Source organism: Carettochelys insculpta, chromosome 29 (assembly GCF_033958435.1).
Source record: "Carettochelys insculpta isolate YL-2023 chromosome 29, ASM3395843v1, whole genome shotgun sequence".
Lineage (NCBI taxonomy): Eukaryota > Metazoa > Chordata > Testudines > Carettochelyidae > Carettochelys > Carettochelys insculpta.
In genome coordinates this window covers 11,096,379-11,157,605 of record NC_134165.1, presented here as the reverse complement: position 1 = coordinate 11,157,605, position 61,227 = coordinate 11,096,379, and the positions used below count along the sequence as shown (strand labels likewise).

Genomic DNA, 61,227 nt, shown 5'->3' with positions numbered 1-61,227 from the left:
GTCTGACCTGCCCCTGGCACTTCCCTACAAAGGACACAACGTAGGAGTTCAGCAGACCCAGTCACTTGCTCCAAATAGCTGATCATGCCCCCCTCGCCCCCACCTAGAACTAGGGAAAGAATCCAGCAGCCCTGATCCCCAGTCCCCATCTTTAACCACTAGACGACACTTCCCTGCTGCTGCGGAGCCTGAGGAGTCCTAACTCCCACTTTGCAAACCGCCCCCCCGCTCTAACCCCTAGACCCCACTGCCCTCCGGGAGCTGGGGAGAGAACCCAGGAGTCCGGAGACACGGCCCCCGCCTCCCAGGACTAGGGCGTCCCCGCAGCGTGTCTATGCCCGGCTCCCAAGGGAGTCAGGCGCGACTCTCCTCTCCACCCCCGCACCACCAGCCGGGCGTGGCCCTTTAAGCGGGGTCAGCGGGACGGACAGCGGAGTCAGCCAGTGCGAGGTCGACCCCGGGCGGCGCCAGCCAATGGGGGCAGAGCGGGCCGGGGACATCTGCGTTCCCGGAAGCCGGCGGGGCACAGCGGGGGAGACGGGAGTGGAGCCCAGGGGGTGCGCAGGTGAGCGGGCGGGTCTGTCTGTCTGTCTGTCTGTCTGTCTGTCTGTCTGTCTGTCTGTCTGTCCCACTGAGTCCCCCACCTCCTCCGTCCGTCCGCCCCACCCAGTGCCCCTCCGTCCCTCCGTGTGCCCCCCTCGGCACCTACCCCTTTCTGTCCCCCGCGGGTGACCTTTTGTCCGTCCGTCCCGAGCACCCGTCTGTCTGTCCCACTGCACGCACCTGGGTCTGGCCGTACGTCCCCAAGTGTCCCTCTGTCTGTCTGTCCCTCTGTCTGTCCGTCCGTCTGTCTGTCCCACTGACTTTCCCCCGCACCCCCATCTGTCCCTTTGTGTGCCCCCCCCCCCCCAGCACCCTTGTGTGTCCCGTGCGAGCGTCCCTCTGTCTGTCTGTCTCTCCCGAGCGTCCCTCTGTCTGTCCCGTTGCCCCTCTGCACGCACCTGGGTCCGTCTGTCTGTCTGGCCCACTGAGTCTCCCCCACACCCCGCATCTGTCCCTCTCTCCCGAGCACCCCTCTGTTCTATTGTGCACCCCCCACCCCGCATGCCCCTCTGTCTGCCCATCTGCGTGGCCCTCCCTGCATGCACTAGCGTTTATCTGTCCGTCCCCGAGTGCCCCCCTCGGTCTCTTCCTTTGTGTGACCCCCCCGCCCCCGTGCCCTATCCATCTGTCTGCGCATCCCCCACCGCACACCCCTCTCTGTCTGTTCCTATGTGAACACCCCCCCCCCAAAGGTGATGGGTTCCTGCAAGTGGAGGGGTGCAGGGAGGGGGCACCCCAACAAGCAAGTACAATTTTGGCAGTGACATGGGGGGTGGTGTCCCCCACCCCTGTGCTCCTACGAGTCACCTGTGCCCCTGCCCCCGCCCCCGCATGCACCATTCTCGTTTCCATCCCTCCCTCCCTGTGTTCCCCCTTGAACAGCTCTTAGCGTGTCCATCCCCCCCAGCATCCCCTCTGCATATGCACCTGTCCACCCCCTGTGCCTCTCCCCTGCTCACCCCTGTCTATTTCTCTGAGTGTGTGTACCCCGCCCACACCTGTCAGTCACTCCGTGACCCATCTACCCTTTCCTGCACCCCGAACCCTCTTCTATCTGTGTCTCTCTGTCTGCCTGCCCTGCACACCCTCTTCTCTCCCCATATTTTGTGCATCCAGGTTTGAGTCTTATCTGTAGAGAGCTAGAATAGTTCTGATTGGCTACAGACCTCTTGGGGGCTGCTTTCCCCCTTCCCCCCTAAACTTTTGGAGGTGGCTGGTGGTTCAGAAAGGTCCCTCTGACCTTTCTATGTCAGTTAGGAGCATTTAAAAAAAAAAAAAAAACTTGCTTCAACTTCTTTCAGTACAAATCACTCCTGGCTGGCTGTCTCCCCGCCTACAGGGACCTGGGGTGGGGTGTCTCCAGGCTGCTCCCTGCTTCTGACCTTTCAAAACTGCTGAGATCTCAAGGGTGGGGCAACCTTGCTCAGGTACTTTGTGCTGGCTGCCCTTGGACTCTGCTCTGCCTGGGAGGGTGGCCTGGTACCGGCTGGGTCAGTTTCTCTGGGCTCTGAATGGATTTGACTGGCTATGTTGTTTGTGTGCAGATCTTTGTGCATGTGGTGGGGGTGGCTGGGACGGTGCTGGAATAGGCTCATTCCTTGTAGCAAACTGTTCTCTCCTGAGTGTTTCTATCCCTGATCCTCCAACCCTCTTCCCATCATGCACCAACTGCTGATGCTGAGCTAGGGGTTTTCACAGGCACCCCTCTTATGCCTCCCTTCCCATGCTCCTCCAAGGGAGTTGGGGGGGGGGGGTCTGCGTAGGGGACCCCCTTCTCCCATCTCAGTCCAGTTCTTTACTGGTGACTGTTACCGAGCGGGTGTCCAGAGAGGATGAGCTCTCTAGAGGTTTGGCTTTCAGCTTACTGCAGGGGAAGGGGTGCCCTTGCCCATAGCTTGGCTGTAAGGTCTTTGGGGATGGGTAGAGAGGGGAGCGGATGGCTTCAAGCAGAGGCTAAGTGGTGATTGAAGTACGGCTGTTAATGGTTAACTGGTTAATGGGCAAGTCCAACCATAAACGGTTGAGGCTTATGGGTTCTGTTAACCATTGGAGGTTGGAGCAGCCCCGCATCCACCATGGGTGGAGGTGCTCCAGCCTGGCCAGAGCAGCCCCTGGCTGTGGTCCCTGTTTAATTAACTGTTTAATGGATTCATTAAACAGGATTGCACATCCCTAGTTTGAAGAGGGCTGGGGGGAAGGGGGAGTGTGGCACAGCATTGGAGGATGGTGATGGCGGAAGTGGCGAAGATATGGGAGTGCCTGGCTAGGAACTCGGGGCAGGGGAGCTCTGAACCAGCCCGGTGGCCTCTCCCAGTAGGTGTCCCAGTGCCTCTGTTTGGCAGGCGTGTGCAATGGAGGGGAGCGTCAGGCTGAACTCTGGCTGCATGGGTTGCTCCAAGCCTCTCCTGTGTGGCTGGAGAGGTGCGGCAGCCACTTCCTGCTGCGATCCTGTTTGTTCCGCTGCGTGCTCGTTTGCATGGGTACGCAGGCTGCGCTCTGGGGCTAGTGGAAGAGAGAGCGGGAGGGTGGGGGGCTGTGGACTTCTCCTTGCCAGGAGGAAGGGGAAATTAACACCCTGAGCTGCCTTTTGAGGGGGCCCTGGGGCCTAGTGGCTAGAGCATGGAGTTGGGTTTTGCCACGGTGACCCAGAGCAAATTGCTGCTCCTCTCCGGCCTCCTTTCCATCCCTCGCCTAGTGCAGCAGTTCGCAAGCTGTGGGTAGCAACCAGGGTTCCCATTCGTTCTTTCCATTCCTATGTGGAATAAATTTTGTGTGCACCAAGGTCTGTGCATGTGTGCACCACCAACAGAAGCATGCTGAGCGCTGTGGGTGTTCTGCTAATCAGCTGGGCAGCATCTGACTCTCTCCGGGGTGGTTTCCCAGGTGCTCAGCTTGCAAGGAATGCTGGGCCCCAGGGCTGAAGCCTGAGCTTTGCTTTGCTCCTCTCTCCGACCCCCATGCACTGGGTTATTGTTTTGCTTATCAGTGGGGGGATCATGGTGCAATGATGCTTGAGAGCCCTGGCGCTAGTCAGACTCTCTAGGGTAGGCCCAGATCTCTGTTAGGGATGCAGGCAGCAAGCTGGCCCCAGGCAGCATCCCCCAAGCTCTAGGGCTGGCTGGGCCAATCCACTGCTGGGCCAGAGACTTGGCTGACCTATGCTGCTCATTCCCTTTGCTTAACAGTCTCTCTCCCTGCAGGTGACGAGACATCTCCTCTGCAACCATGTGGAATCCCAATGCAGGTGAGGGGGGAACAGGAGCCGTGGGAAGTCTGGTGGGTTGCTTAACTGCTCCTCTGGCTTCCCTTCTGATACCTTCTTGTTTGCCCTGCAGGGGAAAGAAGGGGGACAGTCTACCCTTAAAGTGACAAGTTCAAATCTAGCCCAGGTGGGCCTGGGGTCTCCTCCTGAGGTCTCTTCCAGCCCTTGAAGTCTATGATTCTGTGTGAAATGAGCTGGAGGCTTTGTTGGCAGATTCTGTGGGATGCAGGCACAACGTGCGCCCCTTGCTAACTCTGTGTCAGTTTTCGCTGCAGAGCATGAGAGGGAGATTCCCGTGCCTGAGCTGTTTGTTTTGGGTGACATGTCTGAGGAACTATCCCAGACTGAAATGTCAACAGAGGGAGTTGTGGAATTATATAGTAATAAATCACCAGGACCAGCAGAAATGCACCCAGGTGTTCTCAAGGGACTCGGATGAAATTGCAGAACTGCTAGGTGCACTAGGTAACTGATCGCTAAAATCAGCCTCTGTCCCAGATGATTGGAGGTTAGCTGATGTAATGATCTTTAAAAAAGGCTCCAACGGTGATCCTGGTAATTACAGGCTGGTAACCATAACTTCATGGTAGGCAGATTGGTTGAAACGGTAGAAGAGAACAGGAATGGGATCCAGTGGGGAAAAGTCAATGTGAGTTTTGTAAAGAGAATTCACATCTCGCCAATATTAGAATTCTTTGAAGGGGGGATCAACAAACATGTGACCAAGGGAGATCCAGGGTCTATAGTGTACTCAGACTTTCAGAAAGGCTTTGACAAGGTCCCTCACCGCAGGCTCTTAAGCCGAGTGAGCACTTGGGGGCTAAAGGGGAGGGCCGGTCACTTATCAGTAACTGGTTAAAAGATAGGAAACAAAGAGCAGGAAGAAATAGCAGAGTACATCAAGGATCTGTATTGTGACCTGTGCTGTTCAGGGTATTAATCAGTGATCTGGATACCAGGGGTAAATAATGAGGCAGCAGAGTTTGCAGATAATACAAAATTACTGAAGATAGGTAAGTTCAAAACGGCAAAGAGTTACAAAGAAATCTCACAGAATGGGGCGAGGGGGGCAGATGAAATTCAATGGCAGTGAATGCAGTGATGAGCACTGGAAAACAAATGAAAACAAATGCCATTTATACATGCAAAATGATGAGGGTTAATGTAGCTGTTGCCACTCAGAAAAGAGATCTGGAAGTCACTGTAGCTAGTTCTTTCAAAACAGAATATGGGGTGCATTACAAGGAGTGTTTTTAGCAGATCTAGAGAACTTATTATTATTCCCCTCTGCAGCACGGGTGAGGCTTCATCTGGAGGATTGCATCTGGTTCTGGGCCCCCCAGTATAGAAAGCATGTGGATGCATTGGAGCAGGTCCAGTGGAGAGTAACAAAAATGATTAGGGGGCTGGAGCACATGACCGGTGAGGAGAGGCTGAGGGATTTGGGCTTTAGTTTGCAGAAGAGAAGAATGAGGGGCAATTTGATAGCAGCCCTCAGCTTCCTGAAAGGGGGCTCTAAAGAAGATGGAAAGAGGCAGTTCTGAGTGGTGACAGATGACAAAACAAGGAGTAATGGTCTAAAGTTGAAGAGGGAGAGGTGTAGGTTGGATATTAGGAAAAAAACACTTCACTAGGAGGGTGGTGAAGCACTGGGATGCGTTGCCTAGAGAGGTGGTGGAATCTCCATCCCCAGAGGTTTTTAAGTCCCGGCTTGGGATGATTTAGTGGGGGTTTATCCTGCTTCAGTTAGGGGGCTGGACTAGATGACCTCCTGAGGTCTCTTCCAGCCTTAGGATTCCGTGATCCGCTCAACATGCAGCAGTAACCAAAAATACCGGTAGGGTATTAGGATCCCTTAGGGAAGGGATAGATAATGAGACAGAAAAATATGTACAGGTTGAACCTCTCTAAACCAGGGCTCCTGGGACCTGACCGGTGCTGGACGGGAAAATGTGGCGGACAACGGGAGGTCAATATCGTCTAGCACATTACCAGCACTTCCACTGTTTACTGCACTCTTAGAAGACATTGGGCTAAATTACAGCTAAATAACAGCACAGAACTCTGAGAGCCAGGCCTGGTGGCTGGGAACCAACTTTATGGGACCCTGGGAGACTTGGCCAGACCCATGATAGGTAGTCATTTGGCTAACTCTAATCCAGAATGTTTGCATAACAAACTCCATAATCCAGCATGATGTGAAAGGTTCAACCCGTATTGGTATTATAATAAACCTGTAGTGCTCCCATCCCTTGAATACTGTGTCATTCGGGTTGCTGCCTCTCCAAACCGATATATTAGCATTGGAATAAGTACAGAAAAGAGCAACAAAAATTTATTAGGGGTCTGAAACAGCTTCCATGTGGAGAAAGCGAAAAGAGATGACGAAGAAGGGATCTGACAGAGGGCTCTGAGATCATGTCGGGGTGGAGAAGGTGAATAAGAAAGTGTTGTTTACCTCTTCCCATAAGACAAGAACCTGAGGTCACCCAATGAAATGAAAAGGCAGCGGGCTTAAAACAAAAGGAAGTACAGGTTGAACCTCTCTAATGCATAACTCTCATCCCGCAACATCCCTGGTCCGGCATATGGCGTTTGTTAGCCAGATGACCCCTCATCATGGGTGTGGCCAACTTGTCTGCAGTCTCATAAAGTTTGTTTCCACCCACTAGGCCTGGCTCTCAGTGTGTGCCGTTATTTAGCTGTGATTTACCCCTAAATGTCTTCTAAGAGCCCAATAAACAGGGGAAGTGTTGCTAACGTGCTGGACAATATTGACCTCCCATGGTCTGGCAAATTCTCTCGTCTGGCACCGGGTCAGGCCCTGAGGGTGCTGGAGAAGAGGTTCAACCTGTACTCGCTCACACAATGTCAGCCTGTGGAATTCATTTCTGGGGGGTGTTGTAAAGGCCAGAAGTATAAGACAGATCAAAAAAGAGTAAGAGGTTCCTGAAGGTTAGTCCCATCAATGGCTTATCTCCCAAGACAGACAGCAACACACCCCATGTACTGATGGCCAGGAGCTGGGTCTCTTGGTACGTTTCCCTGTTCTGTTGGTTCCCTAAGCAGCATTTGGCCCTGGCTGCGGGCGGAAGACAGGATACTGGGCTTGAGGGACCATTAGTCTAAGCCAGTCTGGCCATTCCTATGCCCATGCCCCGCTGGCATCAGAAACATATGGAGGTTGGAGTCTGCTAAGCCAATGGAGCTGCTCCTCTAGCTTGTGCCGTTGTAATAGTGATCTTAGATCCCCAGGACCTGGTCAATTGCCCCCAGAGGCAAACCAGGCCCTGTACTGCTCAGTGTTGCCCCCCAGTGCTGTCATGGGGATGAACAGAAGAATCCCAGGCATTGTTATAGGCTGGGGACTGACTGGCTCAGCAGCAGTACAGCGGAAAGGGACCTAGAGGTTATGGTGGATGAAAGGCTGGATATGAGTAAGCAGTGCGCCCTTGTAGCCAAGAAGGCTAATGGCATATTAGGGTGCATTAGGAGGAGCACTGTGAGCAGGTCTAGAGAAGTGGTGGTTCCCCTCTATTTGGCACTGGTGAGGCCACATCTGGAATATTGTGTCCAGTTTTGGGCCCCCCAGTATAAAAAGGATGTGGCTGGGCTGGAGCAGGTTCCGTGGAGGGCAACAAAAATGGTCTTGTGCTCCAGCCCCTTAATCTATGACGAGAGGCTGAGGGATTTGGGCCAATTTAGTTTACAGAAGACTGAGGGGTGATTTAATAGCAGCCTTCAGCTTCCTAAAGGGGAGCTCTAAAGAGGATGGAGAGAGGCTGTTCTCAGTGGTGACAGACGGCAGAACAAGGAGCAATGGTCTGAAGTTACAGAGGGAGATGCGTAGGTTAGATATTAGGAAAAACTATTTCACCAGGAGGGTGGTGAAGCACTGGAATGCGTTGCCTAGAGAGGTGGTGGAATCTCCATCCTTAGAGGTTTTTATGTCCCTCTTTGACACAGTCCTGGCTGGGATGATTTCGTTGGGGCTGATCCTGCTTGAAGCAGGGGCTGGATAGATGACCTCCCGAGGTCCCTTCCAGCCCTAGGATTTTAATGCAGGCGGTGAGGCTGGGAAGCCTCCATGGTGCTGCAGGCTGGGGCTGAGAGCAGGGCCATGCTGGAGGGGTGTTATCACTCCACAGTGTATCTCACTTCTCTTGCTGGCTATGACCCTGATTTATTCTCCTTCCAGGACAGCCCGGTGCCTACCCCGGACCGACCTACCCGCCTAACCCTTCGTACCCGCCTGGCACCAACCCTGCGTTCCCACCCCCGGGGAACCCTGCTTTCCCACCGGGCCCAGCACCCCCTGGTTCCTATCCCATCCCTCCACCAGGTGTTCCCGGGCAGCCTCCATATCCCCCGGGTCACCCAGTGCAACCCCCTTGCCCTGGCCTGCAGCCTGGCTACCCTGTGGGCCCTTACCCACCGCCTGCTCCTGGCATGCCTGGGGGGATGGGTGTTAACCCCCTGTTGCCTGGGGCCGTTGCTGTTGGGACCCACGTGCTGGACAAGAAGGCAGCAAAGAAGATGAGGAAGAAGATGAAGAAGGCCCACAAGCAGCACAAGCCGCACAAGCTGCACAAGCATGGCAAGGTCTGGAGGGGGCATTCTGGCAAGTGGGGGTGGGGTACAGGTGCATTCCGGGTTAGGGGAGGCATGTGGGTGCTTCCCACCAGCCTGTTCAGCAAGTAGTGCTGTCCCTGAGCCTGGCCCGGGCTGGGGGCTGGCTAGTTCAGGGGTGGGGCTGTGGCCCCTTCCGCCTCGTGGAAGCTGGTGTGAATTCAGCCAGCGCTGCTGGATCCATGGGAGTTTGGAGGGGTTTGGCTTAGTTCCTAGTTTCTGTGGGTAAGGTAGACCCCGCTTTAGTGGAGGGAGGGGTAAAGCAATGAGGGGAACTCCTCTGGGCATGGGAGGGGCATCCTGCTGACACGGCTACATGGCAGAGGTGGGTGCTGGCAGTAACTCAAGACTCCCCCCTTGACCCCCAACTCTGTAAGCTCCGTGATGTGTGATGGGCTTGGCAGGGGGTTCCCTGTGGGGATGGAGCCCTGCTTCCACAGGCAGCAGGTCAAGGCTCTGTCAGAGGGGTGCCCCCTTCTGTTCTGTTCTCTTCCATCCACCTGCCAACCCCCAAATCTCATGGTTTCTCTCCCCCTTCCTGCAGCATTCGTCCTCATCCTCCTCCTCCTCCAGCAGCAGCAGCGACTGACCGAGGCTTCCCTTCACCTTCCAGCCACGCATGCTTCCTGCAGACCAGACAGAGATCTTCCCCTGCTACAGCCAAGCCACTGGGTGACTGGGCCCGTGCCAGTCCCACCCCTCCCCGAAGGCTCAGCCTGTGTAACAGGGCTGGGATAGAGACTAAAATCCCCAGGACTGAGAATGGCACAGAACAGGAAGCCTTGGTGAGCCATGTCTCATCTGGATGTCTCTGAAGTGGTGAGGGCGATCATGGGTGCAATCCGCAGAGGAGCACCCTTATCATTAAAGGCAGGTGCATCGGGGGCCTGGTGTTAAAAAGCAGGAGCCCTATAGCGCTGTTGCAGTTGGGACTCGGAGCTCTTCTTCTTTTTTTTAAGTCCCTTCCAGACTTAAATCTGGACTGTCCTGTTTCCCAGCCTGTGCCCTGTTCGTGATGCAATTCCAGAATAAGCTCCTGCAAACCAAGGCACCCGCACCAGGCGTTTCCTTCATCTGTTGGTGTCCCAGCCCCTTCTGCCTGGTCTGCAGAAATCTGGGGATGTTGCTGACTGCCTGAGAGGCAGGTTTGTTTTCCAAAGGCGTCAGGAATTTGGACATCCAAGTGACTTTGGAACAGTCTGCCCCCAGCTGTCCATTTTCCGGTAGGATGTTCCTTCTGGGTTGGACGGGGGAGGTAGTCTAAGTAGATGCTAATCACAAAAGTGCTGGGAATAGCAGCTCTGGGAATTAACAGTCAGCATGTCTCCTGTTGCCAATGAATGTACGTGATCAGGGAGAGTTTTAAACTTGATTTTAGTGGGAGCTTTCTCTCCTGGCCCCTATCGAGGGTCTTGTAAGGAAAGGGCTGGAGTCCGGAGGCCAGTATGCCAAGAGGGCCCCTTAGTAAGGGGTTGTAGACGCCACCCAAATACAGCCTGGCTGACCCTGTGTAAAAACAGAACAGAATGCAGCCACGTCATGTCACGAGCTCATATGCATGAGCTTGGAAGACTGTGTCCCAGCATGCTATGCTCCCAAATGAGCTCAGCGGCTGGACTGGAACAAGGCATGCTGGGATCTGTAGTATCTGAGGGCTCCCTCTTCAGGCTGAAGAAGGTGACTCAGGGCTGCAGGATGAAACTGTGACGTGGCTCAGGGCTGTCTTTGGGATGGTTTTGATGCCCGAGGGCTGCACGCTGGCACAGGGGGCACCACGATGGAGCTGGACTAGCCATGGCGGCTTGTGTTGCGTGGTGCTCCTGTGCATGCATGCTTTAATCCCGCCGGCTGCGGGAATCGTCTCCTTTACCTGCTCTGTACTTGGGACTGTTCCTTGCTTTTTCCAATAAAGGTCTTTTGGTTTTAGCACTGAACTGCTGCACTCGGTGTATCCAAGGAGCTGGTGGCGTCCCACCATCTGCTGCCGTCTGTTCCACCCGGGCGTGGGAGGTGTCGGCTTTCAATTGCAGGCTTAACCCACTGGGCAGTGGGCTTTCCTGGGTCTCCCAGCCGCACAGGGCAGTTGCAGCCCTGCAGAAGGAGCCTTCGTTCTTCAGTTCAGCCTGTAGCCGCTTGTGTTCTCAGGCGTGGAGAGCTTCAGCCCTGGGGACAGCCACTGTGACAGCTGTGTCTGGTTCAGCGTCCCACTGTGTCTCTGGTTGTTCCCTGCAGAATCTGTCAATGTGCCAGGGCTGAAGCTTTTCTGCTGGGCTGAGCTGTGAGTGAGAGAGACCCCAGCCTCAGGGTTTGCACACCTCTCTATGGGCTTGTGCTATGTCGGTAGGATCATAGAATTGGAAGGGACCTCAAGAGGTCATCTAGTCCAGTCCCTTTCCCTCATGGCAGGACCAAGGATCGTCCAGATGTCTGTCTAACCTGCTCTTAAGTATCTCCAGTGATGGAGATTCCACAACCTCCCGAGAGAATTTATTCCAGTGTTTAACCACCCTGACAGGAAGCTTTTCCAGATGTCCAATCTAAACCTCCCTTGCTGCAGGTTAAGACCATTGCTTCTTGTCCTATTCTCAGAGGCCAAGGAGAACAATTATTCTCCCTCCTTGTAACACTCTTAAGTACTTGAAAACCACTATCATGTCCCCTTTCAGTCTTCTGTGTTCTAAACTAAACAAGCCCAGTTCTTTCAGTCTTCCCTTGTAGCTCATGGGCTCTAGAACTTTCATCATTCTTGCCACTCTTCTCTGGACCTTCTCCAATTTTTCTGCATCTTTCCTGAAAGGTGGGGTCCAGAACTGGACACAATACTCAAACTGACGCCTAATAGCGCAGAGTAGAGCAGAAGAATGACGCTCTGTGTCTTGCTCAGCGCATTCCTAGTTCCAGTTTCAGCTTGTGGTTTGAGATCTGCCCCTTCTTGTCCATGTCAGTAAAGCTCCCAATGGTTGGTGTGTTTTTTCCTGAGGCGCCAGCTCCAGAAGTCATGATTATGTGCGAACTTACTTTTTTTAAATGGATCTCACCCTCGGGTGCAGAGCAAAGCTTAAATGCTACTTGTTGTTGCTGTTTTTCTTTGTGGCGAATCTGAGTCCAACCTCACTGTGCTAGATGCAGAACAAAAAGATGGTCCCTGGACTAGTGGCTCTCCACTCAGACATGCACCTATCTCTGGGGATACACAGAGGTCTTCCAGGGGTTACATCAACTCTAGCTATTTGCCTATGTTTGCAACAGGCTCCATAGAAAGCACTAGCGGAGTCAGTGCAAACTAAAATTTCATACGTACGTAACCTGTTTCTGTTGATGGATATGTGATACACTAAAATGCTAAGTACAATATTTATGTTCCAACTGATTTATAATTTTACGGTAAAAGTGTAAAAAGAAGCAACCTTTCAGCACTAGTGGGCTGGGACACTTTTTTTGTATTTTTATGCCTTATTTTGTAAGCAAGGAATTTTTAAGTGAGATGAAAGTTGGGAGTACACAAGAGAGACAACGCCTAGGAAAAGGGGACAGTAGTCTGGAAAGATGGCGAGCTACGGGCTTAGATATTAGATGGCCAATCCCCCTCCCCCAATAGTTTTGAAGTCTCCTGGCTTTTAACAGTGTTTGGCTATGCTGCAAGTCCCCACTGGCTGCAGCCCACGCTCAGCATGGATCCCAGCATGTTGCCGAGTATGCGGGAGGGCAGCCGCCCCATCCGTGTGCTTTTGGGGGGCCCCTGCACTGGCTGCATTAGCCGTCCTGCGGATGGGAATGGGGTGTGGTTGGCGGGGGCAAATGAAGGCAGCAGGAGTTGCAGGGGGTCACCTCTCCTTGGCTCTCCCCTGCCCTGCACTCCCCCCACAGAGCGAACGGCAGCTGGCTGTGCTCTGCTGCTGCCGTCTCGTGGCCCACCGAGGCCTCCACTCCCAGCTGCCCACAGAGGAGTGGGGCTCAGCAGGTGGGGAGGCAGTGGTGGAGTGCAGCACGGTGAGTGTAGAGTGGCAGAGGGAAGCCCAGGGGGAGGGAAGTTGACCGCCTGTGGCTGCTGCTTCAGTTCGCTGTCCCCCCTGCAGGTAATCCCCAGCCATGTTGGCTGTGGAGGGGGCCAGGGTGAGAGTGGAGCAGAGAAGGGGAAGGGCATGCAGCTGGGGGGGGGCACCTGAGAGACTGGGGGCACTTACCCCGGGCTCTGCTCCCCACCCTGGATGGCCCTGGTTAAATCCTCCTCCAGATAAAAACCAGACAACAAAACTGGTGGCCGGCTGCCTGTCTGTGCTCTGGTCTGTGCTTAAAATCTAGGTTGGCCTAGCTGTGCTGCAACAGTGCTTGGGGTGTGAATTTCCTCATGGCCTGTGATTAAGGTGACCCAAGCCCCAGCCTCGATGTAGCCAGATTGAGAGAATTCTTCTGCTAGCCCAGCTTATTTCCCACCCTTAAGTCTGGAAGTAATTTTCAAGACCAGCACCAGTTCAGTGACTAAATCTGTATTTTTAGGGACTGGGAACAGGCCCTGACCCTTTATTTTTAGGTGATGTACTAGCTTTCCCCAGCTTTGCGCCATTGGCTGTCCACCCAGTCTTATGGGCTGTCTTGTGCCCAGTGAGCTAATGGTCTTGATCCAGGTCCTTGTGCACAGGTGCACTTCCTGAAAACAACCACGATGATGGGTACCAATTGCGGTGCTTGAAATCAGCCCTAGTAGAAAAGGGCAGGCAAGACGTGACCCTCCAAACTTTTTAATCTGGCCTGCGGATGGCCCTATGGCTCCAGCAGGGGAGAGCTTTGGCTTCCCCCGCCCCCCAAGGAAAATCTCTCATTGGCTGGTTTCACACACCGCACCCACCTCCTGCAAAACCTCTCAGCCAATGAGAACTGAGAAATAGGGGTGAAGGTAGTGCAGCACAATTTCTCAGCTCCCATCGGCCAATCTCTGGCCATAGGAGATGAGACATCTTGCTAGAGGTGGGGGTAGTGCACAAAAGAGGCCAATGGGATCAAACAGTTTCCTGGGCGGGGGACAATGGGTGAAGTCTTCCCTCCCACAGTGCAGAGATCCATGCTGAACTGCCAATGAGCTGGGGCTGCTGGCAGACAGGGGGCGCTGCTGGCAGGCAAGGGAGCCTGCCTGAGACCGCTGCTGGCCAGGAGCTGCTTAGGTAAGTGCCTCACCAGAGCCTGCCTCTTCCACTGCACCTCGACTTCCTCTGAGACACTGCACCCCTTTCCACACTCCTCCCCAAGGCCAGAACCTCTCCTGCACCCCAATACTCTGCCCCAGCCTCTGCACCCCAATACTCCGGCCCAGATCACAACCCCATCCTTGTACCAAACTTCTTCTCGGACCCCACACATACCCCTGCACCAGATTCCATTTTGGGAAAATTCAGACTTCTTCTTTGGCGCAGCTGTAACACGCACACCTTGGGGTGTGGTTCATTGTCCTCTGTATTGGCACCTAGACCCCCTTACATCAAGACACAATGAGCCTCTTCTGCAGCCTTAACTGAGAATCAGCTGTAGAGGCTCCTGCACTACGCTCCAGAGGTCCCAAGTTTGGGTTACACGATAACCCAAAGCAACTGCTGCTCCAGCAAGGGACTTGCCTGGAAAATCCCTTTGGTGGAGGTGAGAAGTCTGTACCCCAGCACTGTGTGGGGCCCTGCAGAAGCCATAGTGTAGCTGTGTCCGTCTCACCACCTCACAGGCTGAGCACTGGCCTGGCTCCTGGTTGATCCTGGCAGATCACACAGTCGCAGCGGCGGATTAATATAGAGGCGAAAGGGGCAGTTGCCCCAAGCGTGAGGGGCCTCGAGGCGCCGTGACACCTTTTTGTTTAAAGGGAACAAAAGAAAGGTCGTGTCCTGCTCAGTTTAAAGTGAATTTGTGTCATTTTATGAGGCAGCCTGAGCACTAATAAGCATGAATAGATTTTAAAGCATAAATAATGAGGTTGCACTAATATTTTAATATCTTGGGGGGTGGGGGGGGGGCTGTGTCTCTGTTGTCCCAGGGCCCCACCCTTTCTTAACCCACCCCTGTGCTGTTCCTGAACCTGGGAGGAAGGGGGTTTGCAGGCTGCAGGGGGGTAGATGACTGATGTGGTGTTCAGCCTTTCAGAGGCCACGTCTGTGCTGCTCTGCCATAGCATCATGGTGGTGCTGCTTCCTACAGGGATTGAAAGGGTTTTTCACCGCCACGCTGGGTTGCAGCGGTAGCTAAATCAACACAAAGATTCTTCTGTCGACCTCCTTCCCTCTACAGCGCAGCTCAGGTCAGCTCAGCTCCCGGGTGGGGATCGGTGCAGACCAGGCCTGAGGCCCAGTTGATGCAGGGCCCAGACATGGATCTTGTGCGAATGATTTTTGAGGATAAGATTTTTGCAACATTTGGGCCCTTCTCTGAGCTGCTGAATCACCTGGCTCTGACTCCTCCTGTGGCCCCCCGCCCCCGGCAGCTAGCTCCCATGGACTTGTCCAGCGGGGAGAAATCTAGTTGGGAGACCAGCTCTGAGAGCTATGAGGTCAGACCGATTTTGAGCTCAGCTCCCACGGGTGTCAATGGGGTGACTCTGGTGTCAGATCAGAGTGTGGCGAAGGTGCCAGGTGCAAACAGCCCCCTGGAATTTTGCAGGGCTGTGAACGCTGAGGAACAGGTTTGCCAGTTTCACCCCCGGCAGTTGCTCTTTCCCTGCTAATTTATTTTAGCAGGTACATCTGGCTATTCTGGGAGCTGGGGTGGTGCCAGCTCGGCCGCCCAGCTGCAGGAGCCAGGGCCAGGCTGTCTCGCTGCCTCTCTTGCAATGGGATTCAAAAGGTCGTGATGGAGGCGGGGAATGCTTGCAGGAGCCTGCTGACCAGGACGGGGAGATGGGGTAGGGGGGAAGAGAAAAGAGATGGTTGCAGGGCGCAACACTAGCCTGCAGCTGGGGAGCTCTGCGTGCAATCCCCAGCTCTTCCTCAGGAGCCTTTGCAAAAATTGCTCAATGTCTCAGCTTCCCTATCTATAAACTCGAGACGACAACACGTCCGGTTCCCTTCTGCGTGGCCTTTCTCTACTTCCATTGGCAGGGACTGGGTGTCAGCTCACCCGGGCATTTGCTCCTATGCTGGGCTGGCGTCAGCCAAGGAGAAGCTGTATCAGCCGGGTTGTTATTCTGCTCTAGCTACACCAATCAATTGCCCTGTCTCTGGGTGGCACTTAGCACAAGGTAGCTCGTATTGCTGCTGCAGCTTCTACAACACAAACGACTCACAGCTCAGGGGATATTCTGAGGTCTGGGCCCCACGCTGGGCAAGTCCCGGTACAAAGTAGACAGAACTGTAATGGGGGAGGAGGGTTGGGTTGCATGCTTCATATAAAGCCAGCTGAAGCATGACACGCCCCCAGTAGGGGATGGAGAGTTAAAGAGGGCACCCTGTGGCTTTGGGGGACCTTATGGGGTTGTTCCGTTTGGAGTTGGAACGGTCTGTTCTTAAAATAACAGAGCTAGAAGAGACCTCAGGAGGTCACTGAGTCCAGTCCCCTGCTCTCTTGGCAGGACCAAGCACCATCCCTTATTTAGTCTGTTTGCTCCAGAACCCCTAACTGGCTCCCCTCAAGGGCTGAGCTCCCAACCCTGGGTTTAGCAAGCCCAGGCTTAAACCACTGAGCTATCCCTCTCCTCCATGTGAGCTGCTTCGCTTACAAGGAACACACCTGGAGCCCTCGTTCCTGGGACTCCATCGAAACAAACAGCAGCCGGCACCTGCCTTGCGCCCAGTTCCTGCCACACCCACTGCTCCAGCTGTGCCTGCGCCCCGGGAGCTGTGTATTTTGGTGATGCTTTGCTAGGGTGACCGCCCGTCCCGTACGGGGTGGGACAGCCCTGTATTTCGGGTGCCAGAAAGGCATCCTGGCTTATTTTTTAAATGGGGATAATTGCCCCATATTTGGCCCCCTACCTGCTGACCTTTTCTCTCAGCAGCCTGCACTGGTGCAGCTGCTGGCCAGACAGCACCTGGAGAGCTGATGAGCTCTCAGGCCACAGGAAGAGGGAGCCAGCATGGGGTCTTCCAAAGATAAGGTAAGTTGGTGCTTCGCTTTTCTGCACCTTTGGGAAGCCGGGGGAGCACCTGCATCTGCTGCCTCCCTCCCGGCTCAGCGAAGCCAGGGGACCACCGGCGGCTTCTACCCTCTACCCGGTTCTCCGAGGCTCGGGGAGCTGGGAGGAGCGCAGATGGTTGCCACCTGGCTCCCCGCCCCTCGGTGGAGATGTAAATCTGTGCCTCATTTGTATTTTTGATTTCTCTCATTTGACTGTCTGTTTCGAAAGAGGAATGCTAGCGTAGACACAGCCTTACTGTTTTTATGTCTGTGTATTCACACTTAAATACTAATTAATAAAGTTTTTACATTCAACAACCTTATTTTCTTACATGTGCCAAAAGGGTTTTCCTTTTATTGTATATGAATATAACTAAAATTTGCGTTGGTTTGGATTACATTAGATGGGTTGGGGGACCCTGGTAATTCTAGGGTGAAAAGTGGGGTTTGTCATAAAAAGTTTGCTCATCCCTGCTTTAAAGATATTGAGACTTTCAGAACCATGTAGGTTCCAACACTTTTGAAAATCCCACTAGGTGCTTACATACCTGTCAAAATCTGGCCCTTAGGCTTTGCAATTCTGAGTGGCACAGGTTGTAGCCAGAGAAACTGCCCTGAATGGTCAAAAAAACCCTATCCAGGCCATCTCCAAATAGTAGTGGTGCTACAGAGAGGGGTTTGTGCCAAAATATCACACTGGGGGGAGTATGAGCCAAAAATGCCACTGCATTAGCCACAGGCTATAATCCAAGAATTAACAATACGAGAGGCAAGATGAAAAGAAGTGTGAGCTGCAGCTGTCTGAAGATTGTCACCCGACATAAAAAAACCCACACTCAGAATTATGTACATTTACTGCTAGCTGAGCAATTGCTGGGATCACGGCTAAAAACTGCTCAGACTTTGCCTTGAGCCTGATTGCCTTGGGCAGTAGTTTCAGTCTTCTCCATCTACGTGGCTCTATAAAGAGGCTTAGTAGCCTTCTTGCTCTGTAGCCACAGAAACAATTAAAAGTCCTGTGGCACCTTATAGACTAACATCTGTAGTCTATAAGGTGCCACAGGACTTCTCTTTTTATAAAGAGGCTTAGTTGCTCCTTCCATTCAGCCAGAAAAAAGGGTTTCCAGAGCACCCATGAGCTTTAAAGAGATCCAGGATTGTCTGTAGCTCAAAGACTAACCTGATGACAGCTATTTACACTTTTCAGGGCTGAATCCTGATAGTCTCAGGGGGAAGTGTTAGTTTTTGATGAGTAGAATGTTATATACAAATCTTAAGCTGAAATAAACAAGCAGAACAATGAATCACAACAGATGCAATAATTAAAATGTTGACAATTATGCTATAATAATACATCTGATAGACTGGTCCTTCATTTCTTTGTTATCATCTTTCAGATGTTCCCTGCTCTACTTTTAATCTTTTCAAGGCTTTTTTCCCCGCTTCTGCATAGCATTCTTCCATTCTCCCAGGAAAATATAGTCAAACAGTGTCTACCCATTAGACAACAAAATAATGTTGCTCTGACCTTGTATCCATGTCTCTGTGTCTTCAAAGTTAATGCACATGCAGGAAAGTGTACATTAGATAAGAATATGTAGATAAATCTATTTAATTGAGCGGAGCGTGAGGAAATTCACCCTAGGACACTTAAGCAACCAGCTGAAGTAACCTCAGAACCATTAGCAACTGTCTTTGAGAACCCATGGTGAAGAGGTGAGGTCTCAGTGGACTTTAAAAGGACAAACAAAGCATCCGTCTTTAAAAACGGGAACAAAGAAAACCTGGGGAATCGCAGGCTGGTCAGCGTAACTTCAGTACCTGGAACGATAGAAGAACAAATAATTAAAAATCCATTTTTAAACATTAAGGAGCGATTATTGTGGTATAATAGCAAACGTGGATTTGTCAAGAATAAATCATGCCAAATAAACTTAATTTAATTTCCTCAACATAGCTATTGGCCTAGTGGGTCAGGTGAAGCTGTAGACAAATTATAGCTTGAGATTAGGAAAGCTTTTCACGCAGTGTTGTATGATATTTTCATAAGCAAAGGAGGGAACTGTGGTCTAGATCAGTGTTTCTTAAACTTTCTGAGACCATGAAACACCAAACAATATTTTTTATGAGGAACATCTATGAAAATTTTCTTAAAAAAAAAAATGGCAAACCAAAAAACCAACCAAACAAACAAAAAAAACCCCAAACAGCAACATGTACAGCAAAAACAAAATAGCAATAGCCTCCACAGAATTAAGAATATGAACTGGCAAGCTATAGTTTCAAATGCAGATGTCCTGTCAGGATCTGGCATACCCAGCCTTATAGCAATCCTCAACAGCAGAAGACTATGATAGCTTGGTCATGTGAGAAAAATGGGCAACGAACATCTTCCCAAAGAAATCCACTTTGGTGAACTGTCATGTGGGGCGAGAACAAGAGGAAGGCCAAAGCTAAGATTCAAGAACATATGCAAAAACACCATGAAAAAATTCAACATTGATCTAAATTCCTGGGAATCTACAGCAACAGATCGAAATACCTGGCAACGATTGCTACGACAGGGCACATCATCCTTTGATAGTACATGTGCAAGTCACGCAAAAGAACTTCGTCTTAGCAGGAAAAACTCTCAGACTCAAGAATTCGGAAACAGACTGACGCGCAGTTATTGCAATCGACCGTACAAATCCAACATTGGACGGATAAGCCACGAGAGAAGCTGCAGACTCAAACACTGCCCACCAAACCTCACCGCTGCTGCTGACTACCGTCTCTCAAGATGAAATGGGGCCATATATATACATAGTGATGAAGAAGTAACATTGCATTTGGTTTTAATCACAGAAAATATACACCATCAGTGTGCGATATCAAAAAAAGTGCCAGACACTCACAGCACACCCGCATGTTATTTGTGGAACACCAGCGTACCACAGAACATTGTTTAAGAGACACTGCTGTAGATGAAATTACTATAAAGGGGGTGCAAAACTGGTGGAATGACTGTCCCCAAGGAGTTAATATCAGTGATTCACTATCAAGCTGGATGGACATATCTGATGGGGTCATGCAGGGTCTGTCCTGGGCCCAGCACTACTCAATATTTTCATTGATCCCTTGGATATTGGAGTGGAGAATATGCTTACAAAATTTGCAGATGACACCAAACCAGTAGGCACTGACAGGGCTTTGGAAGCCAGGGTTAGAATGCAGATTGACAGAACTGGTCTGAAATCAACCAAATGAATTTGATTTAAGACAGGTGCAGTGCACAACGCTTAAGAAGGGAAAGTCAAATGCATCGCTTCAAAATAACGACTGGTTGTTATGCTGAAAAGGACCTAAGGATTATAGTGCATCACACATTGAATATGAGTCAACAATATGATGCAATTGCAAAAACAGCTAATATTCTGGGGTGTTTAAACAGGAGCATCGTATGTAAGACATAGGTGGTAACTGAGCCTCTCTGCTTAGCCCAGGTGATGAGGCTGGAGCACTGTGTCTAGTTGTGGGTGACTTGCCTTAAAAAGACGTGGACAGAGGAATGTGATAAAGATGTTCAAAGGTTTAGAAAATGCATGAGGACAGGTTAAAACCAGTGGCAATGTTTTGTCTTCAGAAGATGCAGGGGGCCTGATATCATGTGTGAGGTCTGTTATAGGATGATGCTCCACTGAAGTTAGGACAAGAAGTAATTAGCCTAATCGGCATGGGGGGAGATTTAAGTTAGAGGTTAGGAAACATTATCTACCTATAAGGATAATTAAGCTCCAAGGGCGGTTGTGGAAGTACCCCCAGATTGGAGGCTTTTGTTAGAACAGACCTACATTTCTGGATTCTATACTAGGAAAGGCAAGAAAGGGTTTATGCTTCTTGTTTTCCACATACCGCCTATATACAGCTTCAAAAACCAAGGCAATTCCCTCTGCAGAAAACCAGATAAAAACCAGTTCAGCTTGTTCAAAGGCAGCACCTGCCCACACACACACCCTAAAATCAGGGAACAATCCAGTTAAGAGACAGGTGATTTTCAAGGGCTCATCTGCACTAGAAAGTTAGCTGCTTTAATTATAGTGGCATACAATACATGCGCTGGTGTAGCTTATTTCAATGTGGGAAGCAAAATAAGCTCCATCAGTATAAGGCCCCTTTATGCTGGTATAAATGTGTCCCCACTAAGATTGTAGTGGTATAATTACATCGGTAACAAAATCACCAGCATAGTCATACTGTGAACCAACATAGTCTTACTGATGCAAAAATTGTGTGTAAACCAGGGCTTTGTTAAAAAATATTAATCTTCCACTTCAGACCCTGTGCAGATGAGGCTTATGCACTCTGCAAATCCATAAATCCATAAATTACAGGGGTATCTGCTTCCACAGATGTGGATATTCAGGGCTCATTTTTGAGGATACAGATGTGGATACAAATTTTGAATCCAGAACCCTGAAAATTAGTGGCTATCCACTTTATATGTGCAGGTATCTGCACCCACATGGATGTGGATATCTACAGCTGTGGATATTTACTTTTTTGCTGATACAGATGTGGATACAAATTTTGTAGCCGTGCAGGGCTCTCCTTACGTGTCTGTGCAATGCCTAGCACAATGAGGTCCTGATCTCAGGTGAGATCTGCTGACAAATACAAATAATCACCAATGAAAAAGGTTTGGCTAGATTTTAACAAACCTTAATTCACACCCATCATATTGGCTGATAAACTCCACCTCTCTATAAATAAGTCCCCTCCCTTTCTCCCATTAGGAAAAACACGGTGTTTCAACTATGTCGATTTAGTTAAAGCAGCAAATCCCATATGTAGGCCTGGTGTACATATAAAGGTAGTTGGATAGAAGTGTGAAAAATCAATGCCCCATAGCACCGTAGCTGTCCAGCATAGGTGCAGATAAGTCAACAGAAGAATGCTTCTATTAAAGAAACCCGCATAATTTGGAAAAACACCTACCTCTGTAGGCTGCCTTTATATATGGTATGGGGTTTTGTAGGCTGGTGACTACCTACCTCACAGCTAGCTCAGTTATGTCTACATGTACTGCAGTGTCAACATATTCTGACAGAGCACTGTTGTCTAGGGTAGGAGTGAGCAAAGTGGGCGCAGGCCACCTTGGTGTGTGCGTGCGTGTGTGTGTGCTGAAATTTCATAAGGGGGGCTCACAGCAAGATCAGCGCCTGGGTCTCAGGCTCATCCATATCATTACAAATGGTGAACTGTGTTTATTTATGTCTGTGCATTCACATTTGTAGACTAATAGTTTTTACATTCTATAAAGTTTATTTCTTTCATGCACTGAAATATTTTTTTTTCAATAAGCCTAACCAAAATTTCCATCAATCTGGATTGTATTAGACAGGTTGAGGGGCCCTGCTAATTGCGGGGACAAAAATTGGGGCCCAACATAAAAAGTGTGCTCACCCCCAGCCTAAGGTATATGGCACCTGATGGGACATACTTCCCTTCCTTGGGTTGTGTTTTCCCTTCACAGTTAACTTGAGTCACTAGCTGTCTACACTTGAAATGCTACAGAGGTCTCTTATGCTTCAGTGTAGCCACATGCTAGACACAAGAAGGGGTCTCCCGTTGCCATAATTAACCCCTCTGTCGAGACGCAGTAGCTAGGTTGAGGGAACAAGTCTTCTGTGGACCTAGCACTGTCTACACTTGGGATTAGCTCGGCTTAACTACTTTGTTCAAGGATTTTTCACACTCGAGCAGCATAACAAGTGAACTTTTGACGGTACATGTGGCTGAAGTCTAGCTCAAGTGAGAGCAGCCACACTGCAAAAATAACACTCCAGCTGCACAGAGGGCTTGTGCTAGCAGCTGTAGCCCCCAGGAATGTAGGGGCAAGTGCTTTTGAGGATGTTTGTATCTGTGAGCTGCCTAAACTTAGCAAATCAAGGATTTGCTTCTCAAGAGAGCCTCTGGTGTCCTGAACTGGAGGGGGCTACTACGGTGCAGGCGTGGCCAGCACCTCCACAGCCTCTCCTTTCATCCTCCCTCCACTGCCTCTCCCCTCTGTGCTCTGCCCCCATCCCTTCTCCTGCTACACTTTTGCCCCTCTCCTCTATCCTGTGCCCTGGCTCCTCCTTTCTTCTGTCCTCACCTCTGCCCCGTTGTCTGCCCCCCCCTTCTGCTGCCTCCAGCCATCTCCCCTTTCTTCTGCCCCTGCCCCTTTATTTGCCCCACCCCCTCTCCTTTCTTCTGCCCCTGCCCCTTCATTTCCCCCACCCTTTTCTGCTGCCCCCACCCCCTCTCCTTTCTTCTGCCCCTGCCCCTTTATTTGCCCCACCCTTTTCTGCTGCCCCCACCCCTCTCCCCTTTCTTCTTACCCCTCCTCCTCCTCCGCCCCCTCCCTTCCGTCCCTCCATTGCTTTCTCTCTCTCTCCACCCCCTTCCCACTTTCGCCTATTGTCCCCCGTCCCCATGCAGCAGCGGCTGGGATGTCTGTGAGCGCGCAGCCTGCGGGTGGCGCTGGAGCCCACCGCCTTCCCTGCGGCACGAAAGACGCTCTATCTCCGAGGAACCCGTTCGCGCTCTATGCCTGCTCTATGGTCATGTGGCGGTGGACGCTCTGCCCCGCGCGTCTCTATGGTGTGGCGGGGTCCGTTTCCGGGTCAGGGCGGGGTTGAAATCGCCCCGCTCTTCGCCACCCCCTCCCAGACCCGCCGAGGCCGCCGCAGCAGGAGCAGCAGCCGCAGCCCCTCCGCCCTCCTCCCGCCGCCGCCATCCCGCCCGCCCGTCCCGGCTCTCTCCCTCCCCCCGTCTCCTCCCTCCCCCGCCGAGGGGGCCCCTCCTCCCTCCGCCCGCCCCGGAGCCCCCCGCCGCCCGCCCTCCCTCCTCCCGCTCCCCCCTTCCCCGTCCCTCCGTCTACGGAGCGGCCGACCGGCCGGGCGCTTGCCCCTCCCCCCGCCGCCAGGTAAGGGCGCGGCCCTCGGCGCCGCTCGAATCCCCGGCTTCGCGTAGCCCCGCTCCCCGCCCACCCCTTCGCCTCGCCCGGCTGCGGCGCTACGCCAGCCCGAGGAAGCGCCCGCGGCCTAGTGAGGCCTACTCCGAGTGCGTGTGTGTGCGTGCGGCGCGGGGGGAGGGGCGGCGCTGCTGCTGCGCACGAAGGCGGCGGTGAGAGGAACAGGCCGCGAGGCGAGGGGGATGGGGGGGGCAACGAAGGAGGACGCGGGAGGGAGGGAGGGAGGGAGGCAGGCGGCGGCGACTCTGCGTCACATGGCGGACGCCGGAGAGCTGGGCCGCGGTGGGGGAGGGGGGGAGGCGCCCGGAGGGGGAAGGGCTGCGGGGGGGCGGGGGAGGGGAGCCTGCCTGGTTGGCGGACGGGGCGGGTGGCTTCTCCTCGGCCTGTCTGCGCGCTGCAGGGCCCCGCTTCCTCGAGGCGGCTCCGGATCCGGACCTTCTCTTCCCCCCGCCCCCCCCCCGAGCTGTGCGGGGTATGGCGTGTTACGGGGGAGGGGAGGCCGAAGAGACGGAGTAAACAGCCCTATTGCGGGAGGCGAAGCAATGGCGGTGGGAGGGAATTGGAGTAAAGATCCCAGGGTCGCCGTTGAGGACAAATATTGTGGAGAGGGGAAGGGGAAGTCCTGGCTGGGGCCGCGTGGAAAGATTTGAGGCGTAACGTCGAGAGGGGGTAAAAGGTAGTTTTAGCCCCTTACTGTCCCAGGGGGTTGTCCCCCGCCCCCCCCCCCCCCCCCCGCATCCTGCAGCAGGAAGACGCGGATGAAGCAATAAGGAGCTTAAAAGCTCCTGAAATCGGACATAACTCCGCTTGCTGTTACGACGACGGATTTTTTTCGAATGTTGACTTCTTTTAAAAAAAAAAAAAAAAAAAAGTAAATTTTTAGATGTGCCTCGGATGGAGAGAACTAGCTTACCAGGTCCTCCCCGGAGGAGCCGTTTTTAAATACTGGTAGTGACCACCTCTGCTGTGTGTTTTTTTTTTTTTAATAATAAAAAAAAAAAATTTCTTTGGGTCTGTGGGGCTAATAGTAAGGAAGTGTCAGGGCACCTGAATGTGAGGCAACTCCCTTCCAGATAATTAAAATCACGAATTATACTCTGGTTCCTTGCTCCTCTCTGTGCTAGTAATGAATGGAGACCTCACCATTGACCTACCCTTCCTAATCTAAAATCCATACATGAGCACTTGAAAGATTTTTTTTTTTTTAAATGGTATTGATTGGATGTTTCGTGTTGTTTGATCTAAATTTCCTGAACTGTTGGTTTAGAAATTACTGTAGTGGGGAGGAGGGTAATAAACTGCAAAAGAATCTGTGGGTGCATAGCATGATGTTAATTTGTGAGGAATGTACTAATTTAGTTGGTGGAAGAATGGGCTGTATTTCTCATGGTAGTAATGCCAGATTAATTTTGTTTTACACCCAATAAACTGGGAAGAGGTGTAATTGTCTGGACAACTCAAAGGACTGAGAATGAAAACTGGGTTCTTTCTTCATCTCTGCTATGGACTTGAAGATCATCTTGTTCATGGGGAATTTCCCCCAAACTAGAACCGAGTTGTCGCCTACTTTATAGCATGTGGGGATTTGTGATGGCATTTTGAAAAGATGCCTGAGAAACCCTTCTACTAGGGTCATAATAGAGAGCTACCACAAACCCAAAGCACGCGCCCCTCACCCCATGAGTTCCAGCTTTCGTATAGAATTAGTCTGGAAATAAAGCTATGCTGTTATAGAGTCCAGTTGGCAAGTTCTGAATTGGGACTGTAGGTCACAACTCTTCCAGGTGAGCTCATGTTAGCGCTCTCCATGTTGGAAGTTGTTGTAGTTAATCTTTAGCACCACTGCTTTGCTGCACTGAAGGCTTGTCTTCACACTGCTTGCATCAGTTAACTAAAATTTAGTTTTTAAAGTTAAGCCAATAACTAAGTTAATGAGTGCAGCGCTCAATGTGACAGGCCTTTAAATTGGCTGTTTACTGGATTATATTTCACTAGTATATGATCTAATTTATCAGTGTTTTTTAAGTTGATTTAGTTAACCTTAGGGCTTGTTTGCCTATGAGCTGTTCTGGAGGAACAGCTTATAGGAATAAAAGTGTTTGTTTTGCTTTTGTCTCCTCTAATTCATTAAACTAAACAGGAATAAAATGCTCTTCTGGATCTAGAATGTCCACATGTCCCATTTATTTTAGAGTAGCTGTTGCTCTTTAAATTCACATCCTGTCTTCACCCGAATTCTCTTGCAAGTGTGAAGCCCTTAAACTGGTGCAAACAAAGCCTTTGAAGGGCGGAGACAGGAGGAGAATGGACAGGGACTTCATCCACTGAAGCTATTAGCCGGCACTGTGGGAGGGAGCTGGAGAATGGAAAGTGACAACTGATCTCTTGGCAACCTTTGGTTCTGCCAGGGTGGGGGTGGGGAATCTTTGCTTGGTTGCTCAGAACACTTTATTCAGCAGATCTGCCCAAGTAAACATAAGAGTTAAGATACTTGGAAACAATTTAAGCATACTACACGCTAGTCTCTACCATACAAATAAATGCATGCAAGTTGAATGACAACTTACAACCATAAATATACTCAAATCTGGTCTGACAGCTTGTCAGTGACACTCAGTTAAGGGACTAATCACTATTTTCAGATTGAGCTAACCCTGCTACATTGCAGTGTGAGTTCACAATACTTGGATTAGTTTGTGAGTTATGTAAAAAGTCGTTAAATGTGTCTACAGTAAATAAAAACAACAAAGATTGTGTTCGGAAAACATCATGAGACATCCCCTTTTCTGTTTTAGTTTCTGTCCCCCAGCGACCAAAGATTTGACCACTGACAAAGCCTGACTCGTCAGAAAACAGCTCAAGATGGACACCGGTGTTATTGAAGGTGGTTTAAATGTCACACTTACCATTCGACTACTTATGCATGGAAAGGTATCTGCCATATCTCTTTCTGTGGTGAAACCGGATTATTGTAAATGTCTTGGAAGTTCTTTTTGTTTGATCAGATCAGTTCTTTATAGGAGTTTTTATTGTAACCCAGTGGGAGCTTAGTAATTAAATAAAGCTCCTCATTAGGAGCCATTAGCTTCTTGATGCTGGGAACAACTTGGCATATATGGCCTGCTGTTGGTAAAAGGATACCTTGTGACTACAGGAGCATAGTTCTTGAAATCTTAATATATCAGTAAAGAAACTACCAGAACTTCAGTGGTGGTGGCTGGGAGCTGTTCTATTAAAGGAAGAAAAAACAACAAGGTATGCACTGTTAACACTGTGTATAGGAGAGGAATTTAGAGTGATGTATGTTGTAAATGTTTCCATTTTATCCTGAGACTCCTAGATTACAAAAGTCATAAGGGACAATTATGTGCATCTAGTTTGACCTCGTGTACAACACTGACCGTGGATCTTTCCCAGACCAGATCTGTTAGAAACCCAGTCTCCACTTAAAAATTGCTGGTGATGAGAATCCCCCATGATCCTTGTCAAGCTGTTCTAATGGCTGTTACCGTTCCTGTTAACTCTTTTAATGCCTTATGTCCAGTCTCCACTCTCATTTTCTGGCCAGGAAGCACCTTCTGTCCCTGCAGACAAAATCATGAGGGAGCGACATGAGTTGTTCTAACCACCTGACTTCTTTAAATAGATTGGTTTTTAATAAATAAGCTTCAGTGATCTTGATCAGTAAGGGAAAAGTTATGCTCCTGTCTCAGAACCCATGTCCTCTAATCTGAAAATACTCACAGTGGGTTTTTTCTTCCCACTACAGGAGGTTGGAAGCATCATTGGGAAGGTAAGTTTTTAAAATGACTCCTTATTTTACATCACTCTTTATCCATTTAGTTCGGTAACCCTAACACCCTCTCTTCCTTTTCTCCCTCATTTCCCACAGAAAGGAGAGTCTGTAAAGAAGATGCGTGAAGAGGTAGGTTCTAGGGAGTGGATGGCCATGAACTGGTCTTTAAAATCAGTTGAAACCCTTTAGTGGCATAGTACTAGGTTTTCTGGGGGGCCTTTGTAGGACGCATAATGCCAGGATTCATAAGTTACAGTTGTATTGACAGCAAATAAGCTGATTGTGGGATGAAAGGCTTTTGGGAAATGTAGTTCTGACCAAGCCTCTGCCGTGATCTAGCAGAGAGGAGCTAAGATGGCTGCCAGAGATCAGAGGAAGGCTAAGTGAGGGGTGGAGTTCATGTTATGAACCTGGACACACAAGTCCTAGGTCTCATTGTGCTAGGCACTGCACACAGATAATGTAATGAACTGTTGTAACATTACCTGCTGCCCTGCCAGTCCCCTGGGGACTTGTGATGTCAGTTCCATTAGTGTAGCATTTCTGCTTTTGCTTTGTTCCTTCAGAGTGGGGCCCGCATTAACATCTCGGAAGGGAACTGCCCAGAACGGATCATCACTCTTGCTGGACCGACCAATGCCATCTTCAAAGCTTTTGCTATGATCATTGATAAACTGGAAGAGGTGTGTGTCCCTACTCTGCTGGTCTCTAGCCCTAGTCCTGGGAATAATGAGGAAAGTGCTTAATTACTCTTATGCTAATAGGAGTTAAGACTTTCCAGCTAAAACCTCTTTAGATAGAGATGTATTGTTGTGGCCAACCAAAACTGCTGAAGTCCAACATATTACTTTAAGTCAAACACTTCAGAGCTCTTTCAAGCAAATGCAGTATAGCTAAGGCTTGGGTCAAGATTGTTGTGTGGAATGAGGCATCCTTGCTATGATAGGGCAGGTGGTAAGTTAGGGGGCATAGATTATAGGTGGGTTGCTAGTTTAACAGCTGGCACAGGCTGCCCAACTTGCAGCTTTGGTAGACTGGGTGGTTGCAGAATTGCAAGGGTGTAAAACATGCCCAGTCTGCTTCAAAATCCCCAGTGTAACTAATGAAGTTGCAGAAGCCTGCTGTGGCAATGAGTGTTTCAGCAATGCCTGGTAGATGTTTGTGGTGGACTGGGGAGGACACTTGCTCTGTAGCCCTCTGTGCCAGCATGCCTAAATCACAATGGCCATAAAGCAGTACTGATTTGGGACAGAAGGCTTAAGTGTGGCTATTTTCAGTCCTACCTAATGGTTGCCGTGCCCGCCTGCACCTCTGGCTAGCCCTTGAATTCATTTCTTGGGCAGAGCCCTCAATGGTACAGGCAAGTATCCAGCGTTGTCAGACCAGCTTTGTCCTGGCAGTGCTGAACATGCTAGTAATTAGTTGCTCGTCGTGATGAAGGCCATCAGGTCTTTGTGACCCGGTCAGGCAGCTATTTCAGAAGGTATAACCTTCCTCTGTTCCAGCAGTCCTAATGAAGTGCTGTCCCACAAGGTGACATGGTCTCTTCCTGGCACCTAGTGAAAACTGAAGCAAAAAGCTTTGACGGCTCGTGATGTTAGCCTAGCCCGGGAACAGATGTCCTTCAGCAGGATGGGAGGCTGCCAGCTTGAAGGCTGAATTTATTAAATCAATAAATTAAAAAAAAAAAAAAAGCCAAATGTCAATGCTTAGCTATTTGTCTGAAGCCAGATAGGCTCTTATCTATTCAGAGCACTGTCCTTGCCTGGGCTCTGCACTTGGTGAGTGACTTTCACTTTTGAGATCCAGTGCCCAAGCCAAAGGATGAGCCTGGAGCCACGTGTCAGTAACCTGAGAACACTGGTCCCATGCCTGGGATAAGGCTCACTTGCAAAGGCTGAGCTGCTGCCCTTGAGCAGTGGAAATGTCCCACTGTCACCCGGGGGGGAACACACAGCTGAAATGGAGATTGCTATTAAGCATAATTTGGCAATCCTAGGAGCTGCTTGTGTGCATCTGACCCCTGCAGCTCATAAGAGGGAGGGGGAGCAGACTACTGGATTGCTGGGCTAGAATTCCACTGCACAGGCAGCATATCGAGAAGTAATCTCCCTAGCTTTTAGTTTCAGACTCCTGAGAAAAGAGGCCATTGCTTTATCCAGAGCTAATTTGACCAGCAGCAGCCCACCTTTGCCTTCTAACCACCAATACCAGTTCCTTTATGTAATAGCTCCTAGGTTGGCTTTCCTTCAGAGATTAAAGGATCAGATTGCTGGGTAGTATCTAATCATACTCTTGTAGCTTCACATGGAACTATAACCCTTATCTGCAGGGTCCACAGTGCAGCCCCAATCAAGCCGTTCTGTGCCCTGGGTACCTTCTGAGATGTAAACCTCTTGATGGTAACCATCTGAACAGCTAGGTGGCCATATGTGTAAAAGGAGTCCCCTTGAAGTTCTCAGTGTTGGGGTCTGAGAGCAGCTGATCTCCAACTAATGCAAGCGTGCTTTGGGGCTGACTTGGAAACTGTGGGCCCTTAAGCCCTTGTGTAGACCATGAGAAAAGAGTTACCAGTTGGTGGGGAGTATGACAGTAGTATTGACCCACTACTGGGTGGGTATATGCTTTTGTAAGACGGTGTCTAGTCTGACTTTAAACAATGGATTGTGGTGATCTGGTCTGGCCTCAGCCACTCCTGTGGTTGGCCTGTAACTGTGTTGAAGTTCTCAGATTTTGACTTGAGACTAGAGTCCACCATTTGCTCCAGTTGAAACTAGCAAGTGAGCCGTGCTGCAAAGGGAAACTCCCAGATCTCTGCCAATCTGACCAGGGGAAAAATTTCCCCCAGTATGGCAATGAGTTATGCCTTGAGCAAGTCCAGCAAGTGGGTGTTGTCCATACATTGGTAAGTTTTTTGTTTTTGTTTTTGTGTTTTTTTTTGTTTTTTTTTGTTGCAGCAACTCGGAACTACTGGATATTGTTGCTGTTAGCTGTCACTGATGGGGCATTTATCAGTGTAGATCTCTTACCATCCTTTCCATGAACAGACCAGGTTCAGCCTTAAAGCATAATTTATTGTTCTTAAACCCCAGAATCTCCCTGCAGAAGGCAGTTCCGGAACCTCACTCCTCACAGGGCTGCAAGCCTTAATCTAACTTGAAGCTTAAATTTACCCATGGCTGGTTTATACCTACCTCTTCTTGTGCCAACACTGACTCTTGGCTTAAAAATAACTTCTCTTCCCCTGTTGTTCATCTCACTGATGTATTCACGGAGAGCACTGCTGTCTCCATCCTGCAGTTTGGTAATTTAACAAAGTTCCTTAGTCTCCAGGTCAGTTCTGCTCAGTACTTGCATGGGAGAACTCTACGGCAAACTTGGGATGCTGTCTGGAGTGTTCAGACATTGCCCATGCCCTGGTATGCTGCCTCAGATGGCTAAAGATCTCAGCGTCCTCCTTGCAAGGAATGGTGTCTGAGCTAAACTCCAGTTAGGGTTAATTTGTCTCCTCCCTTCTCCCTGCAGTTTGTGGGGTGTTGGTTTCTCAAGTAGTACTGTTACAGTGAAAACAACTCCCTTGCTGCCCCTCACATGTGTGATACCAGATTTTGGGTGCTGGGATCCTGCTTCTCGGAATTGAGGGCTGTATATGGTATGATCAGATCATGGGCTATGCCTGGGTAGATTAGCAGACTTCCAAAAAGCTGCAGTCCCGAACAGTCCTTCTAAGTAACTCTTCATCATTTCAGGACATCAGCAGCTCCATGACCAACAGCACAGCTGCCAGCAGGCCCCCTGTCACCCTGAGGCTTGTGGTACCTGCCAGCCAGTGTGGTTCCCTCATTGGAAAAGGAGGCTGCAAGATCAAGGAGATAAGAGAGGTCTGCACGTTGTTACATGTGGGCTGAGTGCTGCTTTGAAAAGTTCATTCCACTAATAGCCGACCATTCACTTTTGCCCTCCCCCTGCCACAAGTGCTGGGTTGAATACTACATAGTAAAGATGTGGCATTGTCCTGCCTCGAAAAACACCTGATATCTTTAGTGCTTGTGAAATTGAGACCAATACAGTTGCTGGAGTTGGGTACGTCTGAAGGACCCATCCTGCCTACCCTCCCTGGGCCCCAGCTCTGCTAGTGCCCCTCAGTCTTGGCCGCCTCCATTAAAATGCTGCTTTCAAATGTTGGGGGAGCAGGTGCAGGACTGCTTGGTTTCAGTTGAGAGATGTGCAGTGTACTTGAGGAATGACTCCAGTTAATTAACTTCACCTCTTTGTGCTTCCACTTCTCCACCGCCAAAATGGAAGTGAGGGAATGTGAGACTTATGCTTGTAAAACACTAATGTGCCAGGTCCTGGGAACTAAAAGATTAATCCACTTTCACTGTTCCTAGAGGTGGTATCCACTTACACTAGAGTTAAACTTTGCCTTGATGTGTGTTTTGGCCCTGGGGTTCTAACTGCTGGATAATTCCAGTAGGGGCTAAACCACTTGACAGGCTGTATGGAGGGTGGGTGGCTCTGAAAGCATGGGGCTAGTTGCTGAGAGGCCACTGGATACCATGAGATCAGAGTGGTGTGCCTGACTGTCTATTTTTAATCTTAAACTTTAAGAGCACGGGGGCACAGGTCCAGGTGGCTGGAGACATGCTGCCCAACTCAACTGAGAGAGCGATCACCATTGCTGGGATACCACAGTCCATCATCGAGTGCGTCAAACAGATCTGTGTGGTCATGCTGGAGGTGAGCTCCCATTGGGGTGGGGAGGCACGCATGCTGGCAAAAGGCTGTCTCCTGACGCTCCGTGTTCATTCCCAAGAGTTTAATGAAGGACAAGCTAGAGGCCATTAGCCTTTTAATCTGGCTGTTGCCTGCGATGGTACTGAAGAGAAACTGGCTTGAAATCCCCTCCCGCTCGACAGCAGAAAAATGGGTCCCACTTGAAATGGTGGCAGGGGCCTTGTAGGGGCAGGAGAGGAACTGAGGATTGTTGTAGGGTCAGTGTTCGGTTAGAACTTAATCTTGCTCACGCTGAGGTTGAGATGAGCATGGCAAGAAGCTGCCAGCTGTGAAGAAGCTTTGTTAGGTATCTTCAGCTTCTCTAGTCAGAGGTAGCTCCTACCAGTAATTATGGCTTCACTCCAAGAACTTTTTTGTTCACCTGGCTAGTGCCAAATACCATGGCTGGTCCCTGATGCTGTGTTCCTATTGCAACTTCTCTTTTACGTTGAGTGGGTCTTGTGACATGAGCCCTGGAGGCTGAAAGGATGGAGAAATGAACTGCCTCTTGTAAGTCTAGTAGCTCTAACCCAGAATCTGAATCACTGACAGGGTTTTTGGACTGTTGCAGGTTGTAGAAGGCTGGGTTCTAGGAGCTGCCCTTAGATTAAAGAGATCCACTGCCCAGATCTGCAGTATAAAGTAGAGGCATTTCAGCATTGGGGGGAAATCCTTAGCTGTGATTTCTGTTTCACTATTCTAATCTTTCCTCTCCAACTCTCCTGTAACCCAGTCTCCCCCGAAGGGTGTTACCATCCCATACCGACCCAAGCCATCCAGCTCTCCAGTCATCTTTGCAGGCGGTCAGGTAAGGCCCTTCCTCTAATTGCTGGGCATAGGGTGTTGGGAGAGAAGGTGACCTACCATGCTGCTACACTGCTAGCACACATCAGCCTACTCTATGCATGCTTGTCAGCCACACTGCCTACCTGGCCAGCCTAGGATGACCTCTGCTGCTTTTATTGGATTCTTCTGGAGGCTGCGGGAGCATTCAACGGCTTCTTCGCTTCCAGTGAGCATTGGGCGCTCTGGGGAACAGAAAGAATTACTAATAGAAAAGGGGGTGAAGGGTCAGGGAAACCAGTTCAGTTTTTGTACTGGGTGCCAGGTCAGATCCTGTATGTGACATTCAGACAAACAGATTAAACAGAAGTTGTCTCGTCTCTTTGGGCACTGCTTGAAATTTGGTGTTAGCTGGGCGGCGAGTCGACAGCAGAATGAGAAATGACACCCTTCCCAGTCCTCACCCTGAAGCAGCAGGGGTTAATGTTTTACAAGGACAATCCCTGGGGAGTGAGGGATAAGTTGAAGTTTAAACCAGGGAGGAGGAAGGATTTTCGGCAGATGGTGCAGGTGTCTCATTCTGAAACAAGACCATGGTTGTCGTAGTCAGTGTGGACTCAGGGCACACTAACAACTTCAGTGACATGTGGATTGTGGTTGTCATGTCCCAGGGCACAGTGTGCCTGATGCAAGGCACTTCTCGGTACAGTCCTGCGTGCTCTGTAGTTATGAAGCAAGGGTGTTTTTTGTGGCTGTTACGGGTAGGGCAGGACTCCTAATGAGACGGGATGGTGAAGCCTCTTATCTCTGAATTTTAAAACTGTGGTTGGAAGAACTTGTTCAGGCAGATTGTGAGGAGTTAGTCACTTGGATGCTTCAGACTTGTTCTGCAGATAATTGCATGTGAATAGTTTCTCCACCAGTTAAAGGGAGACACTTGTGTTGGTGTCGAAGGGGGGTGGTAGTGGTGGAATGTGTTACACTGGGAAGCCCTGGAATACCACACTCTGAAAATACGCGCAAGATGGCACTCCAGTATAGCTCCATGCTGGAAAGGGTCCCATAAGGCAAATGAGATACTGGAGCAGTTCATTTAAAATATAACCCTTCCATATCGCCCAGGGAAGGCATTGTACAGAGCAGAGGCTTATACAGATAGGAAATAGTGCCTGATGTGCATGAATACATCAAGGTAACTGATTGATGTAGCAGCTGTTCAGTGGGATAGGCACTTCTCACGTAGCTCTAGTTCTAGGGAAAATATGCCATATGTATTGGGATAGCCTGCTGTTCTCCGACCAGTCTGGGCCTGGAAGCAGTTCGAACGTGTTCTTGTCACTTGGCCCCACCCCTTCCCTTTCCTCCCCATCTGCCCCTCAGTTCCCCACTCTCCAAAGGCTTTGGCAGCTGGCTAGGCAGCGCTGTGCCAGTGGAGTGGCCCCCGGGAGGTGATCAAAAGGCATTGTGGCCCAATTCTTTGGCTCTTGTGAACAAAGGACTGCACTGGCGGTTAACCTTGCAGCATGCGAGTGGGCGGCCCTGCCACTAGAGCGGTGAGGAGCAGGTTCTTTTGTGGCCGCCTTCCGCCCCAGGTGCACCCGGAGCAAGACTCACCTTCCGGCTGGCTCCCTTGCGAGCTCGTGATGGTGTTTCTCAGTGGCAGCGCCGCTAACTTGCAGCTCAGAGTGAACCGTGAGTTTGGCTAGCCAGGGTCAGCCCTCTGAACCAGAGTAATGTCTGTGTGACTTTCGTATTAGCGGAAGGTTTTGGATTGACAGCCCTGGAGACTGAAGTCCTCTAATTTATCCACAGGACAGGTACAGCAGCGGCAGTGCAAGCTACCCCCACACCGCCCCATCAATGTGCCTCAACTCTGACCTGGAGGGACCACCTCAAGAGGTGAGAGGGGAGTTCAGTCTCCATGGCCCATTCAATCCTTGGCCTCTCTGAGACTGCCAACAAGGGTGGCAAAAAGTGCACTGGCCTCTTTTGTACTGTGGACTCCTGTCCACTGGGAATTGGATTAAGGCCCCCAGCGTCTCCACACAAGCCACCCAGCAGCCATTGCATGGGAACAGCTTGCTCGGGCCCAGCCTGGGCTGCATTTCTTGCAGCGACTTGGAAATGAGAGGTGGTCCTTCCTTTAGCTGCCCAGTCCCTGTGCAGTGACTGACCCACTGTGGGTAGTTTCAGTAGGACTCTGAACTCTGGTTTTCTTCACCTTTAATCTAAAAAGACACAGAACCAGCAGGTCAGGCTCTTAGCTCTGTTCTCCAAATGCCTTTGCATCTGCTAGCATGGTTAGCCAGCTCCCAGCGTCGCCTTCAGTGGTAGTGTCCAGTGCTATTGAGTTTGTGGAGTAGTGAGAATATAAAAGCAGGCTGTGGGATGAATAGTTATTTCCCAAAATACCTTCAAAATCCATGGGTGTTGAAGGGAAGAGAGCTTTTTCCTTTCCGTGGGGATGTGTGTGTGCAGGGTAGGTGGGTTAGAAACAGTCTGACTCTCCACTGTACATCTTCACCAAGAAACCCTTATTCTTGTGTCTGATTCTTCTTGGGGGAGGGTGGGGGTGGGGACACCAATCATCTCCTCGCCTTGTTCCACATACACACAGTTCGAGAGAACCTCCCCTTCAGAAACTGCTTGTTGCAGTGTTCTGTCCCATTTGCCCTCCTCACCCCCACCCACAATTTTCTTCACTTTGGCTCTCTGGCTTCCTGGCTGGTTGAAATCTGTCTGTCACTGGGTGGCTGTCCAATGGTTTTTAATAGGACTGTTTTCCTCCTTTTGTAGGCCTATACCATTCAAGGACAGTATGCCATTCCACAGCCAGATGTAAGTTTTGTTTACACTTCTTGTCTTGAAATCATCCCTTCTCCCTTCCAAAATTTCTCCGTGCTTTCTCAATGCTAACAGTCAGCTCGGTCTGAAATCGGATCTGATCTTTAAACAAATTTAAAAAAAAAACAAAAAAAACAAAACCCCTCAAATTTATTTGCACGTCTTTCAGTCAGTTTCAAATCAATCTGTGCCCCCTTTCCTCAGTCATGCGTCACATGCCGACACCTTGAGCTTGGTGCTTTCCCCAAGCTCCCAGCTCTCCCCTCTTCCAATCTGGCACAGAACAAAACCCATAAAGAGAAAGCGAAACAAAACAAACAGCATGGTATACTGTCATTGTGGTTCTCAGGGCAGGGCATGGGACACCTGGTCTAGCAAGCTGAAGAGGGTGAGCAGTAATGCTGTCTCCACGTGATGCTAAATGCAGCAAATCCTCAGCCGTGTCTGAAGTGGTTGCAGGGCAGGGGCGGTGACTGGGTGGAAGATTGGCTAAGTCTGGGCCTCCAAGTACTCTCACGTTTGGCAGGGGTAAAGAAGCCGTTACTCTAGCTGTCCTGGTGTCCTGACTTGTGGTGTGAGCATCACCCTTCCTTGTCACTTTGATGCAGAGATAGGTGGATGTACTCCTGACTCAAGGCAGGGTTAAAGAGGCTGATCTTGGCTCATGGCATAGCTAGTGCAGAGAAAAGAAGGCTAGACACAGCTGAGCGCCTAGGATTTATTGATGGGTGGGAGGGTATGGAGGCTAAACACTCTATCCTGGTCTCCTTCATAACATTGCTCTATCTTCCAAATGCTTGACAGACTTCTGCATGGTGTGTGAAGCACCACTGCACTCCTGTCTGTTTACCCTCCGTCTGTGTTTTCCCTGGAGCATCCCTGTTGTAATGACTGCACATGTCCTCCATTAACCAGGGGCACTTGGGGCTGGGCATTGGCTTTGCACCTGCAGTGCTTTCTTCCTCCCTTCCACACTCATCTCTGCACAGGGAAAGCCTTGCTTACCCAGCTGTCTCCTGTCCCCGCCCCCGGGGTGGGCCTCTTGGGTAATTGATGCCTGTTTTTGTGTTGAATGCGTACTCTGACTCCAGACAGGTTGAGCCTATGGAATGCCTAACATCTGCCTCTTCTTTCTCTTTAGCTGACCAAGCTGCACCAGTTGGCAATGCAACAGTCTCACTTTCCAATGTCTCATGGCAACACTGGATTCAGTGGTATGGACATTCACTATTTCTTCTGTACGGTAGCACGGGCCCAAGCACAGCCCATGAGCCATCGCTTGGCCTCTGTCATGCAGCTTCATGGTTTAATCTTCGCTAGTGTCTTAATGTGTATCCGAACCAGGTACCATTTCTTCCAAACACCTTTGGGTCCCCCTATGATGAAGTGGGGCAGCGTGCCTGCTAGGTAGGCAGGGCTTTCATGTTGCTTCCTTCACCGCATTCTCCACAGCTCTGCCAACACACCTCACATCTAACCTGCTGCTACACCTTCTCCCCTCCGGCTATTCCAGTCCTGAGCAGTCAACTGCTGAGTGTACCAAACTTGTTTGTAATATGGCTAAGATGTCCGTCCGTTAAGGCTTTAGGCTGAAACCACCAAACTCATTGTCACTTGTATCTTAACAGGCATTGAATCCAGCTCTCCAGAGGTGAAAGGCTATTGGGGTAATGATTAAAAACACACAATCTGTAGTATTCTATTGTATATTAATTCTGGTTAGTCTTGTTCCCCTTTGGGGGGGGAAAACATGCCCCGGGGGCTAAAGGAGTTGGGGAGGAGCTTGATCGTGCTCAGTTCATCCTCCCCAGCAAAGCCCCAGCTGGAATCTCCTGCCATGGAGAGCAGAATTTCCTAGTGATCAGTCAGTGTTAACCTAACACATCCCTCTAGTGGGCTTCTGATGGCTCCTAACCTCTCCTCATGGGGAGGGGAATTTTCCCATAGTAGTTGCTAGGCTGGGTCAGATCTGTCACCCGCAGTTTTTGGTGGCAGAGCCTGTTGCTACAAACCACTCCTGGTGGTGCACCTCACCATCACGCTGTGGTGGCCATGAGTTGGGAGGGGGTTTGCTTTCCTAGCCCTCGCTGCGATTCCTGATGCCTGGAGGACTCAAGCCCCTATTTCAGTACTGGATCTGAAAGCACCCCCTCAGAGGCTGTTAGTGATGGCCACAGCTGGCAGCCAGCTGGCCTGGACTCTTCACTTAGCCTGATCAGCAGTAGGGGTGTGTAGGAGCCTGTTGTGCCAAACTGAGGGTGAGATTTGGCAAGGGTGTCCTTTGCCCAGTCTGTCTCCAGAACTGACCGGACCCCCAGCTAGCTGGCATAGGGTCTCCCACTGTGCTGTCCTGGGGCAGGGTAGAACAGCACTTCCAGAGCTGGCAATTGAGGGTGGTCTGGTTCCAGTGAGCATGGGAGCCACATGATTGAACGGAGCCCATGTGGCTAATGTGCTGCTCTGTGACTGTCCTGACCGGAAGGAAGATACGGTGGCACATCTCCAGGGGCCAGGTTTGCGGGTGGTGTTGGAGTAACTCTTCACAGCTTGTTCTTCTCTTCCTGTTAAACCATCTTCAAGGTAGCAGCCTTTGCTACTGGAATCATTGCTGGCTTGACCGGTCAGGTATCTAGTCGGCACCAGGATGCCCAACTGCCTTGTATTAACCTTGTCTCGGTCTCTTCCTGTCTTTTAGCAGGCTTGGATGCATCTGCCCAAACTACTTCTCATGAACTCACCATTCCAAATGATGTAAGTATCCCGCAGGGAGCATCTGGGGGTGAGGGGCAAATCTGCAGCTGGTCAGGCTCATGCTGCAATCAGAAAGCAAATTACTTCCCTTAGAAATGGAATGTGTGTGGCTCCGCAGGTTTTTTAGTGCTCATCTGGCCTGGCTGTACAAAACAGGAACAGACCTGACGACAGAGCTTCTGATTTTCTTGATACAGGCTGTTCCACAGCTGTCCTGTTTAGTAGGAAGGAGGTATCCTGTCTAGAGAAACTGCTGATACCACCTCCTGCCCCTGCATCTCAGGGGTCACCTGGTGTGTCTAAGCCATCTCTGAGGTGCCTCGCACCCATTTTCCAAAGCCCTCAAAGAATGGGAGACCTGTGTGTGCAGAGAGTGGCTAATTAGAACAGCTACCAGAATACATTAATCTACCAAAGTCTTTCTGGAACTGTTGCAATTCCCTAGTCTCGCCCAAAAGCAGGTTTGTTGTTAAATGGCCTTGATGGCCGCAAGATTCAAACAGCACTTGTGGTGATTTCACAGTTAACACAAGTTGGTAAAAAGCCAGGTAAGTGTCAAATGCTCATGGCGTGTCAGTAGTAACTAACACAGGCACCTGCCATTTGGAGCCCCTGTTTCAATGGGGGCCTTCCCCTCACTGGCTGCTTCCCCCCCTTGTGAGTTGTGCCCACACTAGCAGCCCGGGGTGTGTGTGTGGTTGTCTTGTTCCCAAAGAAACTGGGATGTTAAACCTCATTGGCTGACCTAATTTGTAATTAGAAATGCTTTCTCCTTCAGCTGATTGGCTGCATCATTGGGCGTCAGGGCGCCAAAATCAATGAGATCCGCCAGATGTCTGGGGCGCAGATCAAAATTGCCAATCCAGTGGAAGGATCTACTGACAGGCAGGTTACCATAACTGGATCTGCAGCCAGCATTAGCCTGGCCCAGTATCTAATTAATGTCAGGTAAGTCTCCAAATGGCTGGTTGTCTCAATGCATGTGGGGGCGGAGCAGCATGACTGTGTTCTGCATTCTAAACTAGAGCGGTGTCAGTATTTCGTCTGCTCACCTGGCTGGGTTGTAACTCTTTGGAGTGGCATCCCTCCTTGTATTGCAGAGGGCATAGGCAAATCAAGCACATGCATCACTGACTTATACAGTGCACCATTCCCTCCTTCCCCCAAACCGGAGTCAAAACCAGTTCTTTTGTTCCCCAGGATGCCATCTCCTAGAAGGTGGAAGGTTTAGAGCTGTCCTAGACTGGATTAAAGAATTTAATGCAGATCCTTGAGTTTATTTTGACATTTTCCTAAAGCTGTGGGAGGTGGTTATTCCTCCCCAGTAAACCAGCCTGGGATAGATTCAGGGAAGGAATAGGTAAATAGAGATCCAGAAAGATGCCTCCTTTGTCTGTGGTAAGGCTAGAAAGTGACTAGTCTGATCATCTATTTTGTTGTCAGTGTACTGGGTTCCTGAGCATGGGGTGAGCTTGGTAGTGTGCCACTCAAGGAAATCTGTTTTTGGGAGCTCTCCAAGAGGCGCACATGCTAGTTAGCAGCAGTTCTTGGCTAGCAGCTTTAAAGAGGAAGAACAAAGGAACTGGTCCCATCCCTGTGGCTCTGCTTTAGTTTAAAATCACTGTGGAGTTCCCTATTGCTCTGGCTACTGGCAGAGTCCTGGGCACTAGATATTTTCTGTCAATGCTTCCCTGGGCTGCCATCTGTAGCCATATGAGCTTCAAGCTGCTGCTGAAATCTGCGGTTGTCAGGTGGCAGCACTCACTGCAGCAAGCAACTGCTGCAGGTTTGCACAGGCTTCCTCAAAGAGCTGAGCTGGCACTTGGCCCTACGCAGTTCTCCAGCTGATCAGATGAGCTCATGAGGCTAAAGTAAAAAGCATCAGCTTAATGGAGAACTGACTTGCCTCCTCTAAAAACCACAGGCAGAGCAGCTGGGCATGCATGTCCTAGATTCTCTTCTCTCCCTTCCCCCCCGCCCCTTGCAGCCTGCTGCAGTTATGTCTCTAGCTATGAAGGTCTAGGGCCCAACTCTGACTGGCACCTATAGGGTGGCAGCATTGAGCTCTGCTAATGTTAAATTGATCCCTTGGTTCCTGCTAGGCTCCATACGGTCTTATGGGTGCGCTGTGCTTTGACCAGTCACAGTACAAGTGCCAGAGACAGCTGTGCCTGGCTTGTATTTGCAAAACTGTCATGGAATAGGGTCCCTAAGCATTTAGATCCTGTTTGGGATGATGCCCTGCCTTGCCTGTTTTTGTGGGGGGGACTTAGCAGCTGCTGCTTTGGTGGTTCGTGTGGCTTGTTGCTTGAGAAGTAAGATTAGGACTTACGTACTGCAGTGTCAGCCCTTACGTAGAGTGACACCACAGCTCCCTTGAAGTCAATGATTGTCTTGCCCCTGACTTCAGGGGACTGTATTTTGCTCAGGTACAGACTAGCTTGAATTGCCCTAGTTCTCACCCAGCCCAGCAGTCTGTTCCTCAGGAAAGCAGCACTTTTTGCCTGGAGCTGTGAAACCACTTCAGATGGCCCAGTGTGCGTGCATGTGAACTGCTGCCACTCTGGAGTTGGCCTGAGATGGGTTTGAGTGGCTGTCCAGGCATCAGTAAAAGCCACCTTTTGGCAATGTGGATTAGTCAGTTGGCAAATGGCGTTGCAGGCAGTCTAATGCTCCTTACAGCAGAGCTTCGAGGGCTGTGACTTTAATCAAGCTTAGACTTGGGTTGTCAGAGCTTGACTCTGTACCTAGTGGGTTGCCTATAGGGGTCTTGATCACCAGTGTTATGTCTGAAAGCTATAGCCAAGTGCTTTCCTTGCATCTCTAACTGAAATTCTAACAAGCCAAAAGAGGTGGCTTTCGTCTTGCTGCCACAGGAGTAGGTCTCCGCTGAGATGCCTGCTCTGTTGCAGTGCTTCAGAGAAACTTGCAGCATGTAAATGGTCTCAGATGGGTATTAGCCAGATCTAAAAAACATGTATCCGTTCAGCAGAGCTAGCTTTGCTGTGACATTAGTGAATGCTGACATAACTTCTCAGCTGTTTCTGTAGTTGCATTTAAATTGATCTGTTGCAGCTGAACATTAGGGGGCGGTTTTTAAAGGTGGTCACTTTATGTTGAACCTCTCTGATCTGGAGCTCTCATCTGGCAACATCCATAATATGGCATGATTTTATTTAGCTGGATGACCACTTATGGGTTTGGCCAAGTTTCCTGTGGGCCTATCCAATTTGTTTCCAGCTACCGGGCCTGGATCTCAGTGTTGTGGTGTCTAGCTATAATTTACCCCAAATGCCTTGTAAGAGCCCAGTAACCAGTGAAAGTGGTGGTAGTGCTGCTAAACAATATTAATCTCCTGTAGTCTGGCAAAGTCTCATCTGACACTGGTTGTGTCCAGAGGGTGCCTGATTTAGAGAGGTTCAACCTGTACAGTGTGTCACCAGTTAGAGGTGCCCCCCACCCCCACACCATTGGTTTTCAGTGAAAAAGGCAGGTACCTGGCTTGATTTGCTTGCTACCTTTGCTACCACCCATCAAAAATCCCTTAGGCTTATTCTGTTCAAGTTCAAATGGCCAAAGGCGCCATCATTAAGGACGGTGCACTGTATTGTTAGCACCAAACAATAACTCTTGATTGTAGACTTAATCGCTGGTTTTCAAATTACTTCTGGGGGAGGCCTTACAGAAAAGGATTCAGTATGGTCTCAGCTGCTAGAAGCGACATCTGTTGATATATGTATTTGAACTGCTTTAATAGTTCTTAAAGCCAAAAGGGACCACTGATTTAGCTAACCTAATTGGTTTGGTGGAATGGGCCATAGAATTTTACTCTGATACTTGCTTCAAACCAATAACTGGCTTAACTAGTGTGTGTGTGTGTGTGCGCACTTACTGTGGGACATGTTTTTAGTGTACAAGGTTTGCGCTCTGTATCTTCCAGTTTTTAAACCAGTTGACTTTTCTGCTGAGCTCTCTCCTGCCTTTGAGCACAGTATAGGGTGAGACCAGCTTGCATATCAGTTATAGACTCCAGCTTGTGTTTGCAACGTAACTTTCTGCCAGGAGCTAGCAAAGCTTGACATGCTCCAAGGCCCTGAAGGAAATGGAGCTGCTTTAGCTAAGAACCCTGAGTGGGTGTGCTGCTGAATTGCCAGGCTAGGCTCATGCTATTTAAGCTGTTTTGTCTCCTGTGCTTTTTTTGTGGTGTTCCCACCCACCCACCTTTTTTTGTTCCTTTTTCCTCTGTTACAGTTTAGAAAGCGCTAAACCCTCCTCCCAGACAGCCTCCGTCACGATCCCTGATCACCTCAGCATCAACCTCTCTCAACCCTCCACCCCTTCTTCTTCTTCCTCTTCCACCACCACCCCCTCGCTTGCGACAGCAGGGGTCTCCGACGCACCCTCCAGCCTCCCCAACCCTCTTCCGACCGCCCCTTGTGTCTCCAGTCTGCTTGGCATGAAACCCGTCCCTCTCCTGGCTCTAAATGTTGTGTCTGCAGCTAAGGGTGCGTCCACCACCTCAGCTATGCCATGTGTTACTAACAAACTGAAAACGGAAAAACAGAGATTCTCTCCTTATTGAGGGGCTGTTTGTGGCAGCAGAGTGGTGTCAGCCTGGGGAAGCCTGTAGAGGAAACTTGGAAGAAGTTTTTTACTTCAGAAAAAAGTGAGCTTGCGATTTCTTAGAATGGTCTTTTTTGTCTTTTTGCTGGTGACCTTCAGTAGGTTGAGACAATTGAACAAGTATTCTAACAAGTCTGGAGTCTAGTGATCTGTTGAATTCCTTGATTTTTATGTAGTCATAGCTATTGCTTTTAGTAGCTCATTTGCATTGCTACCTGAAGAAAATGTGGTAGGAGGGTCTGTTTAATGAATAAAAGTCTCAATTACCTGCATTTTGGTTAAGTTGCTAAAGAGGCTGATCAGCCATACCTGTCTTTTTTGATGTCTGTACTTGTAATAAAGTTGCCACAGAGTATCTGATTGGATAGCTGATTTTTGCTGGGCTGGAGAAGGGGATCAGGAGTACACTTCCCCATGTGACAGGGACAAATCAGTTGCCCCTTGAAACACCCAGTACCCTTTGACCTCAGGTCAGACTATTCAGAGTCAAGCAAGGAGATCAAATGTAAACCTCTTCTCTCCCCCACCTACCCCCCCCCCCCGCCCCCGAGGTGTTGGATTATGACTCCCATGGAGAGGCTTCCTAGACTGCCTTTAGGGGAGGAGAGGTTTTTGTTAGCTCCCTTTAGTTTTCCTCATGGTACCGATTGGAAGATGCTCACTTTCAAGTGCCAGGAGCTAAAAACTCCTGATCCTCAGTCATGCTTTGAGGTTGGCAGTGAAGAACCCCAGCATAGTTTGCATTGCTGTTTCAGTGACAACTGTTCTAGAACAGTGGTCTTCAGCCTCATCATTTGTAGACTGTTAAACAACTTAATAGAAGTGCAGACATCTCACTGGCATTAGACCATCTGTGGGCTATGGATTGAAAACCACTGTTCTGTGGGAATTCGGCCCAAAACCACCCCCTCCACAGCACTGCTCGCGTCCCCATAGAGCACTGAATGGCACTAGGAGGCCTGCCTGAGTTTCAAGCCTCAGGATTTCTTCCCCACCCCAGCGAGAACAAACAAACCAAGGCTTGCAGTCAGGCTAAAACAATTGGTACAGCAGGAGCCATGCAAACTGCTGCTCAGGCAGGGCCATCTTCACCAGTGCTGAGCTCTCAAATGAAGGCAAAACACAACTGCTTTATTCTGTGTGCTATAGAGAACCTACCGATAGCTTTAAAACAGTCACTTCAGTGCCAGTTACGTACTGCCTTTCTGCTTAGGCACAGGTACTCGGTAGTACTGCCTGGTCTGGGTTAGAGATCTTGTACCTTGACCCAAAGACAGTTCCTGCCTATGATTTATTGTGTCCCAGAGCCATTTCATGCCAGTGTGCCCTGGGCATTCCAGCCTGGGAATGACTTGGGACACTCCTTTCCGAGAGGCTCATACCATGTTTTCCCTGGGATTTGGAAATGACCCATTAGCATTTCACCTCTTGAGTAAGTTTCTTGCCTGTCATGGGGGGGGACGGGGACCAGAATGGCTTTTTTTTTTTTTTTTTTATGCTCCTCAGGGAGCTAATGGTTTTTACCCCCTGCAGACAGACCTGTGGTTCCAGGCTCACTCCTGAATCCTCTCAAGGCTCATATGTAAATCCATGGGAGAGCTGATCACTAAGTCATGAGACCGCCAGTAAATGACTAGCTGGTGCTGGCCCAATGACCCTCCAGCCTTCTGTTGCAATAGTTCGGGGGAAGGGAGCAAGACGCACTGAAGTAAATTCCTCTCCTCTCCTGCTAGGCCAAGGATAGCTAGTTAACCCTTCAGACACATCTGAAACTAAATCCTAAGGAAGCCACGTTACTGCCCAGCGTGACTTAGAGCTTGCTAGATTGACGTGAATAAAAGTGGAACTGTTAGCATAGGTTTGGGGGGGGTGGGAGGGGAAGGAGAGATTAGGGCATAGTCACAGGTGGGATTGGCTTGATCCATTGGTGGGGAGCAGTTAAGGGGCTCCTGGATTGACTAGCTGAATTGTCCAGCAGTTCACTTCTGCAGTTTAAATCTCACCTCTAATTTATGTTGTTCTGTGACGTAGCGTAACCACTTTTAGTAAGGATTGTCCACTCTCTGCTCCAGCTTCAGGCCTGTAGAGTTTCTGTGGAGCACTGGAAGGGCCAGCTTCTGGCTGTGCGTGACAGTAACAGCTAGGAGTCCCTGGTCGCTCCCACCTTCCATCACCTCTCCTGTCCCAGACTGGGCATGTGTAAAACAGGCAGGATAGCCTGTCCCTGGGGGGTGGGCACAGGTCCTGTTTGCTGTGGAGTTGCTGTGACCATGGGCAAGTTCCTTAACCTCCTTGCCCTCACCTCCCTTTCAAACTGCTAATGCTGCCTCTCAGTTGCATGTGAGCTCAGTAAGTGGTAGAGGCTCAGCCGCTGTGTACATGGTGGGAGGGCTGGTGTAGAACTGATCTGACCTGGTCAGAGCAGCACTGCAGAAGAACCCATCCCCAAGCAAGGCCTCGTCTGACTGAGGGTTTGTCAGCCAGATGTTGTGGGCTCCTGAAATTTGGCCCTTGCCAGCTCTTCTCTGGGTAGGATCACATCCCTAGGGTTGCTCTGCAGCAGTGCACAGAGCTGCTGTCTCTATTTTCCCAGGGAGTCTGCAGTCCCCAGCTGCTTTTCCCAAGTTCTTGTGGTGCCTCAGTCCCCTGTGAGCAGAGACCAGATTCCTGTGTCCTGCTGACTTGAAGGCACCCTCCAGTTAAGTTTCCAGCAGGCTTACGAAAGGACTCCATATGGGTGATCCCGCATAAGGAGAAGTCTTGCCCAAAGGGCCTTGAGGAAATGCCCTCGCCTGTAACATCACTGCCAGAAACCAAGAGGGTTCTTCCCCTCCCAGCCCAGCAAGGTCCTGCCACTGTTCAGGGCCCTGCAAGATGAACAACCTGTCCATAAAATACACTTGTTTTGAGCACTTAAAACAACACCTACACACATCACAGCCGTCGAGCCAGTGCTGATGTGAGTGAACAGGGCTGGTCAGCTTTGCCTGCTTCGTAGTTAAATTTCCCACCAGTTGTGCCCACGAGACAAGCACTTCTCCCACCCCCTGAAGTATGTGTCTGCCATTGCACTATGCAAGTCCTGGGCTGAAGCATTGGTTGCTTCTCTGGAAAGGGAAACTAATCCTAGTCCCTCAGGCCCCAAGGCAGTGGCTATTGAGTCCGCTGCATGGAACCCCCTTGCATCCTTAGTGGTCTGGCCAGCTTAAACTTGTACAAGCATTGCAGGCTGACGTGTCAGACCACGGTAAGCTTCCTGACTTGGGATTTTGCTGGGCTGGCTGTATCCATGCTGCAGTACTCCCTTCCCATCCAACTCCCTACCCCAGCAGTAATTCTAGGTAGTGGTAATTACTGTGGCTGAATCTTGTGCCTATGTTGACATGAGAGAGATGGCAAACTATTCAGCGAAGCCCTGCGCTGACCAAAGGTGGTAGAGCTTGGCGGGGGGCGGGGAGAGAACTTGTACCTGGTCATGGAATCTGGCTTGATGCATGGTGAGCATCTGCCTTTCTGTGTGGTGCTTGGCTGAGAACTGTCAGGAGTAAAGGATGCTGACTCTGATAGACCAACACCAAATGACTACATCCTGGTGCTCCAGGTCAGCATTTAAAGTAAAAGGATCCTAATGGCTGAGATGCTGAGCGCCTGCCACCGACAAAATGTGTGACGCCAGTCCTCTGCCAAGAGTGCCTTAATATGGCTGGAGGAGCTGAGCAATAGGCAGCAGGCTGGAAAATGTGACGCTTCTCGCATCTTACTCTGGCTGGGGGAAGGAAGTGGGTTTTCTGCTCGGGAGGGAAAAGGGGAAGTTTCATTGAAGGCTGGCTGGCTGGGGTGGGTGGATACTGGAGCAACAGGTGGTGCCTAACAAAGGCTGACACCCAAGAGCGCTTGTAGATCGCACTACTGGGAGTTTCTTCTATGTAGTCTTTCAAGACCTGACATCAGGCAAGTCCTCCTGTGCTGTTAATTCCCACTTAGGCTTCAAGGGCCTTCTTCTAGGGAGCCCAGTGTCAGCCTAGCTGGAAAGTGCTCACCAGTGGCTGGGGATGCAGTTGGCTGACCTTACCCACCCTCTAGCACCTCTGTGGGTGAGGGGGCTTTAATCCTGATGTGCTGATCCCCTTCCAGATATTCATCCCTGCTAATGCAAACCAAATCCATGAGCGGGCTCAGGGCTAGTGATGGAGCGCCAGGGTGGTGATTGATAGAAGCATGCTTCTGGGAGAATGCAGGGCCCCTCTGCCACCAAGGGAGTCCAAAGGTGGCACAGTGCCACTCCCCCCATTGAGTTTGCATCTGTGCTGCAGCTCTCAAAGGCAGCACCTGGTCTTCCAGGGTCTCCTGGGCCTTTCTGAACTGCCTGAGGAGAGTGCAGGCCCAGAGCCGATATTCCAGGCTGGACAAACATGCCCAGACTTGTTGCATGTTTGAAAAAAGTCTGAGCTGTCATCTTGCACCAGCAGGGCCTGTACGCTGCCCTAAAAGGGGCCCAGCCCATCCCTACAGCACTCTGCAGCCTGCGTTGACGCATCATGCAGGTTCTGTGCCAGCATCTCTGTTCTTTCACAGGAAGGAGCTGCTGCTGGAGTCTGGCCTAGTCTCCTATTGCTCTGCAGATGGCCACTCCATACAGTTACTCTTGCACCAGCTTCACAAAGCGCAAACCTGTCTCAACCAAAGGTCTCGACGCATCTTTGGCAACAGCTGCAGAACAAATTTCTCAGCTGCCAGTCATGTGGTGCCTCGCCCAACAGGATCTTGAGCTTCTGGGGGCTGATGGGGCATGCATTGCTGGCTCTTGGGAGCCTGTCACCGATACCCAGCACCCATAGCTTGGGCTAGATGCCCTGGCAGGTCCAAACATGCTACGCTTTTGAAGCCCAAGCTTCAAGTTTGGGCTCCCTCTATCTTTAACGCTTTAGAGTTGCCCTGCTGTAGGTTGAACTGTTGGCTATAGCCGGGGGAGATGTCACATCCCTCATCTCATTGGAAGCTCAGGCAGTATCCTAGGTTGTTTGTGTTAATTGTCTCACCTCTGCTTTGTTCCAGGCTTTCTTCGGAGACTGGTGGAATGGGAAGCAGCTAGGACAATGCAAATGCCTCACTCATTACCCCTTCTGCTGTTCATCCCCATGATCCATCTGTGTAGTTTCTAAGCAGTCAGATTCCAGGTTTTAACTAGTTTGTAAATTTCAGTTTCTACACGCTTTACCCATCCACTCATGATTTTTTTTTTAATTACAGCATTTTAATTCCTTTCTCTGTTCAGCTGTTAAAATGCTGAGATTCATATCTTAGTTTTATAAGCTTTTTTCCCTTTTTTGGCTCATGAAGTTTTCTGTTTGTCATGAAATGTAAGAGTGGAATATTAATACATTTCAGTTTAGTTCTGTAATGTCAGGAAATTTTTCAAAAAAAATAAAAAGATGGACTGGAGCTTTTTTTCCTTGTGAATAGAAACTGGGTGTAGTTTTTTTTTTATTGACCTTCTTGTCTGACCTGGTTTTTTAGATCTGTTTCATGGGGAAACTGGTAATTCCCACAGCAGCATTCTGGGCTGTCGTGTCAGAGGATCCAGAAGATTATTGCCCAGGTGATCGGTAAGGAGCCAGATTTGCCTCACGGCAGGATTGGGTCAGCCTCAGGGGGAGCCTCATGTTCAGCTCACTTAGTTCATAGCTAGGTGGTTATGGGTATGAGCTGTTGTAGAATCTCCTCCAGGATGCTATAGCCTATGCCTGCCCTGCTTTTCTCAAGGGAGCTAGTCGCTGCTTTGTAGGGGTAGATCCCTGACAAGCTTAGTCCTCCAAATGTACCATCGGTTCTAAATGTGGGGTGTTGGCCCAGTGCTGCTTAGAACAGCTTTTGTGCTGTCAGTTTAATGGATGGCATCTGCCCTTTGGGGGCAAAGGTCATAGGCCACCTCACCTTCCCCCTAAGAACAGGGCTCACCTTGTCTGCTCCAGCTGAGCATGGGGCTGACCTGTCAAAGCTTTGGGGTGACTTCAGCCACCAGCTTTACTGAGAATAGCTTAGTGGCCTCTAACACTCTGGTTGTTGGCCACCTTCATCAACAAACCTGACACAGGGAGGCTCAGGTGGGCAGTTCCCTCTTCAGTCTAATCTAAGCTGCTCTTTCACTGTGCTCTGAGGCAGGTGTGCTTGAACCAGACCTGTACTGTGGTTGGGGAGCTGCTTTCACAGGAGCTTTGTATGATAGTGATAGACTGTAGATTTCCCCTCCACCGCCCTCCTTTCCCAGCCCCCTCGCACCAAGAACACACCTGCCAGGGCTTTCCATACAAAATTGTCTTTAATTGAAACTGGTGTCATTACTCATCTAGCAGTGGTAGGACCATACAGATGGGTTACATTCAGGGGCTATCTTACACAGATGTACGGCAGAGGTGTCCCAGCTGGTTGAGGTATGGCTTTGCCTGAGGGGGTGAACTTGCCTTCCACAGGAAGAATGACAGAAGTGGGGTAGGATAGGAGCTCCCCAGGGCTCTGCCTCCCACCTTCCTGCAAGATGTCTAGGATGGTGGGGTGGTTGGGAAGGACTTGGAGCTGGGGAGCAGGCAGTGAAGGGGGACTTATGAAGGGCAGTTGAGGGGAAGGCTGCAGGGGAGAGACTAAAGGGATGACCTGGCTGCTCAGTTCTAACAGCTGCGCAAAGGGAGCCAAGCTTGGAAAAATCCATGCAGTGGTAGAGGCTCCTGCCCCCACTGCTTGAAAAATGCCCTGGAAAGGGAGCTGCTGGAGAGCAGCCTGGCTAGCAGGTGCATTACAGGTCTGGCTGCTTGTCCCTTAGCCTCCAGCTGGGTGCAGGTGGGAAGGCGGGGGGTGTGATGTTTAGCTTTTCTTTCCATCCCCACCAGCTAGGAGCACGGCCCTGTGCTGCTATGCTGTGGGGAAGCTTAGCTCTAGCCTCCCAGAGCTTTTGGGTTTTTTTTTTTTTAAACCAGGTTTCATGGAGGCAGCTGTTACCTGGCTCTGGAGAGCCCTGGGCTGCGTATGTGATGCTCAACCTCTCCTACTCAAAGGAAGGGGGCTTCCTTTCTCTCCACCTTGCCCCTGCAGCCTGAGGCTGCCTTGCAGTGCTCCATCCTTGCTGCACAGGAGGAAGAGGCAGGGGTTTGCAGATCAGCCTGGCTGGCTCCAGCCTTTTCCTTCCCAGCTGCTGGGGCAGAGCCAGGGGCCAGACAGCTGTTTCGAGGCCATGTGCAGCTGGAGGCCTTAGCTCTGCAGCCACAGGCCAGGGCAATGAGGGGAACAGATCCCTGGAGGGGGAGCAGTAGGCTGGTGGGAACCCAAGAAGGCACTTTGAAGCAAATTATTTCATTTCCATTTTTTCTGGGGTGGGTTGGCAGAAGGGTCAGCGAAGCCAGCCCAAGGAGGCAGGCCACCCGGCACCAGATCAGCATTTTTTTCAGCCCCTTAAGTTTTAGCTCAGGCCTGTCCCTTAGCTGCAGTCTCTCTCACGTGGCCCGAACGTGCTGGGGAACACACACACCCTGTGCCAGCAAACTTCTGAAACCTGGGCACCAGGGGGTCTGCCCAAAGTCCTGGGGCTGGTGCAAAGGGAGTGGATAGGAGCTTGTCACCCTACTCCTAGTCCCCTTCCTGTGCCCTGAGGCCAGACAGAGGCTTCCCAGGCAAGGTGAGTGCTTTGACCCATGGGGTGCGGCTCTGGCATTGAGAGGGTTCCCAAGGGCCACAGCCGATGCCAGATGCTGTTTCCTTTGCAATGCTCCTCTGTGGGACCTACATGGCCCAGCATGCTCCCCAAGCAATGGGGGCTGAGCTACACCAGTGGTCTTCCTCCTGCTGCAGCATGATGGACTAATGCTCTACCCCGGAGGGGGTTGTGCAGCACACAGTGCCCCCCCAGGGGCCTTGAGCCCCCACCTCTTCTGCTCCCACTGGCTGGGGAGATGGAGCAGGGACTCTGCACCTGGGTTTCTGCCTGGGACAAACCAGCACATGGCCAAGGGGCTCTGTCAAACCCAGCGCTGCCTAGTTGCACGGTGGGGGGCGGGGGGGTTGTATTTTTCCTGGGTGGGGGTGTGCGTGGAGGGGCAGAGTACACCTGACTCCTGTGCTGGGTGAACCCCCACCCCCAACTACTCAGCCAGCCTCACAGCTCCCCTGCCTGTGGGCTCTGAACACTTGACTGGATGCAGGGGGAGGGTGGGCCAAGGGGGGGGAGGGGGGCAACTTTCACCTGAGAAACAGACCCTATATACATAAGTAGGCAAAGCAGGCAGCCCCCCCCCCCCAACCCCCAGCATGAGTGGGGCCCAGCAGCATCCTCCCCTCCCCAGCATCACCCCTCCCTGTTCCAACCAAGACAAGTGCAAATATAAACATTCATGTTAAAATAAATTAACAAAACTGTACCAACAAAAAGTGCAGTGCATGTGGGGCCCAGCAGGAGGCAGCCTCCCCATGCCCTTGCCCATGTGGCCTGAGACTCCTGGGGTGACAGGTAGGGGCAGATTTTTTTTCCCCATGGCACTCAGCTTGGGGTGTGGCTGTTGTGGAGCTGCCTTGGAGCCAGGGGCTGCCTGGACGTACTGGGTGGGCTCATGCATCTGCCCCAGGGCAGCTGAAGGGGCTTACCCCAGGCTAGTCTGCTGCTGTGCTGGGCAGATTCAGGGGTCGTTTGTTTGTTTGGGGGGGGCAGGCAGGGCAGGTTTGGGGCTCATGAAGGACCTCCCAGACATTCTCAGCTCCAAAGCAGCAACCCACCTGCCCCCCCCCCCCCCCCAATGCTGTGCCACACGGCTGGCCCCCCCCGCCCCCAAACTGGGCAGGACAGCTCCATGTCGCTCCTCTCTTGGGTGCAGCTTGTTCTGGGGAGGGGAGGTGTATTCTCTGCCGCCTCCTCCCCAGTGCATCATGGGCCTGTCCCAGCCTGGGCCCGTCCTGGTTCACCCTGGCTTCTGGCCAGGAGGCAGATGCTGCAGCGGAAGCTCCAGCAGTACAAGGCTGCCCCCACGAAGCACCCCAAAAACTCTCCCCACCCCCTCAGTCTGTCCACCCAGACGCAGGGGACTTCAGTGCAGGGGCTGCTCCGGGGTAGATTATACATTATATAGCTTTATATAGAGATTTATAGATTATTTATATAAATATCTCGGGGGGGGGGGGGGGGGGCGCTGTACAACCTCCAGGGGGTGGGGGCAGGGCTGGGCCATCACGAGCTGAGGTCGGCCGGTGGTCTGGTCCCATCTGCGCTGCCCGAGTGGTCCAGTTCAGTGCTGTCACAGTCTGAGTCCTCATATGCGGAGGGGTTCTGCTCCGGCGCCGAGCGAGAGGCCGAGGTCAGAGCACGAGCTGGACCAGGGAGCTGGCATCTGGCCCTGCTCCGCCAACCCGGTGCTCCACCTCCACCCCCCCCCCCCCCGGGCTCTCCCTGGGCAGGCCTTGGAGCCCTTGTGGGCCCCCCCCCACTGGCGTCCTGGCATCTGCCCAGCCCCCAGGCAGGATGCACCCAGCACTCAGGGCTCCCATCTCCAGAACCTCCCCTTTGACCCCCCCCCCCCCAGGGGAGCACTTGTAACCCCACTCTCCCCCACCCTGCAGCTGCCCCGAGTGGGGGGGGGGGTGTTTGTGAGCCCCTCTCCCCTTTCCAAGAGCACCCCCTCACCTCAGCAGCATTCTGCTCGGCGCTGAGCTGGTGCTTGACACGCTGGACGGCGGTCTCCTTCTCCGACAGGCCGTCGGCGTGGGCGAGGGCGTCCAGCGGGAGCTCGGAGCTCTGCGAGAGCACGTCGTCCGAGCGCTCGCCTGTGTTGGTGCTGGCGACGTCGGGCGTGCCGCTGGGAGAGGCCTCGCTCGTGTTCCCCTCCTCGCCGTCCCCATCCGAGAAGTTCTCCGAGCTGAAGGTGGAGAGCGACTGGCGCTTGCTCCGCCCCTGCGGCCACCTGGCGGCAGAGCAGTGCCCCCATCACCCAACAGCGAGGGACACGGCAGGACTTCGGAGAACTCAATGCCACACGAGCGGCAGAGCCGGGGATAGAACCCAGGCGTCCGGCCACCCTTCCCGCTGGTTTAGCCAGCGAACCTCACTCACCAGCCTTGCTGGGGACAACACCCAGGCAGACTGGCCAGGTGTTATAACCACTAGGCTCCCCTCCTCTCCCCTCCCCAAGCTGACGCCAGACCTGCCCACCCCCGCTCTGTCCTGGCTCCAACCCCCACCTGCTTTAATGTCTACTGCTTCCAACCCTGGCTAGCGGGATCCAATGAGCAGTTTCTATTACAAACCACCCTAGAGGGCAACAAACAGGACTGTGTCACGGCCATGCTGCCCAGGCCAGGAGCTCTCCAGGCCTATGGCACTGAGGGAGGCCTAGCCCCAGGGCTGGAGGCCCACCCGTGGAGGAGGGCTGGACTCACCTCTGCCTCAGCGGCAACTCCCCCTCACTGTCCACCTCTCCCTCCTCTTCCTCAGAGGAGACCCCTCGCTTCTGGGGAGCAGAGAAGAAGCCAACGTTAGCAGGACCCACCTCCTCCCCGTCAGGGCTGGCGTGAACCCCGTGGGCACAGGCTGCCCTCCCGCGTAGCGGATCAGCCCAGGGCCTGCCTGCAGCCATGTGAGAGCCGGCTAGCCCATCCCGCTGCCCAGCCCCGGCACTACCAGCTGCCAGGGCTGGGCTAGGGGAGGTGGGGGTCAGGGTTCAGGGGCACCGGGAAAGCTGGGGGGGCAGCTCAGGGCTGAGGTAGCGCAGCTGCTGAGGAGGGGCAGGGAGATTGTGAAACGGAGGGGCCAAGGGCTTGGGGAGTACCGAGGATGGGTGGGGGCACAGGAGGAGGCTGCTGAGGGCTGGGGAGAGCACGGGCCAGAGCGGGCAGACCAGGCTAGTGACTTCAGTCGCCGCTCACGTGAGGAGCCCCCCTGTGCCTGGGCCCCCCAAACCACATTTCCTGCTGCCTTTTTCTGAGCCCATCACCACCAGCATCTCCTCCAGCCTGGGGCCACTTCTGTGGCTTCTATGATCTCCCAGCCCCCCCCCAGGACACCCCCCTCTCCCCAGAGCTGGGTGCAGCGTTCCCAGCCCAGCTCTGCGCCCCCTACACAACCAATGGGCCCCTCCCACGCCCAGGCCCCCTTTCCTCCCCCACCCTCCCGCCAACCCCTTCAGCCCCTCCCCACTCTCTGGGCCTTGCTTCAACCCCTCATTCTGCAGTTCCCCTCCCCCATTGCCCTGTGCCTCAGCCCCCCCCACCCCCCGCAGCGGTGCTCACCTGGCTCCGGGTCACGGCCGCTCGGTACAGCAGTGCGGCGGGCGTCAGATGCTGCTGGGAGCCCCCGCTGGCCCGGCCAGCCTTGCCCGCCGGGCCCGCCTCCTTGTCAGGCTCCTCACCCGGCTGCAGCCTCTGCGCCAGTCCCAGCAGGCGGTGGCTCCTGTCCGCCGGCCCCACGGCCCCCTGCTTGGCGGAGGGCGAGTCGGGGCTGCTGGAGAAGGGCACGGAGGCCGTGTCCTCGCTGGGGGTCTCGCTGCGCGGCTGCTCAGCCGGGGGCGACTCGGGCCCGGCAGGGGCCCCCCCTTTCTTGGCCTCCGCCTCCAGGGTGGTACTGATGAGGTCGGGGCTGGAGGAGGACATCCGACGCAGCAGGTCGTGGGGCAGCCCCCGCAGGGCAGCGCAGGCCTCCAGCCGCTGCCCCGGGCTCGCTGTCTCTGGGCCCCGGGGCCCTGGCAGCTCGCCGCAGCTCCCCTTGGCGCTGGCTTTGCGGTAGCGCGGCTTGGCCCGCCGGCTCCGGCCAGGCGACGTGGGACCCTTCTGGCAAGAGGGGATCGACACCTGGGTGATGGCCGAGTCCAGCTTGGGAAGGATCACCTCTGTCTTCAGGATGTCCGGCCTGGGGGTGGGGTGGGGGGGGGGGCGGTCAGGAGTACCAGTTCCTGAGCCCCACCCTTGCCACATGCACCGCACCCCTTCTGCAGCCCCCACCCCATCCTCCCCCACGGCCTGTGCCCCAGCCTACCCCAAGCCCTTACCCCTGCGCTGCCCCTATTTCTCCATCTCTCCCCCGCCCCACAGGGTTCCCCAATGCCCTGCAATTCAGCTCCCCTCTGCCACGTTCCCTGCCTCACCTCCCACCCCGGCTTGTGAGCCTCAGACACCCCCTTTCCCCAGCCTGTAGTTCCCCCGCCATCTCCCTCCAGACTCCTGCTGCCTCCGCCCCCATCTCCCCCCTCCTCCCTCTGCCTCTGCCCCCATCTCCCCCCTCCTCCCTCTGCCTCCGCCCCATCTCCCTCCCTGACCTCTTGCTGCCTCACCCCATCTCCCTCCCCACCTCCCTCTGCCCCTCCCCCACTTCCCTCCCCCCACCTCCTTCCCCCTGTGCCCCCATTTCCCCCACACACACCCCAGCCCCAACGCAGGGGTGAAGCTGGGCAACTATGCCATCACCCCCCTTACTCCCGGGCTTCTGCCCGCAAACCTGGGCCCTCAGTCAGCAGCCACCCCTTTCTGGGCACCCAGCTGTGCAGGCACAGTGCCAGTGAAGGCTGGCATGGGAGGTTACTGCCACCCTTCTGCCCGGCGGCTGGCAGGGTGCTGCCGTCAGGGCAGGACCTGCGGCTAACAGCCTGTCCAGCTCCAGAGGCACAGCAGAAGGGAGGCAGCCTTGTGACCCCCAGCAATGGGCTGGTCTGCCCTGCAGCATCAGGCTGGGGCAGGGGGAACACACGGCGACCAGAGTTCACAGTCTGCCACGCATATGTTTTGTAGGACGCGACGTTTAAAGCAGCAAGGCAGGGCCAGAAGCCCTGACCTCCCCTCCCCTCCCTCGCGCTAACCACCAGACCTCACTGCCCGCCCCACGCCAGGCCAGAACCTAGAGTTCCATTTACCCCCACTCCCCAGCCCTGACGTGCAGCTGCAGCCTCAGGACGGGACCTCACCGCTTGCTGTGTGGCGACAGCTTCTGGGGCACGTTCCGCTTCTTGATGAGCTTCTCCACCGTGTTGCCATGCAGGAGGCTGCGTGACGCATGGGGTTTGAACAGCCCTGGGTACTTCTTCTCCAGTGCCTGCTCCCGCCTGCCAGGGAGAGAGACTCAGCTCTGGCCTGGGCACTGCCCCCACCCCAGCCCCAGCCCCAGCCCCAGCCCTAGCACTGCCCCCCATCAGCCCCAGCCCTGGTCTGGGCACTGCCCCCTGTCAGACTTAGCCCCAGCCTGGGCACTGCCCCTGTGAGCCCCAACCCAAGCCTGAGCACCCCCCGCCCCATCAGCCCCAGCCCCAGCCTGGGTACTGCCTCCCCCAGCCCCAGCCCGGGTACTGCCTCCCCCAGCCCCAGCCCTGGCCTGGGCACTGCCCCCGTCAGTCTCAATGCTAGGTCCCAATGCTGGGCATTACCCCCTGTGTTTGGTACCCTTCAGACCATGCCTGTGTCTTTGGGAGGGCAGGGAGAAACTGGGGCGTTTGACCCCATGGGCTGGAGACAGAGGGGCTGGATGCCTCGGGGGGGCAGAGACGTGGGGGTTGAAGCCCCACGTGGAGCAGTGGTAGGGGGGCTATATCCCTCCAGGGACCGTGATGTGGGGCTGGGGAGCAGCGGATGCCCACAGGGAGGTCAGCGATGGGGGAGGGGGACGAGCAGTGATGGGGGGTCCAGACCCCCCAGGCTGGGGGCCGACCTCACCTGAGCAGCTCCTTCTCTTTCAGCTCCAGCTGCAGCATGAGGGAGTTGAGCTCCATGTACAGGTTGTTGGCCCGCTCCAGCTTGCGCTCGTAGTGCTCCCGGATGTCCAGAGCGTGCCTGCCGGGAGGCGCGGCCAGAAGCGAAGCTGTCAGTCACCCAGCGGGAGGTGGGGCCAAAACCCGCCCCGCCCCCCCGATCAGAATGGGAGGTTACCCCTCCCCCCGGGGGGACCCCTGTCTCCCCTCATGCCTGGGCTGGGGCCCTTGGGCACAGCTTTGCCCTCCCCTCCCCCGTCTGAGTGGGGCACTCCCCTGCCATGGACATCTCCGACCCCTCCCCCCCCGAGTGGCTGTCCCGGGCCCCCCCTGACCGGAGCTCCTCACGGCGCCGGTTAATCAGCTCCTCCTCCAGCCGGTGCAGGCAGGTCCCCTCCGACTTGATCTTCTCGAAGTGCAGCTTCACCTCCTCCCTCCACTCCGCCTGCAGGGGGGACGTGGGGGCGTTGGGAAGCTCAGCTCTCTCCCTGGAGCTCTGGCTCCGGCCCCGGCCCTGGCCCCGGCCCCGGCCAGGTCTCCCCAGCAGTTGTGTGCGGGGAGTGGAGGTGGGGCAGCAGGAAGAGGGAGTGGGGGGAGGGAGGGAGCTGGGTGGGAGTATGGTGGGGAACTAGCAGCGCATGGGGGCTGGAAGAGGGAAAGGTGGGGGGTTGGGGGGCGGGGAGCAGAGGGGGCAGGTCTGTGCACGGGGCTGGCAGGGGTGGGGAAGGGGCTGGGTGGTGCACTGGGGCTGGTGGGGGGACCCGGGGGCAGGGTGGTACAAGGGGGTTGGTGGGGGAGGGGAAGGTGCTGGGCCATGCACAGGGTTGGTGTGGGAGGCAGGGAGGTGCGTGGGGACTGGTGGAGGAGGGGAAGGGGCAGGGCGGTGCACAGGGTAGGGGAGGGGGCAGGGCAGCGAGCAGGGGCTGGTGGGGGAGGGGATGGGGCAAGGCAGTGAACGGGGCTGGTCGGGGAGGGGAGGGGAGGGGCAGTGCAGTGCACAGGGCTGGTGGGGGGGGCAGGGGGGTGCACAGGGCTGGCGAGGGAGGGGAGGGCGGTGCATGGGGGCTGCCCCGAGGCCCCACCTGGGATTTGAAGTAGGTCTCCTGGGGCGTGGAGAGCACGTCCGCCGAGGCGATGTCCAGGTGCAGCAGGATCTGGCGGAAGGACGGCCGGTTGCGGGGTTTGCTGTTCCTAGGGGCACAGAGATGGGGTTAGGTCCCAGGGCAAACACGGGCCCCCAGCAAAGGGCCTTGGCCCTGGGTCCCTCTGACTCACGGGGGGGCAACAGGGCACCTGGTTCACAGGGAATGGGGCTGAGACCCATCAGACTCCTGGGGCGTGGGGCTGCCTGGGGGGGGCACAATCTGGCTGGGGGAACCCCAGGATATTGCCCCTTGCCAGCCTGGGGACTGGGGTCATATTCTCCAGCAGCTGGGGGGCTGTTGTGGGCAATGCCAGGGGGACGTGCCAGCACTGGAGTAGGGTCACCGGGGGACACTCACCAGCCCTGGGGGACAACTGGGAGTCAGGGGCACTCCCCGGTTCTGGGGGGCACTAACCAGCACTGGCGCAGCAGGATCTTGAAGCCGTCGGGGCAGCTGGAAGGCACAGGCAGGTGCAGGCTGTTGCTGCCCACGCCCCAGATGATGGCCGAGGAGTCCACGTCCTTGTAGGGGATCTCGCCCGTCAGCAGCTCCCACAGCACCACCCCGAAGGACCTGGGGGCGGGAGGTGTCAGGGGTGGGGGTGGGGCTCTCTGGGAGAGGTGGGTGCTGGCTGCCGCCCCTGGAATCTGCCACTCTTCTGCCACCATGGTCCTCCCAGCCCTGCCCCAAGGCAACAGCCAGGGAATGGTGGGGCTCGGGGAGCTGCCTCTCAGCTAGGGGCCGGGCCAGGGAGACTCTGATCCCTGGACAAGCTCCCAGCAGCTTCCAACACTCCTGCCCTGCAGTGACCCCTCCTGCTGCCTCATCTGGCTCCCTTGTGGGCCCGCCCGAAACGCCCCCCCCCCAACCCCGGCGCCGATCTCAAGGCGCTACAGGACACAAGCGAAGGCGGGGGCGGAGGGAAACTGAGGCACTATCACTATAGAGTCCAGCGCCCTCTACTGGCTCATCTTTCTCCTAGTTCCTCCCTCCAACACCCGTTAGCAGGGGAAGGAGCCCCCAGCCAGGTCCCGCCCCTGCATCCCTTCCTCTGTCCTCCACCTGTTTCCACCCTCGGTCACGAACCTTCTGAGCTCCAACCCTCCCCCCGATCCTGCCACAGGCCTGGGGACACCCCAGCAGCTTTGCCCCCCACCCCCCCCACCCCACCCCCCCGCGCTCTCACCAGATGTCGACCTTCTCGGAGACAGGCTCGTTGCGGATGACCTCGGGGGCCATCCAGGCCACGGTGCCAGCAAAGGACATCTTGGTGCTCTTGTCACTCAGCTCCTTGGAGGTGCCGAAGTCAGAGATCTTCACCACGTCGTCGCAGGTGATCAGCATGCTGGGGGAGGGAGGGCTCAGTGCAGGGGGGGGCTACCTCCTCCGGCAGCAAGGGGGCGCTCCCTGAGGCCGCCTCTCACACCCAGCGCTGGTCCCTGGGGGAGCCGAGTGTGGGTGGGGGGCTTCCCACACCAGCAGGGTTGGGAATGGCTCAGGCAGGAGGTAGATCTGGCTGCGTTGCCGGCACTCGCCAACAGGGGGCGAGGGATGGGCGGGTCCAGGCAGGCTGGGGAGGGAGGTGATGGGCATCAGCTGATGGACCTGGCCTTGCCCAGGGGTGCCACCCTCCCCTGCAGGCCCCAGGCCACTTCCTGCCCCCGTTCCCCTGCAGGCCCCACGCCCACCCTCTTGCCACTGCCCAGTGCTGCCGCTTACTTGGGCGACTTGAGGTCGCGGTGGATGATCTTGTGCAAGTGCAGGTAGTTCATGCCACCGGCAATGCCCATGGACCAGTCGACCAGCAGGGAGGGGGTGACCTTGCGCCCGGCTCGCAGCACCTCATACAGCTGGCCCTGGGCGCAGAACTCCATGATGATGCAGTAACATGGTGCCTGGGTGCAGACGCCCCTGGGGGGAAGCAGAACAGGGCTGGTGAGGGACCAGCTGGGCAAGGGAGTGGCAAGGCCTCCTGGCCAGGAACAGATGGGCAGCGGCTGGGCAGACAGGGTGTGGGCATGGGGGGATGCCCTGGACTTCCCCTACCAGGAGTCCTGTGCCCCTCCCCCATGCTGGGCCTCAGCTGTAGGCTGAGTGCCCCTTCCAGAGAGCTGGCATTGCTACGCCCCAGGCACAATGGGGTGGGCACTGCCAGGCAGCACCAGGCACCCTGCATCCTACAAGGGTGCATTCCTTTGGGCATACAGGAGGGGTGCTCTGGGTGTGCCCCACCCCATCCTGGCAGCCTAGATGGGGGCAGCCCCATGCAGGACCCCTGGAGACTCCCTCCCCTCGACTCACTTAAAGGTGATGATGTTGGGGTGTTTGAGCCGGCGCAGGTGTTTGATGTCTGTCTCCTTGAGGTCTCGAACCTTCTTCACTGCCACCTCCTCGCCGCGGAAGCGCCCCAGGAAGACGGCGCCCTGTGCCCCGCTGCCCACCCACTGCAGATCCAGGATCTCCTCGAAAGGTACCTCCCACGTGTCTGCAGGGGCGAGACCCAGAGCTGCGCCACCTGTCCTGGCCATAGAGGCGGCGTTGCCAGGCAGTCAGGGCTTGGCCAGGGGGACGGCAGAGGGAGGGCTCCAGAGATGGGGGGAGAAGGGAGACGCACCCCATCCCCCCCAGACACACCTGCCCCTTTACAGCAAGAGCCCAGAGCTCAATGCTGCCTCCCTGCAGAGGTGCATTTCCCAAGTGAGTCTGTGCAGAATCAGGCCACAGGAGTCCAACCCTCCCCCTCGGCCTTTGTTTCCCCCACCCCTGAGTGAGGGGATGGCAGGACCCTGATCACCACCCCCCACCCCAACACCTCACCCATGCCCGGCCTCCTGAGGTTATACCATGCAACTGCAGCAAACCTGCAACTCTGTGCCTAGGCAGGAGACACTGCTGCCCTCTGCTGGATGGAATCAGCATTGCCCTGCTGTGTGGCAAAGGCCCCACCCTGCATAGAGCTCATGGAGAGTCCCTGGCTCTCTCTCTCTCCTGATTCTCTCCCCTTGGCTGTGTCCCCATCACCACCCTGGGCCCAGTCCACGCTGCAGCCTCAAGCCCTCGCGTTACGGTTTGAGCGCAAACCCCCCATGCAGGAGAAAGAGGAACACGGGGGTGATTAGAACCCCGGGGTGAGTCAATGGGGGGTGGTTAGTGCGGGGGAGTGTGCGCGGGGGTGCCTACGTGCTGTGTGAGTGTGTACAAGTGTGAGCGTGTGTTCACATTCCCCACACATC

At 53.1% G+C, this 61,227-nt stretch overlaps 3 protein-coding genes and 1 long non-coding RNA gene across 26 annotated transcripts in view; 2 read left to right on the top strand and 2 right to left on the bottom strand.

Annotated features, from left to right (window-relative positions):
- The first annotated feature begins 493 nt into the window (after positions 1-493).
- On the top strand, positions 494-10,420 carry PRR13 (proline rich 13). Of its 2 annotated transcripts, none has more exons than XM_074979803.1 (4): positions 494-565; positions 3,804-3,847; positions 8,064-8,467; positions 9,039-10,420. In XM_074979803.1, exons 2-4 carry the CDS (start codon positions 3,829-3,831, stop codon positions 9,081-9,083), a joined length of 468 nt encoding a protein of 155 aa, XP_074835904.1. In that variant the 5' UTR covers positions 494-565; positions 3,804-3,828; the 3' UTR covers positions 9,084-10,420. The 2 variants fall into 2 exon arrangements, with proteins under 2 accessions (XP_074835904.1, XP_074835905.1); XM_074979804.1 differs by lacking the exon at positions 494-565 and adding an exon at positions 1,928-2,030.
- Positions 10,421-17,760: 7,340 nt separating this feature from the next.
- On the bottom strand, positions 17,761-24,030 carry LOC142003323 (uncharacterized). Its single transcript, XR_012642810.1, has 3 exons — positions 23,924-24,030; positions 18,108-18,400; positions 17,761-17,857 (listed from the first exon to the last, which is right to left on the bottom strand). It is a non-coding gene; the product is annotated as an uncharacterized LOC142003323 (long non-coding RNA).
- Positions 23,318-48,591, top strand: PCBP2 (poly(rC) binding protein 2). Of its 21 annotated transcripts, none has more exons than XM_074980169.1 (15): positions 23,322-23,528; positions 26,372-26,507; positions 27,346-27,369; positions 27,469-27,501; positions 27,939-28,055; positions 31,122-31,253; positions 31,984-32,112; positions 32,882-32,956; positions 34,744-34,830; positions 35,728-35,769; positions 36,917-36,989; positions 37,404-37,442; positions 38,474-38,526; positions 39,305-39,474; positions 42,778-43,502. In XM_074980169.1, exons 2-15 carry the CDS (start codon positions 26,439-26,441, stop codon positions 43,106-43,108), a joined length of 1,374 nt encoding a protein of 457 aa, XP_074836270.1. In that variant the 5' UTR covers positions 23,322-23,528; positions 26,372-26,438; the 3' UTR covers positions 43,109-43,502. The 21 variants fall into 21 exon arrangements, with proteins under 21 accessions (XP_074836278.1, XP_074836275.1, XP_074836273.1 ...); XM_074980168.1 differs by having other exon boundaries at positions 38,471-38,526; XM_074980185.1 differs by lacking the exon at positions 42,778-43,502 and adding an exon at positions 48,205-48,591 and having other exon boundaries at positions 23,342-23,528.
- A 3,755-nt stretch (positions 48,592-52,346) lies between these two features.
- The window catches only part of MAP3K12 (mitogen-activated protein kinase kinase kinase 12), a 19,142-nt gene continuing 10,261 nt past the window's right edge, over positions 52,347-61,227 (bottom strand). For both annotated transcript variants that reach the window (XM_074979729.1, XM_074979728.1), the window contains 12 exons: positions 60,296-60,479; positions 59,714-59,905; positions 59,181-59,339; positions 58,409-58,567; positions 57,932-58,040; positions 57,185-57,294; positions 56,815-56,931; positions 56,073-56,210; positions 54,409-55,024; positions 53,560-53,630; positions 52,808-53,084; positions 52,347-52,453 (listed from right to left, as the gene is read on the bottom strand). In XM_074979729.1, coding sequence (XP_074835830.1) covers positions 52,355-52,453; positions 52,808-53,084; positions 53,560-53,630; positions 54,409-55,024; positions 56,073-56,210; positions 56,815-56,931; positions 57,185-57,294; positions 57,932-58,040; positions 58,409-58,567; positions 59,181-59,339; positions 59,714-59,905; positions 60,296-60,479 — 2,231 coding nt within the window. In that variant the 3' untranslated portion in view covers positions 52,347-52,354. The remainder of the gene's footprint in view (positions 52,454-52,807; positions 53,085-53,559; positions 53,631-54,408; positions 55,025-56,072; positions 56,211-56,814; positions 56,932-57,184; positions 57,295-57,931; positions 58,041-58,408; positions 58,568-59,180; positions 59,340-59,713; positions 59,906-60,295; positions 60,480-61,227) is intronic.

Coding starts and splice junctions, on each gene's coding strand:
- PRR13 (XM_074979803.1), top strand. Junction 8,468..9,038: donor AGCTGCACAAGCATGGCAAG/GTCTGGAGGGGG, acceptor CCCTTCCTGCAG/CATTCGTCCTCATCCTCCTC.
- PCBP2 (XM_074980168.1), top strand. CDS start 26,439: ATGGACACCGGTGTTATTGAAGGTGGTTTAAATGTCACACTTACCATT. Junction 34,831..35,727: donor TGGAGGGACCACCTCAAGAG/GTGAGAGGGGAG, acceptor CTCCTTTTGTAG/GCCTATACCATTCAAGGACA. Junction 37,443..38,470: donor AGAGGTGAAAGGCTATTGGG/GTAATGATTAAA, acceptor CCTGTCTTTTAG/CAGGCTTGGATGCATCTGCC.